Source organism: Cnephaeus nilssonii, assembly GCF_951640355.1.
Source record: "Cnephaeus nilssonii genome assembly, chromosome: 9".
NCBI classification, from domain to species: Eukaryota; Metazoa; Chordata; class Mammalia; order Chiroptera; family Vespertilionidae; genus Cnephaeus; species Cnephaeus nilssonii.
The window spans coordinates 86,498,668-86,559,615 of NC_137080.1; the positions used below are offsets into that span (position 1 = coordinate 86,498,668).

At 50.9% G+C, this 60,948-nt stretch overlaps 3 protein-coding genes and 2 pseudogenes across 5 annotated transcripts; 3 read left to right on the forward strand and 2 right to left on the reverse strand.

Moving 5' to 3' along the window:
• The first annotated feature begins 28,056 nt into the window (after positions 1-28,056).
• Positions 28,057-34,651, forward strand: LOC307105111 (triggering receptor expressed on myeloid cells 1-like). Its single transcript, XM_079780611.1, has 4 exons — positions 28,057-28,136; positions 29,668-30,024; positions 31,245-31,446; positions 34,317-34,651. Exons 1-4 carry the CDS (start codon positions 28,088-28,090, stop codon positions 34,420-34,422), a joined length of 714 nt encoding a protein of 237 aa, XP_079636737.1. The 5' UTR covers positions 28,057-28,087; the 3' UTR covers positions 34,423-34,651.
• A 623-nt stretch (positions 34,652-35,274) lies between these two features.
• LOC307105122 (histone H3.3A-like) lies at positions 35,275-35,682 on the reverse strand (annotated as a pseudogene). Its single transcript has one exon. The product of its transcript is annotated as a histone H3.3A-like (transcript).
• A 2,175-nt stretch (positions 35,683-37,857) lies between these two features.
• LOC307105753 (triggering receptor expressed on myeloid cells 1-like) lies at positions 37,858-47,825 on the forward strand (the record flags this gene model as incomplete). Its single annotated transcript, XM_079781644.1, has 5 exons — positions 37,858-37,949; positions 39,767-39,879; positions 41,009-41,353; positions 44,458-44,626; positions 47,524-47,825. The coding sequence occupies 5 exons, from the start codon at positions 37,858-37,860 to the stop codon at positions 47,627-47,629; spliced, it is 825 nt and encodes a 274-aa protein (XP_079637770.1). The 3' UTR covers positions 47,630-47,825.
• Positions 47,826-48,482: 657 nt separating this feature from the next.
• Positions 48,483-48,890, reverse strand: LOC307105121 (histone H3.3A-like; annotated as a pseudogene). Its single transcript has one exon. The product of its transcript is annotated as a histone H3.3A-like (transcript).
• A 348-nt stretch (positions 48,891-49,238) lies between these two features.
• LOC307105754 (triggering receptor expressed on myeloid cells 3-like) lies at positions 49,239-60,407 on the forward strand (the record flags this gene model as incomplete). The annotated part of the gene is made up of 5 exons (XM_079781645.1): positions 49,239-49,348; positions 52,993-53,087; positions 54,217-54,561; positions 59,893-60,021; positions 60,361-60,407. The coding sequence occupies 5 exons, from the start codon at positions 49,239-49,241 to the stop codon at positions 60,405-60,407; spliced, it is 726 nt and encodes a 241-aa protein (XP_079637771.1).
• Between the last annotated feature and the right edge of the window lie 541 nt (positions 60,408-60,948).

Consider the following 60,948-nt stretch of genomic DNA (forward strand, 5'->3'; position numbering starts at 1 on the left):
TAGCTACTCAACTCTGCTGTTGTAGCATGAAAATAGTCGTAGATAATGTGTAAACAAATGGGTGTGGCTATGTTCCTAAAAAAACTATACTTATGGACTGAAATTTTAATTTCCTGTAATTTCCATCTGTCACAAATTATTTTTTCTTTTAATCCCCCCCCCCAACCATTTAAAAACCATCTTTAACTTTCAGATTATAGTTTGCTGACCAGTGATCTGGACCTGGAGGACAGTACAGACCAACATGATCATCACATGGTGGAGGGTGGTTTGTGGCCAGTGGACACACATTTACAAGCACCTTCTATGTGCCAGATACTATGTGCCTTCTCCAAAGATGGTGGGCAGTCTTGGGCTTCTCTCTGGGCATGTCATACAAGCTCAGACTGAGCAACAGCCCAGCTGATCTTTTTGAGCATCTTTGAGGAGGCTTGTAAATCACTGAGATAGTGTGTGTGCGTGTGTGTGTGTGTGTGTGTGTGCGCGCGCGTGCACACACACACACATGGGAGGCCCCTGGGCACATGTTCCCAGCAGCCTTCCCAGGAGGCCAGGACGGGGGTGGGCGGTGGGGAGGGGGAGAGGCTTCCATGACTAAGAAACCAGGAGGCACCAAAGGGAGCGAGGGGACCTCAGGAAAGGGCTTCCCTGGAGACACCCCAGATAGAAGTTTACGGAATTGGAGGCAGCGTTGCTGGGAGGGTGGTAGATTCTACACCACTAGTGTCCCGTGTCTTCCTCCTCAGATGAGTCACGTGACAGTGAAGAAACTGGTGCCAGGTTGTCCCAGTTTGAGAATGAGAATCCTGTGGGGTCTGGAGCTGGTGACTAGCCTGAAGCTCTCGAACACTGACACAGCCTTTCTCCTTGTGGGGCCAGGCCTTGGGTGGGTGCTGGCACCCACAGAGAGCGTCTGCAGTTGCTGAGTGTGATGGTGCCCATGAGCCGGAGAGCAAGGCGGCAGAGCAGGGCCACGCCGGGACTTGCCCCTTGGCCCCAGAGCCACTTGCCTGTGCCCCGCTGTCCCAATAGTCCCCCCCGCTGCCCCCTGCCCCCCATGCCCTTCCCTCTCTCCTCACCTGGAGCAGCAGCCCTGGGAGGGAGGCTCCCTGGCCATAGGCCCTTTCTGTGTGCTGGGGGCGGGGCATGGGGGCAGGCTGGGGAGAGGGAACCTGGCATTGCCTGGACTCCGCTTAGCTCTGCCAGTACCTCTGAGATAGATAAGAGGGAAAAGGCCAAGGCCAGGGTTGGGGAGGGGAGACTGAGGAGGGCCAATTCTGCGGGCAGAGGGAAGGGGGCCCTCCCGCTGCAGCTGTGGGTCTGCCTGCTGGTGGCACCCGGCTCTGGGCGGGGATGGGGGGGGCGGTTACAGGATTCTCTGCCCAGCTGCCTGGCCCCACCAAGACCTTTCCTGGGGGGAGGAGCAGAGAGGCCAGAAGGAAACTGTGGCCAACACCGTCTCTGCTTTGCAGGGCCCTCCCAGGCTCTGCCCCCTCCCAGGGCAAGTCATGGAGGCAGTTAGAGGTCTGAGGAGAGCCCTGAGCCCCGCAGCCCCAGGAGTAGTCAGAAACGTCACGCCCAGGCCTGCGGGCGGGTCAAGGACTGTCTCCACCTGCCAAGGTTTTGTGGGTGCTGGAGAAGGAGAGGAGGCAGACATTCAGTCCCAGGAAGGAAGTGGCAAAGGAGGGGCAGAGGGGAGCTCAGAGCAAAGAGAGCGGGGTCCTCGGAGGGGCTGGGGGAGGTTGGGCGGGAAGGAGCGCAGGCATCACCCTGCACCCTCAGCTCCCACCACCTGCGGACACTGGAGCAATATCTGTCATTACCACACAAACAGATGTGGTACGTAATTACATCTTTCTTTAGTGAATGCTGTACTTTTAAGATTTATTTTTTTAAAAGATGCAATTTGCAAAGACAAAGATATTTTAGATATATAAATATGTCCAATAATATATTTTATATATTTAATAAAATACATTACTCAATAAACCTAGTATTTTACTAAATATATTTTTATGTGTAATAAATACACTGAGTGGCCAGATTATTATTATCTCTGAACACATAATAATCTGGCCACTCAGTGTATATCCTATATAATAAAAGGCTAACATGCAAATTGTCCCCTTGACCAGGAGTTCGACCAGCAGGCAGGCCGGCCAACTGCCCATGTCCCCTCCCCCTGGTCAGGCTGGCCGGATCCCACCCATGCACGAGTTCATGCACCGGGCCTCAGAGTGTATATATTGAGTGGCCAGGTTATTATGTGTTCAGAGATCATAATAATCTGGCCACTCAGTGTATATATTTACATGTATTTAGAGAGAAAATTGGGGGCTATGTGTAATTCCAGTGGCGGCCACCAGGGGCCAGCCAGTCTAACGCTGCAGCGGGAGCTCTGTGTGGGTTAGGCTGAGATGGAAATTTGGAGCCATCAAAGGGACTTGGGTCCAAGTCCACTGCTCTGCACCTAACTCCCCGCAACTCCTCCTCCTCACTCTACTTCTGAGCGGTGCCCCTCTCCTTACAGTAGGAGTGAGCAGAGACTGAGGAGCAGGGCAACGGGACCGACAAAAGGACGGACCCAGTAGAGACATCAGCTGTCAGTGCCCCAGGGTCTGTTACCACTCTCAAAGGTTCACACCTGAGGTGCTCTATTAAAAAACAAGACGTGGTGGTCGCAAGGTAGTTTCATCTACTTGCAGCAGGTGAAGGAGATGGGGACTCTCACCCAAGCTCTGCTCCCTGAAAGAGGCTCACCCATTGCTTATATACACTACTGGAGGCCCAGTGCATGAAATTTGTGCATGGGTAAGGTCCCTAGGCCTGGTCAGTAATCAGGGCCAATTGGAGCCTTTTGGCTGCCGGCCGGGGCCTTCCTTCATTCCACACCGCCCCCTCGTGGTCAGTGCATGTCATAGCAAGTGATCGAACTCCTGGGGGGACTATTTGCATATTAGGCTTTTATATATATAGATTTGGTCAATTACATGTGGATTCTTCTTTGCAGCTGGCTGCACTTACCAGGCTGGGTTTCTGTCAAGCTTACCCTGTTTGCAGCAGGTCTGCAAGGTCCCGGGGGCACCTTCGAACATTTAGCGGGAACAGCATTTAGTAAGAATGGCCCAGACCTTGGGACCCTGTCCTATCTCACAGGACCACAGGTGGGAAGGCAGGATGGAGTGTGAGAGCTAGCAGAAAACCTCGGAAATAATGCCACCCACCACGTGCTCAGCGTTAGTTTACAAAGCATGTTCCCGGGGCCCTCTCTCCTGATGCCGGAAACAGGTTTGTGAGGGGACTGAGGCCCAGATCCGCCAGGGACCTGCTCAAAGTCGCACGGTGAGGTGGGGGTGTTATGAGACTAGGCCTCCTGACTTTTGAAGTCTGTCTGTCCGACACACTAGACAGGAAACCGAGTAGCATGCACCAGCTGGGGCGAGCTCTGGGGGGTGCCTGTGTTCAGGTAGGCCTGGGGCCTCTCCAGCAGGGAGGAGTCTGGGAAGGGCCTGGGGAGGGCGGGGCAGGGGACCGTTGGGCCTCTGACTCAGGAAGGAAGAGACCAACCAGGTCAGAGTCTGGGAGGGTCCCCACGCCTATTGGGGTGAGAGGACCTCCGTCAGCGCTGCTTCACAGGGAGAGCGATGAGGCCTGACCAAGTCCCGGGCTCCGTCAGGACGAGGACCGGGGCCTCGGTCTCCCAGTCAGCGCTCCTCCTGTCTCAGAGATTCTCCGGGCTCCTCTGGGGGGCCCCCACCCAGGTGTGCCAGGCATATATCTGGTGTCTTCTCCCTGGAACCCTGCTGGAAACCGATCATTGTCACTAATAGAGAGATGTAACGGAATCCGGAAGACTGGTCAAACTTAATTGCTCTGAAAGGTCGGAGCTAATCACTCACTGTTTAGTTGAGACATTGGTAGCTGAAGCAGCCTCCACCTGTTAGTTTTGTGTAAATTCTTCCTGATTGGCTATTATTGGAATTGCCTGCCTAAAGGATGTGAGTGTATCTCATAACCTTAATAAAAGGGATGGAAAAGCCAGAGCGAGTAGTAGTCCTCCCACTAGAGTTGGACTACCGCCTGGCCCCCATTTCCCAAATTAGTGCTTTTCAAAGTCTCTTATTCATTTGTGTGCGGCCTTCTCCAGAACCCGAACCCTGAACCGGAACCCTGAACCACGCGGGACGTGAAAGGGGCTCCTACAGAACCCCACTTGTCTGCTTGTACCTCTAGCCCAGGGGCTCTCGGCCCTGCCCCAGCCCAATCCACCTGCCATCAGCCCCTTGGCCAGGTCATCCCTGTCCCTGAGACCAAGGGACTCTGGTCCCTTCCTGGTGTCCTGGAAGCCTCTGTCACTCAGAAGCCAGGTCCCTGCGGACCTGGGCTCACAGTGCTCACTCCCACGGGACACGTGGGAGGGACGTGGTGCTGCCCCACCTGCCCGCAGGCTGAGCCGCTGCCCTTCACAGTGAGCTCATGAGCCCGGCCCAGAGTCAGGCTGTGCCCAGGGGCCCTTGGTCTGGTCTCAGGAATGTGGGAAGCAGTGATCACCTCAGCCGGTGTCCTCCCTGCTGCTTCTTCCTCCCTCCGAGGCGCCAGACTGCCCCCTCCTCCAACGCCGCGGCTCCCAGGGCCTGGTGCTGTGAGCTCCGGTCACGCTCCTGCATCAGGGGTGCCCGGTGAGTGGGGCTGGGTTTGGCCTGGGGTGGAGGGCAAACAGCTGGGACAGCTGTGTCAGCCAGAGGGAGGCAGCAAGCACAGAGCTGGGCTTTGAAAATCAGAGTTGATACGGATTTGAATATCCCTTAACTCTGCCCATCCTGCCTATTCATTTGGTTCTTCTAAGCCACCAAGATCCCTAACCTTCCGACCCTAGGCCCCTCGCCCGGTACCCGCAGTCACACACACACACACACACACACACACACACACACACACACACACGCACACCTCGTCCACTCCTTCCGGACAACCGACCTGCTCACCCTGAAGGAAGTCAGCCACAGGGAGAGACTGAGACCTGGACAGGTGGGCAGCCCGGGGAGGAGAGGACAGACGGCGCCTCCACTGCGAGCTGTGACATTCCCCTCCCCCCCCCCGCCCCCGCCAGGGCCGTAGGAATGCTCTGGAGGAGCACGGAGGTTCCTGATGGCCTCAGCTCAGCCCAGGCCCCAGCAGCGACGCCTGCCACCCTCCCACCGCCGCCACGCCTGCCACCCTCCCACCGCCGCCACCCCTCCGTGACCACTGCGATCCTACGCGAGGAAGAGGCCGATCTGTGCCTCTGAACGATGCCTCCAGACCCTGAGGCCATGACTGTGGTGGCACCCAGGCAGACCCAGCCCCTCAGGAGCCCTCACTGCACATCTGGTCCAGGGCCCCAATCAGGGGGAACCAAAACTAGTCAGCCTCTCCCCCCTCAACCTTAGAACCCTCCTCCTCCAGATCTCCTCCTGCTTCCGGTTCATAAATCACCCAGGTGTCCCCTCCATCAGCTCTGGTTTCCTCTGCCTGCCTTCCCCAGCTTCCATCCATCTCGTCCTCTCCATTCAGGCTGCTCCACCTCACACCCACATCTGTGTGTCTGTCCCCAACTGGTCCCCTCCCCACGCTCAGCCTCTTCCTCTCGGGGGCTCGGCAGAGGGCTCCCGGTTTATTCCTGCAGGGCAATTCTGACATTGCCACACCCCCACCAGAAGCCTGCCGGGACTGCCACTCCACAGGGAATTCATTCTAGCCTCCTCAAGGCCAGGCCTGGTGTGCTGTCCCGTCTCTGCCACCTCCAGCCCCTATTCGCCTCTGCAAACCCAGCGAGAACCCCACTGTCTAGAAAAGGCAGGTGGAGTGTGTTTCCGCCTGAGCTTGGATGTTAGTGGCTGCGCATCCTAGCGTGCGGGGTGGGAAAGGGTCAGGGCCCGCTGGCGTTTCTCCCTCCCTGCCCCCGATCTTTGCAAAAGGCAGAGAACAAGTTTAAAAAGAAGCTAAATCCAAGGTAAATGAGAGAAGTGACCATCAACAGAGGTAGGGTTTGATTTCTTAAAAATTAATATCAGGGTGGGGGATAGGAAGGTGTTTCAGGGTAGAAATGTGCAACAAGTAGTGGATAAGCCACAGAGACCCAATGCCCAGCAAGTGAAGGTGGACAGTATTGTGCCACACTTGCTAAGAGACTAGAACTTCACTATTCGAACCGCTAAACAGAAATGCTAATTGTGGAACGTGCCAGAGATGCTAATTACCGCTACAAGGGCAATCGTATTACAATATTGAAATGTATCCAAGTCACATGTTGCACACCTTAAACTTACACAATGTTACATGTCAGACATATTTCAATAAAAAATGAAGGTCAGAAAAATTAGTATGTCAGGAGCAGAAAGCTCAACAGCCCAAACTACAAGCAGAATATGCCCGCGATTCCGTCGTTCATTAATACTCTTTGTCAATCAAATAGCCCACGCGTTTGAGGAAAATTAATAGCATGATGGTAAGGATTTAACAGGAGCACATAGAACACCCGAATTTAGAATTGATGGCAATAATTCATGGAATGGGAGAGAAACTTTACATAATTGCAATAAATACCCTCAGAGATATTTACAAAGACATTGCACCTTCCTACTAACCAGGCATCGACAAACTAAAGCACATTGCGATAACATTTAAAGTCATTAATTTGACAGATATTTCAAAAGACTGCTCACGCCCAGTTGATGAGGATGTGGGGAAGCAGGTTCTATCACAGGTTCACGGTGGGAATATAACTGTTCAGCAAAAAGAAGGCGAATTGGAAGAAACCTGTAAGGTTTCGTGAGTGCATCGTTTGACTTGCTGATTCCACTTCCAGGTACAGTGCTGGTACCTGGGAAACACACGCACAGGGAACCCACGGGCCCGTACAGAGACGCCGATCGCCATTGCTAGTCATGGCAGCCCCTGTTGAGAGCTTAGCTGAGCCGCTCCATGGTGTTGCTGCCTTGTCACTCATGACGTTTGGCTAGGTGGCTCTCAGGGATCTTCATCAGAACTCGCCCCCCCCATGCAAGCCCACAGCACAGATAACCTGCAGGATCACAGGCAAACTAAGTTCCCCATCTGACTTCCCCAACAGCCCTTGTGATCAACAACTCCCCTGCCTCCCAGGCCCTCCTCCTACCACAGTGTTGGTGTCTCTCGTTAGGGCACCATAACTGTTGGGGTTCTTTTCCCAGCCTTACAAAGGGTTCAGCATTCTGGAGAAAGGGGCTGCACGTAGATGATTAAAAAGGAGTCCTAAGACGAAAGATATTTTTGAAAGGCATTGGGGTGTCAGAGGAGCTTCAGTTAAAGGGAACTGAAGACTCTCCTCCTTCACTCAGGACCCTGCTTTTATTCACATGATTTATCCTAAGGCAAGGTGGAAATATACACTTCAAAGGGTAAGGTATCAAAGGTAGAATACAGAAGCATAATCAGTTTGAGGAATAGCCTACAGCTGTTCAGGTGTTTGGCCAACAGGAGGCAATAAAATGCCCTGAGCTGTCTGGCAGCAGACAATCCTATTCAGGTTTGGGGGAAGTGCCTCAGGCATTTCCAAAAGGTAAACTACCTTTGACTCAACCCTGTTGAGCTCCCCAAGCTTCACCCACCTTTTGGCGAAACTCTTGTAATTATTACATGCTGGAATTGGTTCTCGGCACCACAGCCCGGCTCTTTTGGCTTCTTTTGGGTTTGAATTGATCACTCTGGCCTTAGCCTAGGAACCCCAAAGCACTGCACCCACATGTGGCCCAGAGTCTGTCCCAGTCTGTGCCTCGCCTTGACCTCCCGGGTGACCACATTTTAAACATCATATTACGTTAGAAAGTATTTTCAATGGTAAGGGAGGTAGAATGCGGGACATGAGCAACACGCAGACGACCCCGCAGCCTGTGTCCCCCAAGGCCTCACTGGAGGGGGCGTGGTGACAGCCCCCGGAACAGATGGCAGGGTGGTTTCCCTGTGCCCTGCAGAGCTGAGGGGCTTGTCTGAAAGTCTGTGAAGAAGGTACAAGTTGAACAAAAGCACCGGGGAATCCGTGAGGACTCGCTGCTCAGGAGGTAAGCCAGCGAGGAGGGGCTTCAGACAAACTTGTGGCCAGGAAACGTGGTCAGGACTAGAGCCCCCACGGCTGGTGCAAGGGCTGGTTCAGGGCATGGCCAGTGTCTGCCAGGGTTGCACCTGCAGAGAGGATCCCACAGTGGGCCGAGGACATTGCCAGCCCTGCCCCAGGCCCCGAGAAATCTCCCAAGACCCTCACACGCCCTCTGACCTGAGCCGGCCTCGTCCAGGTCCCTGCAGGACCACCCGGTGCTGTCCAGGGTCTGAGTGGGAGGAGGAGGATGGCCTGCCACAAACGCCCCGTCATTGCTGTTTCAAGGTCCGAGGTAGGGCTGCCTCCAGGTGCTCATCCTGGGGGCTCCGGGGCAGGCCAGGGCCAGGGCGGCTAAAGTACATCCATTTACGTCAGCTCACCAAGGCCCATGCACTGAGCCATTGAGTACAGCTATGGAGTCAGACAGACTTGCAGCTCAACGCCATCACCTGCAAAACGGTGAAGACAGGTCCTAGCTGGTTTGGCTCAGTGGATAGAGAGTCAGCCTGCAGACTGAGGGTCCCAGGTTTGATTCTGGTCAAGGGCACATGCCTGGGTTGCGGACGTGCAGGAGGCAGACGATCAATGATTCTCTCTCATTATTGATGTTTCTATCTTCCTCTTCCTTCCTCTCTGAAATCAATTAAAATATATTTTAAAAAATATGGGGAAGACAGTATATATCTCACCAAATCATTGTGAGGATTGAATGCAATAATGTACAGAGCAGCTTGGTGCTTAATAAATATTAGCCATTATTAAAAGTCAAGGCATTCTAGCTTCTTTTCATTTTTGAAAAACACTTCTTGTTGCACCGCATAGATCTGTTACAGGAGGTACAGCACCTCGAATGTTTATTTGTCCTAAAAGGGTCCCATCATTTTAAAAATAAAAGTTAAGCAGCAAGACAGGCGTGGCAGATGCTTATCTCCTTGGGTCCCACAGTGGGAGGGAGGGGTATTCTCTGGAGGTACAGCAGACTCATATCTACTAGCCCGATTTCAGATTTCAAGGCGTCTAAGTCGTCAAGTCTTGCTGTGAAGGACCTGGGCCCTTGAGACACACACCCTAATTTTGGGTTCCGACCCTGCCTCTTTGGGATTCTGAAATGTCTGAACAAATTACTACACTTCTAAAAGCCTCAGTTTCCTCCTTTCTCGAATATATAGTAGTGGATCCCTGCTAGGGTTATCCTGGGAATAAATGAGCAAGGCCTTCTAAACATTTATAGAAGTGCCTGCTTCATGGTATCTCCCCATTAATGTCTGTCATCATTCATAACCAACATCCACAACCTCAAATCTGCTTGGCTTTGAATTATATATGTGTGTGGACGTGACATAGCTGTACAGAAAAGTTCCAAAAGAAAATAAGAATAAAATACATGTAATTTTTTGGTGAAGGAGAGCTTTCAAATCATGATCCCACAGCCAGAAACTGTACAGGGAAAAATGGTAGGTTATACTATATGCAAATTAAACCAGGACATTGTAAAAAGACATGATAACATTTAAAAGCAAATCACAATTATGAATGAACGTTTCTTCCCTACTTAGCAGATAAAGGGTTATTAGACTTCATATAAAAATAAATATTAATAAGGCAAAATGAATATTTCATCAGAAAAAGGGGTGAAGGCTATGCGCAGGTAATTTTCTAAAGGAGAAATACAAATGAACAGTGTTAATAAAATATATTCAAAGGGATACAATTAAAATAAATGCAACACCACTCTTCTCACCAGATTGACAAGAGTTAAAACAAATGATGGTAACCAGGGTTGGGGAAATTTTAGGGAAAAGGCAATTACATATTCTGCGAGGCAAAAATAATTGATACTGCCTTTCTGAAAGTCAGTGGGTTGAGATTAATCAAAACCCATTTTAAAAAGAATCATCTTTGACTCAACAATGCTCAATCTAGGAGTTGAAAGAAGGTACAATGGCTGTTGCAGTATTATTTTGTTTTAAATTTTCATCGGAACAATGCATATGTGTATCTTCAAGAAGTATAGGTTACAAAACTCATATTAATAAAAATGTAGCAGGTCTGTGCTCCAACACGCTACGCCCCAACCCCCTTTCTCCCCGGGGAACCCATGTGAAGCATTTTCAGGTTTATTCTTATAGCGATATTTCCTGTTTTACAGTTTTGGTGTTAGCCATTACATGTGTGCTGTGGAGGCGAGAGAGCTTTTCTTGCCCATCACTCTCATGCCTGCCCCTTTCCCTTACCTTTATTCTCCCTGTAGACAAATCTAGTTACCAGTTAAATTCTTTTTTAAAAAATATATTTTTATTTATTTCAGAAAAGAAGGAAGAGGAAGAGAGAGAAACATCGATGAGAGAGAATTGTTGATCAGCTGCCTCCTGCACCCTCCCTCCCCCCGCCGCCCCGACCCCTCCCGTGACTCGACCAGGAATCAAATCCTGATCTCCTGGTTCAGAGGTTGACATTCAACCACTGAGCAATGCTGGTCGGGCACCAGTAAAATTCTTAAATTTTATATTTCAAGACCGTGTATATATTTTTCACGGCCCAATCATATAGTTTAATATGATTACATTTCCCTTTGCTACAACTTTTTATTTTCCTTGAAGTTACTAGTTACCTTATGTTTTACTTGCGTCATATTCCATGCACCATCACTAATTCATCTGTAAACTCTATCCTCAAATCCAAATGTCCTCTTAATATGTTTAAGCATATCAGTTTATCAACTGTTTTTGTCCCCCAGCACATCCTCATGTGGTCTAAGGTCCTCCTGCCCCAACTCGGACTCGTTCCCACTGCCATTGGGCACAGTTGCCTTCCTGACATGTCCCCTTGGGAACTCCCTGGGCCCACCCAGTGCTGACAATGCTTCCTCATGACCCCACATCTAACTCTTTCTTTATTTAAAAAAAATTTTTTTTATTGATTTTAGAGAGGAAGGGAGAGGGAAAGAGAGAGAGAGAGAGAAATATTAATGATGAGATGGAATCATTGATTGGCTGCCTCCTGCATGCCCCCTACTGGGGATTGAGCCCACAATCCAGACATGTGCCTGACCCGGATTGAACCATGATCCCCTGGTTCATAGGTCGATGCTCAACCACTGAGCAACACCAGCCGGGCTCTAACTCTTTCTTTGTTTGCTGCCTCCTTTCAGGACAAGGATTGGGAACTACAGCCCTTGAGCCGAACCCGACCCACTGCCTGAATCGGTGAATAAAGCTGCTCGATCTGCTTCTGCGTTTGCGTGTTGTGTGTGGAAGTGGTTCTGGCCTGCGGGATGGCAGAGATGAGCAACTGCAGCAGAGACCACATGGCCCGCCCACAAGCACCGGACGTTGCTGACCTCGGAGATGGAAGATGACCAAGAATGGAGAGGCAGCGACGTGTTTCTGAAGGAGAGGCCAGAAGAGTGAGAACACACGCCACAGATAGTGGTTTCACGGACGAAAGGCTCCCTGAGGGGGTGGAAGACACCTGAGATGCTCTGTTGGTAGCTGTAGACCGGTTTCAGCACAGGCCCACCGCTCCTGGGCTCCCACAAATGTTTCCCTTGTTCCTGGAAGGCCCGCCACGGTGGCCGGACGGCTGTCCAGGTGATCAGACATCAGCGGGGGGCGGGGGAGGGGTGGCGGGGGATGAGGAACTCCAGCGGGTATCCAGGATGTCCATGCAGGGTCTGCACGGCAAGGTGGGCTGTACTTCCTGTGTGTGGCCCCTGGAGGACCCAGAATTAGGCTGAGCTCTAGAAGGCGTGTGGAGGATCCCTCCCGATGAATCCGATCGTGTGTGAGAGTGTGTGTGTGTGTGTGTGAGAGAGAGAGAGAGAGAGAGTGTGTGTGTGTGTGTGTGTGTGTGTGTGTGCGCGCGTGTGTGTGTGTGCTGGGGACCGGGAGTGGTAGGAGGTGTCGGGAGAGAAGCAGCTCAGACCCACTCAGCTCTAAGACACTTGTTCCTGAACGTGTTCCTGGGCTGGTAGAAACCTCTGGAGGGGACCCAACAGGGCCCCACGCACGAAGACCAAGGGAGGAAACATGTAAGGGAAGGCCTTTGGGCGTTCACCCCCAGCTATTGATGGGAGAGAAGGTTTAATGTGCCCACTCTACAGACCCCCTCCGCGCTGGCTCCCAGGAAGAGCGACGAGGCCTGCCCAAGTCACTGGGCTCCTTCAGGGCCCCGGTAGGATGGGACCCAGGCCTCCATCTCCTGGGTCAGGGATTCTCCGGGCTCCTCTGGGGGGGTTCTCACCCCACCCAGCTTTGTTTATTGCAGATCTGGGGGCTCTCTCCCCCTGCGGCCTAAAGGCCTTCTGCCCCTATCCATTGGAGCTCGTGCTGGGGCCCCTCTGACAGCGTCACCCAGAGCAATGACAACTCTGGTCCCTTCTTTTTTCCTGTGAACCTCTCCCCCCACCTGGGTGCCCGGGCCGTGTGGTCCTGTCCCAGGAGGCGCCTGGGGCTGACCCGAGGGGGCCCAGGGTGCGTCTGGCTCATAAACAGACACCCTGGGCCCCGCTCCCTCTCCCTCAGCGGGACCCCCTTCTTTCTCCCTCTCAGCCTGCCGGCTCACGGCTTTCTGGTGCTTCTGTGGCCCGGACTTCTCATGACCAAGGCCCCGATGCTGACAGCTCTCTGCGTGCTCCCGACCTGTAGATCCCTGGCCAGTGGGGCCTGGGCCGGGCCGGGCCAGGCTGGGGGCCAGCGGAGCAGGGGGAGCTTCTCTCCTGGGGGAGGGGCTGCAGGGCAGGAGAGGCCAGGGACCACGCAGGTGGCATTGCATCAGCTGTAGCGTACACCCACTTAGTCTTTTCTCCTGTCTGTCTCTGCACACTCATTTGGTCGTTACAAACCACCGTGTGCATGGACCTTCAAATCCAGGCCCTTGGGCCATGTCCACCATCGCAGCTGCGTTGCCCAGACTTGCGGCTGGTCCCAGGCGGCTTCCATAACTAACCTCAGGTGTGCACACGGACATACGGACACACACACACACACACTTACAGATAGATCTTCATCGCCTCCATCAGAGACCCAACCTGCACACCCAGGAACCCCTGCTGAGGGGGCCCCGGCCCCCGGGAGGGGCAGAGCCTCACCCTCCAGAGCTCCATCCCAGGGCTCGGTTTCCCTGTAGTCCCAGGGGAAGGGGGTGGTGCAAAGAGGAGGATGGCGGCACCTGGTGAGGAGGAGAGAGGGTAAGCAGCAGGACGGACTGGGGTGGGGAAGAGAAGGCGCGGCACAGTCAGTGACAGCACATCACCTCTGCCCGGCCGTGCGGCTCAGTGGTTGAGCGTCGACCCATGAACCAGGAGGTCACGGTTCAACTCCTGGTCAGGGCAAGACCCCAGGGCCCAGGGGCCCTCCCCCTTCTGGCTCCACTGAGATCAAGGGCCTCCAAGGGAAAGGCCATCCTCTGCCGCTGGAAGACACCTCCCAGCATCTGGACCCACTGCTGTGGCATCCCCTCCACCCCAAAGCTGAGGACTCCCCTCCCCTCCCCTGCCCTCCCCTCTCCTTCCCTCCCCTCCCCTCCCCTGCCCTGCCCTCCCCTCCCCTCCCCTGCCCTGCCCTCCCCTCTCCTGCCCTCCCCTCCCCTCCCCTGCCCTCCCCTCCCCTCCCCTCCCCTGCCCTGCCCTCCCCTCTCCTGCCCTCCCCTCCCCTCCCCTCTCCTCCAGGGTTTCCTGTTTCCTGTCAGCCCACAAATCCGCAGGTGGTCAGCTTTGGTTCCTCTTTCTCCCATTAAAGGAACTACCATTAGTTCATACCATATAAACATGTAATATTCGATATTTCTAAAAATGGCATAAATTTAGGGTATGGCAATGCGGGAAGAATATTTCCACCCTAAATGGCAGATGAACGCTCTAGTACATAAACATCTCCTTTTTTTTTTTGAATAAATAAGAATCAGGCAAACATTTCAAAAAGGGCAGAGGATATGAACAAGTAATTCATTACAGAATAAAGAACAAATAATATGTATGAACACGTGTTCAAAATGGCTGATAATCAAAGAGATGTGAAATGAAGTGAGACCCCGCGCTCGGCCCATCAGTTCAAAGAAGATGAAAATAAATGATAATCATATTCCGAGCTGTGGAGGTGTGGGGTAAAGGGGTGCTGGGGACTCGTGGGAAGGACGTAATTGATGGCCTCTTCCCGGGGGCAATGTGGTGATGAATTAAAAGGCAGAAGCAATTTATTCATCCATTCCACCATGATGGACATTGGGGCTGTTTCTAACTTGTTGGCTGTTGTGAATAAGGCTGCTATGAACATTTTTTTTTTTTAAGAGGAAAAATTAGAGAAGAAAGACTGCAGCATGAAAGTAATAGAAATCTCTGTGTGTGTGTGGTTTGCTGAATGTTGGATTTTGCTCTAAGGTTTCTCAGCTTTGGCACTAGTGACGTTTTGAGCCAGACGGTTCTCTGCGGCGGGGTGTCCCGTGCATTGTAGAACCTGTAGCAGCACCCTGGCTTCTACCTGCTATGCCATCAGCCCCTCCCCCTCAGCTATGACACCCCAAAATTTCTCTAGACATTGACAAAGTTCTTCTAGAGGGAAAATCACCCGCAGCTGAGAACCAGTGATCTAGAGCCATCAGGCGAGAGCCTCTGTGCTTTTTGAAGGACCCCCAGCTCTCAGTATCTGTAGTACTTTTCTCCTGAACTGGTCCACCCCTCCCCCCACCCCGCCCCGGAAGTGAGTCCTCTAACATTCTATCTGGGGGGATTATGGGGGGGGGGGGGGGCGGGACAGGGCCTGAGCCTAGCTGCTTATATGCTTGAATCCCAGTTGCTGCTGTGGTAAGCAATCCTTGGCATGAACAACAACTTTAGAAAATCTCCCAGAATGCAGAGAGAAGAGTAATTTAGGTTAAAATTGGTCTTCTACAAAACAGTGAGGAGTAGGGAGGTGGCAAACACATCCGTGTCATTCCTGAAGGGCAGGCCAGAGGCATGAGAATAGAATGAATGACTGCCGATGGCAGAGGAGGAGACTCCCCTGGGAGGAAGAAAACTGCGTGCGCCGATGGAAAGAACTGACTGCATCCCAGCAGAGCCAGGGAAGGAGGTCTGTATCCTGTGGGGAGTGGCTCGGTGACTTCAGCGACAAGAGGACGAGAGTTTACTTCTCCCTGACGCTGTCGGCCCGGCCCAGCGGACTTGCAGGGCGCTGTCCTCCGAGGGCGGCCCTCAATCTCACGGCCTCTCCACCTCACCAAGGGCTTCCACAGCAGTGGAAGGGGTTCCCTCCAGAGGCCTTAATAAAACACGAATCTTAATTTCAGTGGTTTCAGCGTTTTCTGCTGCTGCACTAAATGCTAGAAGACAACAAATTAGCCTCTCTTGAGAAGGGGGGTTGGGAGGAGGGCAGCGGGAAGGGGGTGGAGAGATAAAGATATTTTGATTCAGTAATTTTACGCCTAATTAAATTGTCCTAATTTTGTAAAGACAAGCCAAAGAACCTATGGTAGCTTTCTTTAAAAATATAGATTGAAAATTTACTTCAATTCACTGAGGTAAAGTAAAAAAAAAAAAGACAAAACACGGAGTTAGCCCTAGCCGGTTTGCTCAGTGGATAGAGCGTCAGCCTGCAGACTGGAGGGTCCCGGGTTCCTTTCCAGTCAAGGGCTTGATCCCAGTCAAGGGCACGTACCTTGGTTGCAGGCTCCATCCTCAGCCCTGGTCGGGGGGGGGGGGGGGGGGGCGTGTGGGAGGCAACCAATAGATGCATCTCGAGCACATCAATGTTTTTCTCTGTCTCTCCCTCTCCCTTTCACTCGCTCTAAAAATCAATGGAAAAATATCTTCGATTGAGGACTAATAAAAACACAGAAGTAATGTAAAACTTTCAACAATAAAGAATTAAAAAATAAATTTTATTCCCTCAAGAGAAAAAAAAACAACAAAAACACACCACAAAAAAGCACAGAGGTAATCAGAAACCAGCCCAACTGCAGATAAGCTCAAATCCTGGCTGTAAGTCTGTGTTAAAGGTAGATAAAACTTGTTTGTAATTGTTGCTAGCGCCTAGAAACGTAATTGAGTTTTGACCTTATATTTGGTGACTTGGCAACTTCTCCTATTTCCAATGACTCATTGTATATGTTTTTGGAATTTCTACAGAGATAATCTTACCACCTGCAAACCAGGTTAGTTTGATCGCCTCCTTCAGGTCCTTGCGCGCTCCCTTTTTGCCTGTCTTAAGGCATCGCCTTGGCTTTTCACGACAGTGATGACGAGCAGAGAGAATGCGTCTGCTTGTCTTGCTCCTGAATTTGAAGGCAACACGCCCATCTCCATCAGGGATTTCGTGTACAATGCGTTGCTCCCAGGCAAGAAGAAAGCCGCCGGCTGCCCATTCCTCTGCGACTTTAACCGCGCGTTATTTGGAAATGTGATTGTTTTTTATGTATTTTTAAAATTTTTAATATATATTTCTTTATTGATTTCAGAGAGGAAGGTAGAGGGAGAGAGAAATAGAAACATCCATGATGAGAGAGAATCATTGATCGGCTGCCTCCTGCACGCCCTCCACTGGAGATCGAGCCCGCAACCCGGGCATGTGCCCTTGGCTAGAATCGAACCTGGGACCCTTCAGTCCGCAGGCCGAAGCTCTATCCACTGAGCAAACCTGCTAGGGCTGGAAATGTGATTGTTGTTACTTACTCCTAATTGCATTTCATTATGGTTGCAAAGTGTGGACTATATTCAGAGGGAGGGGTAAGGTGCAGTCCGTGGTGCCCGGGTTCCTGTGGGCAGAGGCAGCCCTTCAGCTCAGCTCAGCGGGTGCAATAGAATTCAGTGTTCGGTGTGTCCCAGGCCACGTCAGGAAGAAGCTCTAGCTGGCTCTTTGTGCACTTTCCTCCCATGTGGTGAGCCATTATCAGATCCTTTCCTGTGTCATCATTGGTTTTAACTGGAATTTAAGTAATTGTCTTTTTAAATTGTAATCTTTTAATGTTTTGATATAATTCAACTCCAAATTCCTGGTCACATATCTGCGTCTCCTCTCAGGACATTCTGACATGTCAGGCGTCCTCTTGATTCTCTCCCTGAAAAGCCACTCCTGCCGCCTCCTGTTGTCCCGCGTGGGCTCGCTGTCCCCGTACCTGCTGCACAGCAGTCTTCTGGGGCCTCTTCCCTGTGATCCAGGGGACCCCCGGTGTCTCCCGGGGCCGTTTTCCTGGTCCTTGGACCTTTGTTTACTTCTTTGTGCTGGTGGAACACATCCTCCAGCGACGACCGGAGAAAGGGGGAATGGAAAACACATTCCAACGCCGTGTGCGTCTCACACTGTCTCTTTTCACCGACACCGGCGGTTGGATTGACGCAGCATTTTGAGTTGGAAATCCTTTGTCCTCAGACTTTGGAAGGCGCTGTTCTGGTTCCTTTAAGCTTCTGTTGGAAAGTCAGAAGCCATCCTGGCCTGTGTTGTTGGTCCACGAACCCAAGGGTCATGGGTTCAGTTCTCGATCCAGGGCGCGTACCTGGGCTGCGGGTTCGGTTGCTGGGGTGCATGTGGGAGGCAACCTAACAATGTGATGTGTATCTCACATTGCTGCTCGTCTCTCTTTACCCCCTCCCCCCTCTCCCTCCCTCCCTCCCTCCCTCCCTCCCTCCCTCCCTCCCTCTGTCAAAATCAATGGGAAAAATATCCTCCGGGGAGGATTAACAAAACAACAACAACAACAACAACAACAACAACAAAAAACCCACAACAAAAGTCTGAAGCCACTGTGACAGCCCTGTGACATGCGACCTGTTGCTTTCACTTTATTAGTATCCTCTCCATCCCCGAGTCCTGGAAGGCCACAGTGAGGTCTGCTTCCACCCATTTGCTCAGTACAGTGAGCAGGCTTTCCCACCTAGAACACCTAGAAATTCACGGGAAAATTTCTGCAGTTAGTTCTCGGATGGCTTCCCCCTCTCTGTTTTCTCTGTTCCATCTTTCTAGAACTTCTCTTATTCAGATATGAACCTCTTAGACTAGCTGTCTTTTATTTATTTATTTACTTATTTAGTCTTTCATTTCTCTGCTGTTCCCATTCTTTCTCCCTCTCCCCCTCCTTCTTTCTCTCATTCTTATTTCTGGGAGATGTCCTCGACTGCATACTCCAGTCCTTTCAAGGAAATTTTAATTTCTGCTTTCATAGGCACGTATGTTTAAATTTGCAAGGGCTGCTTGGCTTCTCTGAATGTCTCCTGTAAAAGGTTTTCCTGTTTTCATTCATGGCTTCCGAGGTGGCTCCTGATTCTTCCAAGTTGCTTTCTCACTCTCTGTTCGGTTTCTTTCTTGTCTCTTTCACTTGCGAGCTTTCCCTCGGATACCGAGACCCAGGAGGTTAGATCCCAAAGGTCACTGGCTGCTGGGAGCCGCTGGCGTCTGTGCACTGGGAGCCCCGGAGGCCCGCGCCCTCTGCTGTTCACTGAGGAAACACCCTTGTGATGTCGTTCGGTCTCCCTCTCTGGCTGCTCGGATTCCCCGGAAGGCTCTCCAGTCTCTTGTCTGGAGGAAGGTCTGGCTGCCAACTTTCTGGGATGCGAGAGAAGCGGGCGGGTGCTTCTCAGCCTCAGTGCTCACTCCTCAGGCCACCCCATCCTCAGCCTCTCCTCTTGCCCACCCCCTCCCACCTTGCCCAGAAACCCCCTTTGTAACTCTCTAGGGATCACGCCCAGTCTCTTACCCAAGGTGAGGAGAGGCCAGCCATCCACCTGCAGCCGTGGGCAAGGGGACCCCTGCTTCTTCAGGGCTTCCTACCGTCTCTGCCTATCGGACGCCCCCATGGCCCCTCCGCTGCCTCCGCCACGCTGGACATCCTGCAGAGTAACTTCCTCTCATTCCTGCTTTCCTCAGTTCCCACGAAGGAGTTGGCTTCCTCAGTTCTGCTAAGTCATTTCCCACTTGTTCGTATCCTTTTCAGCCCGTCGATTTTCTCTCTCTTTTAACTTCTAGTTCCCCTCATCCCCGTGTTGTTCCCATCTTGTGGGCTGCAGTGGAGAGCAAAAATAAGGGTGGGTCCCATCTGCTGTCCTTACCCGAGCGTCTGCATGTTGGTCGTAGGCCACTGGGTCTGTGGTCATAAATAAACAGGCTCCTGGCCTCGTGGCACTGGTTCTTCGTGGGGCTGGAGTCCGTGCTCTCTGGGTCACAGACATGTCAAGGGCAGGCTGTCTCTATTTTTCACTTCCTGGTCCAAGTTGTAGAAATCCGGGACTATCTGCACTTCGAAAATTCTTTTGGGCCTGGGGTTGCCTCTCCCTCCCCAGATTCCATGATCACGATATGTTTGGATTTTGATTTTTAAGTTGTGGTCTAGTCCAGTGGTCGGCAAACTCATTAGTCCACAGAGCCAAATATCAACAGTACAACGATTGAAATTTCTTTTGAGAGCCAAATTTTTTAAACTTAAACTTCTTCTAATGCCACTTCTTCAAAATAGACTCGGCCAGGCCGTGGTATTTTGGGGAAGAGCCACACTCAAGGGGCCAAAGAGCCGCATGTGGCTCGCGAGCCGCAGTTTGCCGACCACGGGGCTAGTCAAGTGTCAAAGCGCAGGTCCTCGGACGCCCGGTATGGGGCGGGGAAGATGTGAGAAGTCGCAGGCATACACAGTGAGGGAGACTTTATTGTAGACCAAGTAGTCTTTGAGGACAAGGAGCCATCGGGTGGAACAGTTCTCCAAAGCCGCCCCACGAAGCAGCCACGAGGTAATGCTAACCACCGGCCTTTTCAGTGTTTGCCCATCCCCCCGGCTCAGGTTATATTTCGTTGTTGTTTTGTTTTGCGTCGCTTCTGTTTTGAGGAAGAACGGTCCTCGTTTTTGAACATCGACAGACTATTTGCATTGCTTTCCCCCGTGACCTGCTTCTTCACGTCCTTTGTGCTTTTTTTTTTTTTTAAATCAGGTTATTGGCCTTTTTCTTACTGATCTCTTTGAACTTCAAGTAGTTTCAAATGACTGAAGTAATGCAAGAGACACACCTCAGGAAGATGGGGTGAGAACTGTGGGATCAGCTTCCCGAGGGTCCAATGCAGGTCTGCGGAGAGCGGACAAGGGGGCACATGGGAGACGGACCAGGACGGGGCAGGCGGGCGCAGGGGCATTAGGCCGAGACAGGATTGCTGGTCTTGGTGGAAACGGGGTGTGGGAGAGGAGGGAGAGAAGCAGGAACCACAGCTGACTCCAGCAGTAGCTGGGGTGGCTGCAGACCTTTGGGGCCCGTGATGGAGGAGGGAGCCCCGGGCTGAGGAGGGGGTCTGGGAATGGCTGGCTGGGTGAGGAATGCACACGGGTGCAAGCGCTGCTCCCGATGCGCACAGGGTCAGGGACATTCCCCTCCTTGGGGCTGCGTGGCTCCTTGCAGCGCCTCCCAGTCGAATGCATCGGAAGGGAGTGCGTATGCATTGTGGTGTCCGGGCTTGGCTGGGGATGCTCATGGACCCTGTGGTCCAGACCGAACTGGAGGCTGCCGCATAGATGGTCTCCTTTCACTGATTTCTGCATGACCTGAGTAGAAAGGGGGAGGAGAAAGTTCAGGAAATGGAATAAAGCCATTTCCCAACTGTGTCCCCTGAGCCCCTCAAGTGGACTCCTTCCCACCAAGGGACCTTTCCTTTGTCCCTGTTTCCAATACCTCATATTTCTCCCTCCTGTTGTGCCTCCGACCCCTTCTTTCAGCCCAGCGTCCAGGAGCAGATACAATAAGAGGATATCTCTTCCCGTGACCAGTCTCTATCCCTCTCCCAATTTTCTGGTCACTGTCTCCTACATCTCTGGGGTGCCGCCCACAGTCCAGAGGTCCCCTGAGGATGTCACATCAACGTCTGACTCCTGACTCCCATCTCAGAATGGGCCTGGGGTGGGAGGCTCTGGGAAGTCCTGGGCCGTGAGCCCTCCGTGCTGGGAGCAGTGAGGTCCCTCTGGCCCCAGATGGTGACTTGCCTGGGCACCTGTGAAAGATGGAGCAGACCAATTAGGGCCACGTGGGGCAGACTGCTGGGTGTGAGTCTTTTAAGAATGGAAGGACTGGTGACTGTTGAAGTGCCTCCAAGCCTGGGAAGACTAGCAGATGACGAGCTTTGATACCCTTTCAGATGCTCTAGAGTCTGAAAGGAAAGAGAGAGAGGCCTGGTCCTCCTCCCGCCACCACCAGGATGTAAGTTCAAGGCTAAGTCATTCCTTTAGATCAGTGGTTCTCAACCTTTCTAATGCCGCGACCCTTTAATACAGTTCCTCATGTTGTGGTGACCCCCAACCATAAAATTATTTTTGTTGCTACTTCATAACTGTAACTCGAATCACAGGTTGAGAACCGCTAGCAGGGTCGCCTAAGATCATCGGAAAACACAGATATTTACATAATGATTCATAACAGTAGCAAAATTACAGTTATGAAGTAGCAACGAAAATAATTTTATGGTTGGGGGTCACCACAACGTGAGGAACTGTATTAAAGGGTAGCGGCATTAGATAGGTTGAGAACCGCTGCTTTAGATGGAACCACAGCTCCCAGGAGTGTGGATTCCTCAGACCAAGAGCATTTCATGAAACATGTTATATAAAATAAGGCCGAGTTTTCATTTTACAAAAATATTACTTCCATTTTCTATGACCATCATTTTCATGAAAGAAAAGGGACCATTTTTGCACCTGTTATTATTATTTTTTAAAAAAAGTTATATCTTTATTGATTTCAGAGAGGAAGGGAGAGGGAAAGAGAGATAGAAACATCAATGAGAGAGAATCATTGATTAGCTGCCTCCTGCATGTCCCCTACTGGGGGGGGGGGGTCAAACCCGCAACCCAGGCATGTGCCCTTGACTGGAATCGAACCTGGGACCCTTCAGTCGATAGGCTGATGCTCTATCCACTGAGCCAAACCAGCTAAGGCTGCACCTGTTATTTTTTAAATGCCATTTGTTGGGGTGACATTGGTTAATAAGATTACATAGGTTTCAAGTGTACATCTCTATGACACACGGTCTGTATATTGTGTTGTGTGTCCACCACTCAAGTCAAATCTTCTGTCAGCATATGTTGGACCCCCTTTATCCTTTACTACCTCCCTCTGCCATTCCCTCTGGAAACCACCATACTGTTGTCTGTGTCTATGAGCTTTTGTTTGTTCTACTTGTTTGTTCACTTGTTGCTTTCAGTTTTATATCCCACATATGAGTGAAATCGTGATTCTTAGCTTTTTCTGACTTATTTCACTTAACATGATATTCATGTTGTTGCAAATGCAGTATTTCATCCTTTGTTATGGCTGAGTAGTGTTCCATTGTATCTATACCACATCTTCCTTTATCTGATCATCTATTGAAGACTCTTTGGTTGTTTCCATGTCTTGGCCACTGTGAATAATGCTGCAATGAACATGGGGTGCATATGTCTCTGTGAATAAGTGTTTTCAAGTTTTTCCGTTAGATGCCCAGAAGAGGGGTTGCTGGGTCATATGGTAACTCTATTCTTACGTTTTTGAGGAGCCTGCGTACTGTTTTCCCTAGTGACTGTGCCAGTTTACATTCCCACCAGTAGCGAATGAGGGTTCTTTTTTCTCCACAGTCTCTCCAGCACCTGTTTATTGCCTGTCTTGTTGATAATAGCCATTCTAATACTTACCACAGGTGTGAGGTGGTATCTCATTGTAAGTTTTGATTTGCTTTTCTCTAATAGCTAGTGAAGTTGAGTATCTAAGAAAAAGGATTTTGAAGTTGTGAGTGTTGCCTTGGATTATGAGCCTAAGAACAACTGGGTGATGGCAGCATGCTGAGCTGGAGGAAGCCCAAGACTGAGAACTTTGTGGAGCACAGACCCGCCCACCCCTCAGACAGTCTAGCTCTGGGTTTCACGCAAGATGGAAATAAACTTCTAGCTATGATAAGCGCTGGTATTCATAGTTTTTCTATTCTTTAGAGCTGAGCCTAATCCTAAGGAACACAGATCTCACTATTAAGAGTTTTGTTGGGTTTACCATTTTAGTCTAACAGTTAATTTTCCGAAGCATTTTGGTGATACTATTCTACTTACCTTCCAGGTTGCACTGTTGCAGTTGAAAAGTCTGCTGTTTAAAGTTCTTCACAAGTGATGGCTGCTTCCTCTCTGTTCTGCAATTTCTTTTCAAGATGGCGAGGATTTCTTTCTGTTTCTATTGGTGGGTTTCTGACTTTTCATTTGTGGCTTTAATGACTTTTCATTGCTCTGAAAAATTCTCAGCCATTCTTTACACATGGCCTCTCACATTCAGTTCATGCCTAGGATTTTGAAAGCTCAAGTGAGTTCTGCTCTCATCTGACCGAGAGGAAAAAGCCAGGCAAACTTTTCCTGAACCTACAAGAGAACTGAACTTGTAAGGCAACCAAGTAAGCTAAAATCCAAGTGCATGTGAGATGTGAGCACTGGCTCACCTCTTCACAGAAAGGGAGGAAGCGACGCAGAATGCCAAGCAAGTGGGCATGAACCATTCAACTAAGATTTTTACAAATTGTCAAAGGTCAATGCAGGCTGGCACCACAGCACAAAACTCCTGAGATGCCAAGACACAAGAGAGTGTTCACACCCACTTGCAATCTTCTCTTCAGGGGCTCATGAGAAAGATTGGAGGCAGAGAGTCTCCCTCAGTGAGAGCCTGGAGAAGGAAGTGGGAGAGAGGCCTTTATCCTCTGTAGAACAAAAGCATCACGCCACGCACGGGGAGAGGGGCAACAAGCCCGGATACCCCAGAGCGGAGGTGAGGACCACTGAAGCTAAGGTAGTGTATATGAAAAAGCTCTCTAGCTGTCTGGAAAACCAGTGTGATGGCCGGCCCTCCAGCAGTCATCCTGGCCACACGATGACAGAAGTTGGAAGCTATGGCCGAAACCGGTTTGGCTCAGTGGATAGAGCGTCGGCCTGCGGACTGAAGGGTCCCAGGTTTGATTCCGGTCAAGGGCATGTACCTTGGTTGCGGGCACATCCCCAGTAGGTGTGCAGGAGGCAGCTGATCGATGTTTCTCTCTCACTGATGTTTCTAGCTCTCTATCCCTCTCCCTTCCTCTCTGTAAAAAATCAATAAAATATATTAAAAAAAAAAAAAGAAGTTGGAAGCTATGAACTGGGATGGTGGGATGGGAAGTAGGAAGCAAGTCCCGACGATGAACCATACCAGCCCTGAAATGCCTATCTCTGAACTCTTTTAGTGAGAGGTAATAAACTACTACTTTGCTTAAGCCACTCTGATTTTTGTTATATTTAGCCAGCTAATTCGAATTGAATCAGAACTAGGCATACACTCATTTATAGAGGATTCTCTTGTCCATGGGACCTTCCTAGAACATAAACCCTGTGTGTAAACCAAAATTCAGCTAGACCAAAAGGCAACCGTGTGCTTCCATGGGTAGATCCTCTTTAAAAATAACAGCAGCTATAAAATTCAAAATTTATTCTAGGCTAAAATTACTTTAGTGTGAAAGATATTAGTAGAATGAAAGCTATAACCTTTCGAGTATTGAGGGGTGAGGATAAGGAGTCTAAAAACTAACGGCCGCTTGGAATGCCACACCCCACACCCCCACTTGATTAGGACATATGAAGTGACAGAAGCTCATCCAAAGATAAACCAGGTAAATTGCTCCCTCTAGTGGTGAATTTAGAGACCTGAGGGTTCCACTTTTTCTTCGGGACAAAAAACAAATACAAATAAAAAAAAACGAACAAAAAAGAACAACAACAACAACAAAAACAGCAAAAGACTGAGTTTGGAAATTTATAACTGGTTTTTAAAACTATTTTTCTTTAAAAAGTGACTTTGTGTTCCTTCTATTTGATAATAGTGCAGTTACTGTGGAATGAATAGCAGTTCTTTAATATAAGGTTAATGGTTTCTGCTATAATTATTTTATAAAAAAGTTAAAAGTTGCCCTTGTATAAATGGTGTCTACATAAACTGGCTTTTGTAATTCATATAAAAGTGAAAGTTGTGTGTTTATTGTATAAATAATTGGTGTCTATATTAATTGTTTTTTGTAATCCATCTAAAATTGAAAATCAGTGCTATCACTCCACTTGGATCTTTTGGTAAATTTTTTGAAGTATAATATTTCTATAATAATTATTCATATAATTGAGTTGATTATTGATCATGACCTAGTCATATTTTATAAGATTATTAATAAACTTTAGATTAATACAATACTGGGGCAATAAATATCTCTAAATATTTTTTCAAATATATATATATTTATTGATTTCAGAGAGGAAGAGAGAGGAGAGAGAGATGGAAACATCAATGATGAGAGAGAAGCATTGATTGGCTGCCTTCAGCATGCCCCCTACTGGGGATTAAGTCTGGAACCGGGGCATGTGCCCTGACTGGGAATCGAACCGTGACCCCTGGTTCATAGGTTGATGCTCAACCACTGAGCCACGCAAGCCGGGCAGATCTTAGCAACTTTCAAACATTGTTACCTATAGTTGCCAGGGTGTACTGGAAGTTTTTAAAATATGTACATTTTATCCTCATTTATGCCCTATTATCCCATGTTATACTTCAAGAACATCTCTTATTTCACCCAGCTGGTGTGGCTCAGTAGTTGAGCGTTGACCTATGTATGAACCAGGAGGTCATGGTTAGATTCCCCGTCAGGGTACATGCTCAGGTTGTGGGCTTGATCCCCAGGCGGAGGCATGCAGGAAGCAGTAGATCAATGATTCTCTGTAATAATTGATGTTTCTTTCTCTCTCCCTCTCCCTTCCTCTCTGAAATCAATTTTTAAAATTTAAGAAAGAGAAAAGAGCATCTCTTATTTCTAGGTTATTTGTAGTGTGGACGAAAGGAGCCACATGCTAACCTGACAAGCTCAGGGGAGGCCTGCGTGGTAGTCTTGCAAACTCAGAGACCTGGAATAACCACAAAGGATGGTTTGAAAATTAAATATTTAACTACAAACAGGTTATGGTGGGCAGTCATTCCTAGGCTGCTATCTTCCCTGACAAAGATCAACTTGGATCTTCTTTACTGAGCCCATTTGCCTTTTTGCCTCTAAGATAACATATCTGTGAGATGTCTGGGTAACTTGTAACTTCCTTCTTTTGCTGGAGCCCCTGGGGCACAACCAAATGTGGTGGGCGCCAGGACAGATGCCTCAAATTCCTTCATTATCATGTTAACTGTTCCTGTACCCACCTAAGTATGTGTCCATCATTTTACTTTTTGTCCAATCCCAGGGGTTTCCCACCATTTGACTTTATCCAATGAATTTCATGTAGCCTACCTATGTCCCTCCTTTGATGGCAATGCATAAATACAGATGTAACCCACCATTCTTCGGAGCATAATCTCAATTCATTGAGGTTCTGCTTCCCGGCATATGTCGACAGTTTGGCTCAAATAAACTCACTAAAATTCTTTACAGGTTTCAATGGTTTTTTCGTTAACAGTAGGTTGGATTTCTATGACTTGTCCTCCACTATACTTCTGAGCTCTTAAAAATGTCTTTATTCATTTTACATTTGGAAGTATTTCTGATGTGAATCTTCTCTCTATTTGAAGCCACGACCAGCGTGGCTTCGGGTTCAAAGGCTTGGAGAAAGGGCTGACACACAAATTAATACACAAGACAAGAAATATAAATTTGGAAATTATGGGGGAAGCCAGGGAAAGCTTAGCTGTAGTAGCCAAGTTCCACTGAGTCTCTGTTCAGGTCTGCTTTTATTTACTAGAATACACAATTGCCTTTTAGGAATGCAAACAGACATATCAATGGTAATGTTTAGTAAAGAGTCAGATTATCAGGTTGGGGGAGTTTGCTTTAGGCCATTGAATCAGCAGTAGGTAATAAAATGCAAATATTCACCCTGTGAATATCAAAGGGCCTAGTTCAGCCTTCTGACCGGACTTTTCCGAATTTATATTAATTACTGTTGATCTTGGTTCTCAGCACTACTCATTAGATTTTTCACACCATCAAAGCTGTCGTCTATTGCTTCTAGAATGGAACCTACTGAGTTTTCCCCCTTTTTTCATTACTGTTCTGGAATAACAGAGCACCCTGTTTCCTTTCTTTCTTACTTTTTGAAATCTAAGTCTATTCTTCTTTTAATATATTTTATTGCTTTTTTACAGAGAGGAAGGGAGAGGGAGAGGGATAGAGAGTTAGAAACATTGATGAGAGAGAAACATGGATTCAGCTGCCTCCTGCACACTCCCCACTGGGGATGTGCCCGCAACCAAGGTACATGCCCTTGACCGGAATCGAACCTGGGACCTTTCAGTCCGCAGGTCGATGCTCTATCCACTGGGCCAAACCGGTTAGGGCAGTCTATTCTTGTTTGATGGTGGCTCTATCCTCTCACCGTGTTTCTGGGCTTTCCTATACCCTGGCCATGTCTGGTACAGAATGCTGAGAGCAAGTGCCGGGCGTGGGCCATCCTAGTGATGAGGAGGGGGTGGGCCTCATCTCAGAAAAAGCCGAGGGAAACAGGGTGGGGTGAGTAGGGACAGGACGTAGACACTGTGTGTGAGGTACCTCACTGAGCACTTTCCCTATGGACCTCATTTAGTCCTCACAAAGCCCCTAGCAATGCGGTATTGATACTCAACCCGTAGGCAGTGTGCCTGGCCCTCTCACTTCTGCTGACTGGATGGGATGGAGAGTGGGCCTCAGAGAGCAAGGTGGCAATATATTATTTTTACACAAAAATATTATTCTCACGACAATTTCATGAGATAGTTGAAAAGGTCATTGTCATTATCCGCAGAGAACAGGAAGCCGGGGTTTGGATAAGCTCAGTTAAGACGGGAGCCCTGGTTTTGGACTTTTGCGTTGTCTTTGACGTCTGGAGCTGAGGCAACCAGTGACAGAAACAACAGACACAGAGCTTCCCAGCAGCAGCATCATATCCTGTTGTGCAACTTTCGGGAGCCATTAGGTCAGAGTGTCACCTTGTAGCTGTCCCATGAGCCACGGCGGCAGTTGGAGTTGGTGCCCATGAAGGATGAGGAAGGCCAGGCTCTGGGGGCTGCTGTGGACATCCTTCATCTTAGGTAAGGCGAGGAAGAGGAGGGAGCGGGCGAGGCCTCTGCCCGGAGCCCGGGAGATGCCACCATGAGAAAGGTTTCCCTTTTCTTTTAAAGCTATGACTGCCCAGGTTAGAGCTGACCAACAGCTATGTCGGGCTGGCTTTGTCTATGCAAATTTAGCAGCATCAGGGGTGATGATCCCGGTGGGCAGATGGAGTTTGGCTTTCATGAACCGGTGCCTTTCATGTTTTTCAAAAGGAGAACTGGGAGAAGAGGGAGGGTTGAGGGTGGCGTACTTGCCGTGTCCTATGCGGAAGGCTTGGGGTTAACTAAAAGCTCCTTCTAGCTTCTGGGAATTAGAGTCACGGGGCACCCATTCACACTTGGGTTGGGACTGCTGATTGAAACTGGTGTCGGTATAACCCAAGGGATCTCAACCTTGGTATTACTGACATTTTGGGTAGGATGGTTCTTTGTTCACGGGACCGTTTTGTGCATTGTAGGATGTTTAGCAGTATCTCTGGCCCCTACCAAAATGTCTCCAGGCATTGCCTAATGTCCCCAGGGAGGCAAAAGTGCCCCCGGTAGAAATACAGTAATTGAAGTTCCATATCCCACTGACCTATCAACTTTAGCAAGAAAGAGCATTCTTCTCAACAGTTACAGTGGTCTCAGGGAGAATTCTAGTTGGCTCAGCCCCAGTCCTGTGCCCATTCCTAAACCGATCAGAGTGACCAGGGCGATGAGATTCTTGGACTGGCTAAGCCTGTGTCGTGTTCCATCCTTGAGAATGTGGGCAGCCCCAGGAGGAAAGCCACATGGGATCGGTCCCCTGAGACAGAGGTGCTTTGGAATACCAGTGAGTCAGATATCTATGTCCGCCATGTCCTCAAGGTGGTTTCCTCGCTGTTTATTAAATAGTTTCTCGAACTGATCTCTTTTCCTGACTTAGATGAAGTTCCTCCAGCTGTTGGGAGGAGTTGATCTCTGCTAGTATAATGTCCACACATCCACTCTCCACTCTGTATGCCTTTCTCTATAATCTTTCCCTCCCATCATGCCCTCGTCATGCATGGTCTTAGCACATGTCGCATGTTCTGTCTCCAATCAGGTACTTTCGTCTCTCAAAAACAAACTATAATAATAAAAGTGTAATATGCTAATTAGACTGGATGTCCTTCTGGATGTTCTTCCTTCCGGACAAAGCCACAGCCGGCAGGGGGAGGAGGGGGTTTTTGAGGCAGAGGTGGCGGAGGCCCCCTGGCCGCTGCGGCGGTGGGCGGGGGCAGGGGCCAAGCCCTTGCACGAATTTCTTGCATCAGGCCTCCAGTCATTTATAAAAAACAATTTGCAAGAACCATATGCAGTCTAGCTGGTGTAGTTAAAAAACAAACAAACAAAAACTACTCACAGTGAAAATTGCCTCTTTGCTGGAGGCCATAAAGATCTTGTCTGAAAAAAAATGGGTGGTTGGACAAGAAAAAGAGGTGGTTCCTCCCTTTCTTTCCAAAGAGAGGAAAATGTACAGAGCCTACCTTTGCTTCCCTGCTTACAGAACTCCAAGGTGCGCCCGCATCAGAGGAGATCAAGTATACGAAGACCGAGGGGCAGAGATTGGACGAGAGCTGTCCCGTCAATGTGAACAAGTACCTCTACAGCCGGAAGGCGTGGCAGAGGCTGGGAGACAGAGGGGAGACCCAGACACTGGTCAAAACAGACGAGGTCTCAGGTGTGAACTCCGAAGTCCATATGGGCAGGAACTTCCTAGAAGACATGCCCAGTGAGGGCATACTGCATGTTCACATGGTCGACCTGCGCGTGGAGGACTCGGGACTGTATCAGTGTGTGATCTACCAGCCTCCCAGAGCCCCCATCCCGCTGCACCATCCCATACGCCTGGTGGTGACAAAGGGTGAGTGGCTTGGGGCCGGGAGGTGAAGCGGGAGAGCCAGGCTGGGTGGGGGCAAGGCTGTGGTGATGGCACCTGCTGGGCTGTGGCCAGGGTTTCCAGCAGCCTGTCTTTTTCCCAGAAGCTCCAGGTCTGTCATTTGAGGCCCCTGCGAGGCATTTGGTCCAACAGTGAGAAAGGGTTTCTATGTATAGGATTCCTCTTGGGTTGCAGAGTCTAATTTGGGGCGCTCTTATAGGAAGAGGGGTACAGTGAGAGGTGAGTGGTAGACTTGGGATAACTTTGTCTCATTCTTCAGGGTTCCAGGTAGAATTCATGTAGTCAGGAAGCCTCTGGGACCCGCTCTCCCCTTCCCAAAGGTGCATTTGATGGCCCTCCTATGTGCTTACAAAGCAGTGCTTCTTAGACATCCCCGTGGGCACAGATCACCCAGGGATCTTATTTCAAATACAGGTGGATTTGACAGGTCTAGGGTGGGACCTAGATTCTGTATCTCTGATCTGCTTAGAGATGCTGCTGAGGCTGTGGTCCATGGCTCCCATTTGGGGTAGCAAGGCTCCCGAGCTCACTTTGCACCCCCGTTCATGGACAACACTCTCTCACTGAGTAGTAGTGGCCAGTTCACTTATCTGTCTCCCCTATTTATCTCTGAGCACTTTGAGGGAGGAGCCTGTGCCTGGCTCAGGTCTGTATCCCCAGCAATTAATGTAGTATGATTAATACAGTGTGGGGCACACAGTAGGTCTGCAATAGATGTTGATCTGATGAATTAAGGAAGGCAGAGAAAAGAGAGACAGGTTCGAGTTCCTAGCACCTGGGGAAGCCTAAACCTTAGGAAGACAAGGTAACCTATGCAATATATTAATAAAAAATGACTTGTGAAGCAATATGCCACAGGTATAGGTGAGTGCAAGGCAGAGGGAATGGTGAGAGCTGGAAGAATCGAGGATTATTCTTGAAGAAGGTGGGGGCATATGGATTGGTGAAGAATAGCAGGCAAGTGCATTTCCAACGACAGGAACAGAAAATTCCTCCCTCCTTCTCTTTCTTCCTCCCTTCCTTCTTTTCTTTTTTTCCTGTCTCTGACCCAGGCTGACCCTACACATTTTTAAAAATCTTAGCAAAAGAAAACCTTATGTCACGAATGCCAAAGTTCATTTCCCTCCTCAGATCCATTTACCCTATGACCCATCCATCCATCCATCCAATGTGTCTTCTTGCAGATCCTGCCTCACACATTGATCCTATCCAGAACTTGGCTCAGAGTTCCACTCTACCTCCTGTGACCACCACGGCCCGGGGCAGGATCCATACCAGCCCCAGTCCTGTGACTCAGCTCCTGCCCACGTCAACTGCCAGCCTCTCCTCCCCTGGCCTCGGAGTCAACCCCACACACGGGACGGATGTCCCCAGTACGGTGCCCAGGTCTCTCCGTGGGGGATGGGTGGTGGGTTTGGACCTTTGATTCCCAGTCCTTGTCCTGAGAGGATGTGGGGGGTGAGGGATGGGGGGGTGGTGGAGAAGCCCAGGAGCAGACTGAGTCACTTCCATCTGGTAGGACTTCCCAGGGCGGAGGGAGGTGGAGCTAGAGGGAGGAGGAGGCTCTGGGAGGCTGCCATCTCCCCAGCTCACCCTCGCTCTCCTGGGGTCCCAGGGGGTGGGGGGAAGTGGCATCTTCGCTGAATTCCATGCTTATTTCTGTTAGTACACAGTTTAACACAGTGGTAGTTCTAAATATTTTCATTAATTTTCCATGCGAAAAATCTTCTTTGATGTTGCTACCTATTCTTCCTAATTATAATTTCAACGAATGTCTACTTTTGTGTCAATGTGGAAACCATAACTTATGTAATCATTGGGCCTGTTTTTAGATGTTGAGATTGTTTCCTCTTTTTTATACTATTAACTCTGAGATGGACATATTTTTGCAGATGTCTTTTCCTTTAAATCATTTATTCAAACAAAAGTCCAGTGAGGAGACATGGAACATGTGTACCGCTCTGTATACCAAACGCTCCACTAAAGACCCGGAGCGGTGTGAGCCATAAGGCATAAGTGGGCGCGGTGGCTGCAGGCGGGCCTCGGGGGACTCAGTTTCTGAACCGGTCCTGCCCACAGAGGTGCGAACTGGAATTTCCCTGTCACTGCGGATGGTGCGCTCGGTGCTGGTGGTGCGTTGCCCTCCTGTATTGTTTCACTGGCACCAGCCTAAGTGCCTGGCACGTAGTAGGTGCTCATTACATCTTTATGAGCTAAATACACTAAGTGATCTAGTGGGAGTCAACATTTTTCTTTTTAAAAATTTTCACTGAACTGAGAGAGAGAGAGAAAGGGAGAGAGAGGAAGGAAGAGGGAGAGAGAAAGAGAAATATGATTGTGAGAGTGGAACATCGATAGGCTGCCTCCTGCAGGCCCTCAACAAGGGATTGAGCCCGCAACCTGGGCATGTGCCTGACCTGGAATTGAACCCACAACCTGTTGGCACATGGGATGATGCCCAACCAACTGAGCCACCCTGGCCAGGGACAACGTTTTTATTCACAACTTTTCATTTCTAGTATGTTAATGAGCGTGCACAGCCTTTGCCCACATTCCTACTAGAGCCAGCACCTGCCCCGCTGTTCTCTATTCACTTTATCTATTAATGAGCTATAAACCAGTGTCTCAGAGTCCAGGCAGGGGAGCCGAAGCCACCGAGCTGTTTGAAAACAAGGCAGTTTAATACAGGGAGCGGTTTGCCCAGTGATGGTGCTGAGTCTGGGGACGGAGGGAGAGGCCCCTCGGAGGAAGCCACTTGTCTCCCTGCTGGGATGGGCTCCCCAGAAGCAGGCTGTGGGGAGAGTCTTGTGCAGATGGTTTGGGAAGCTGCCGCAGATAAACCCATTAGGGAAGTGGGAGCAGGGGAGAGGGCAGCTGAGCAAAGGCTGTGGTAACCAAGCTGAGTCCCACGGGGGAGGGAGGACTCTGGCTCAGTCCTGCAGAGGGTCCTGGGGACCCACAGGTCACACCTAGAGTTGTCTGTACCAGGGCCAGACCTGGGGTATTTATGTTCCGGAATTTCCAGTCCCGGTGAGGGCGGCCCACGGACTCCCAGGCGCCGCAGAGGTCTGCCCTGCGTGCAGTCTCCGAAGGGCTGTGTGCTGGCCCCCAAGAGTGACCCCACCTAGGAGATCCGTTGTAAGGAACATGTTATAAGGTCGGGAAGGGATAAGGCGGGGCACTGGAGGGGAGGCTGGGAGGAGGTGGAGTATAGAGCCCCAGCTGGGGCCTTTCTGCAGCAGGGCTCACACCCAGGCACAGGCCACAGGGAGGAGGGCCAGAGAGGCGCTGGGCTGGCTGGCCCCGCCCCATGCCCTGCCAGCCAGCAGCAACACTGGTGTCTGACCTTGACCAGGCCACCTGCCACATTTCCTTTCTGGTGACTCAGGACAGTTTCACAGGCAGGGGCTGGATATCGAGGCCGCAAGTGTGCTTCCCACTTTCTAGAGCCATTATATCGTTGGTCACTTTGCTAGTTTGTACATTCGGTTTGTAGTTTTGTGTAGGCAAACGCCAATTCTAAAATCACTGCTTTGTTTTATTCCTTCCTTGTGCTTGATTCTATTTCCTGGTGACTTTTCAGTTACTTAAAAATGTCAAATTTAAATTTAAACTTTAGACTCTTACATAACATTAGATCTGCCTCTGGGTTTCAATGTGTTTCACTGCTACCTTTTCTCCTTTGGTTCCGTGTCTTATCACGCAGGTCACTTGTGCTGTAATCGATGTCCATGTCTCCTGAGTCTAGGCAGGCCAGGTGTCCTCACTCATTTCTATGCCTTTCTTAGGCGATCTTATGACAGTTACCCAGGACATTTAGAATCATGTTTGCTAAAAATCCATAAAAATTCATGATGGGATTTGGATAAGGATTGGATTCTTCTCGGCTGATAGAGGAGGAAACTGAGGCCAAAGAGGTGAGGGACCTTTCCCGGAAGTAGGTCCTGATGCTGAGAATGGAAACCAGGCTTCCTGGCTCTGGGCCCGCTCTCTCTAGTCATCACGGTGGAGGAAGAGGAGCTTGCTCAACCTGCCTCCTCCCCTCGCTGCCTCTCCTGGCCCCACGCTCTCTACTACACCTACTTCAGCAGTTTTAGGCAATGGGAGAACCTAAATGCACAGAGGCAGTCAGTGTGGGCAGAGGCTCTGGAAGAACCCACGCCGATAAAATAGTGGTGAGAGCAGCGTTGTGGAGTAAAGCTCAAGTATGAGGAGTGTCAGTGCCAGCAGCAGCGTTCCATCTTCTCTCTCCCCAGGATCTCTCCGACCAGCATCGTCACGATCGTGGTGTGTGGAATCCTCAGTAAGAGCCTGGTCTTCACGTTCCTGTTGATCGCCACACAGAGGTCATTTGGCCGCTAGGTCCGTGAACCCAGAATGCCCTGCGACCTCCATCCACGTCCATCTGGCAGTTATTTTAGTAGAAGCGTGTGAAAGGGGAGGCAAGTGGGGCAGGGCGGGTGGGGAGGGCAATGACTGATTGAATCTGTAATAGGTTATTTCTAAGGCTCAGGATCCACCTTCCTGGCCCTGCTGACTCCCCTCATTTCACTAACAACCTTGGGTGTGACCTTTGCCCCTCAGAAGAGAAGAGACAGCCCCTAACACGCCCTGGGCCTCCATTCCCCAGCGGCCTAGGGTTTGCATTAAATAAAGACGAAGTCCAATGCTTTTCTTTCTTTCTTTTTTTTTTTTAGTTTAATGTATTTTAATAGCAAACTTACAGGAACAGCACAGAAGACAGACAACATTAAAAACATGTATTTGCATGTAGGACAACTAAGTTAGAAAAGTATAGTGAATGGATGGAATGTACCATTCGATAAAAATGCTACAAACACCATTTAGTTGCCATGAATAAGAAATTTACTTGTTTTTTTAAAAAATCCAAATGCTGGCATTGTCTAGAAAAATTTAACGGGTTTATTTATATTGTTATAAAGTTGAACTTCTGAAACTTGTTCACTGAAACATTTGACTTGCATTAATGCTTTATGTCCCTGCATTTATATTAAAAAAATCCACATAAAAAAGAAAATAGAAAAACTGTCAATACCTGATTTCTGTTCCCTATTTTCAACTTGCAATCATATACTTAGATACCTTTTGACCCCATGGAAAAAAAAACCCCTAACGTTCAGAACTACCAATAACAGGAAGAAGAGAAAAAAATATTTTTTAAAAGAATGAAATGTTTTCCATCATAGTGGATTCTTAAGCACGTTCTCCACGTATGCGGCGTGCTAGCTGATGTCTTTGGGCATGATTGTTACACGTTTGGCATGGATGGCACACAGGTTGGTGTCTTCCAAAAGGCCACCCAGATCGGCCTCACTGGCCTCCTTCAAAGCACCAATCGCTGCACTTTGGAAGCGCAGGTGTGTTTTGAAGTCCTGAGCAATTTCTCACACCAGATGCTGGAAGGGAAGTCTGCGAATAGGAAGTTCAGTGGACTTCTGCTAACTTCTAATTCACAAAGTACCAAGGTGCCAGGCCTGTAAAGATGAGGTTTCTCCACTCCGCCAGTAGACGGCGCACTCTTTTGAGCGCCTTTGGTAGCCAGTTGCTTCCTTGGTGCTTTACCCCCAAGGATTTGTGAGCAGTCTGCTTTGTAGGAGCCATGGTATAGAGAACTCCTTACTTACCCCCATTCTCTTTGGGCTGGAGGCGGCGCAGGCATTAGAGATTGATGGGCGGCTGCGAACGCCCCAATGCTTTTCACTGTCACTCGCTGTCCTGTGGGGTCATGAGGTACAGAGGGCACAGCTGCTAAACCTGCCTTGGTCCTTGCCCTGGACCACTGCACTGGGGCCGACCCTGGCAGAGCTGCACCACAGAAGCATCCTGCTCTCCCGGCCACCGGGGCCTTCCTTTCTTCTGGAATCAGACTCTTGGGTTCCTCCCTTCCGCTGCGGCCCTTTCCCACACTCCCAGGAAAGGGTGTTGAAAGCCATGGAGTGAGGAGAAGACATGACGCCTCGGGGAGAAGTGCCCTTTGGGGCAGAGAAACCAAGTGAACCGGAAGGCAGCATCCCGGGACAATACTGGGAAGATGAGACAGGCTTCGAAGGATGAGACTGGTAGAGAGTATCGCTGAGAGGGGGTATCATTTGTCTATGGTGTGCATCATCCCTGCACCCTCAGAACAAGCCTGGGAAGGAGAGCAGAGTGTGACTGGAATGAGGCCACACGAGTAGAAAGTCATCCCTTGTGGCAGGAACAAAATTGAAGAGTCCCTTTCCTGAAGGCTAAGGCCACAGAGGAGAGAACAGCCAGGAGCTCTTCCTGTGATGCCTCTACGTGCCTCTCCCTGGAATCACACCAGGGCCAGGGATGGTGGCACCACAAGATCTCAGCCTTTAGGCTCCGGGAGGCTCTCCCGTGTGCGCACTCCGGTTCCCCATTCTGCCTTCCTCTTCCTCTCTAGGTCTGCCCCTGAGAGTCCCCTTCAGCTCCCATGTTCACCCATGCAGTAGGAGTCCAGGCCCACCTGTGTCTGGCAAAATCCTACAGATTTAAATCAGGACTTTCTAATTTCCTACCTCTTTTGGCCCTAAAGGGGGAAGGGTCCCCCATTGGTGTGGACAAAATGATGGGTCCTCCTACTCCAATTCAGCAATGGCCAAGGCTAATTTCATATCTCATTCCCCAAGAACAAACACACCTTCCAACACACAATCCAGCTTGTGTTAGGATAACACGTTCCTACCATCAGCTTGAGTTTCCCGCACTGCTGTGGGAAAAGATGCCTGAGTGCTGAGGTGCAGCCCCCCGCCCCGACCCCCCGTCCTGATCACACGGGCATCATACAAGGACTTCCTCATCAACCCGGGAGCACCTGCTCTGGCTGCAGCCTCAGCAGGATGGCACTGACGCCAGAGACTCCCTCTCATCCCCAGTCTGAGTCCATCAGAAGAAGGGCAAAGGGAAGTCTTGTCTTTTCAGAAGCCCTTCTTCTTGCAACTGTTTATCTCGGGGCATCTGCTTTCCTCCCTCAGGGGCTGAGCAGCTCAGCGGCAGTAACCACAGGACATGCGGAGTTTGCTTTCTGAGATTTCCTGTCTGGGACCTGCAGGTCAGCAGGTCCAGTGCTGTCCCTGTTCACGAAGGGACAAGGGAGGTGCCATTGCTAAGTGTTGACTAGGAGAAGCTGAACATGTTAGTGCAGCATTTCTCAAACTCCAGTCCTCCTGCATCCGCGTCTCCTGGAACATTTGTTTAAAAAGCAGATTCCAGGGCCCCGCCCAGCATGTGTGGCTAAATCCCAACACGTGCGGCTCTCTTGGTGGTTCTCAAGCTTGTTTGCGAGATAGAGTTCCAAGAAGTCATCAAGCTTCTTACCAAACACCAGGACACGTTCATAGTAGAAGTACCAGCTGCAGGAGTTCGTGTGCTTGTGTGCTTAACATAATTATAGGTTACGTAGTGTTTAGGTGCAATATACACTGAGTGACCAGATTATTATGACCTCTGAATGAATAATAATTTGGCCACCCAGTGTATATCCTTTATAATAAAATGCTAATATACAAATTGTCCCCTCGACCAGGAGATTTACCAGCAGACAGGCCAGCCAACTGCCCATATCCCCTCCCTCTGGCCAGTCTGGCCGGATCCTACCCATGCACGAATTCATGCACTGGGCCTCTAATGTGTGTGTGTGTGTGTGTGTGTGTGTGTGTGTGTGTGTGTGTGTGTAGAGTGGCCAGATTATTATGCATTCAGAGATCATAATAATCTGGCCACTCAGTGTATTAAACTTGCCCGAGGAAACATGCACACTAAATTGGAAGGCAAATGGCTGTGCTGGATGCTCTCCTGTTTGCGCTTTTAGGCCCACTCTCCATCCTTCTCTTTCTGGAGCAAGAAGCTTGCCAACTGGCTTCCAGGTGGGTTTCACCCGTGGGCAGCGTGAAAGCAGAGCAGAGGGTGGGAAGAGAATGAGGGCGGGGATTTTATCCTCTGGGCTCCTTCTCTGTGGAATGGCTGCATTCCTCTACGGGAGGCCCCTTCATGCTCCTCACCAGACAGCTGCTATCTCCAAATTTGGGACACTGCTCCATCCCCTGCCCCTTTAGGCCTAGAGGTGGTAATGACTCGGCACTGTCCGCAGCCTCAGGGTACTGCAGCATCCCTTACTGATTTCCCCAAATCCCACCACAATTTCTTAAACACGGCTCAATAACTCGATTTCAGTGAGCCACCTGTCTCCTGCTGGACTTCGGCTGATATAACAGTGCCATGTGGTTAATTACACGGGCCTTGGAATTAAGCAATACTCAGGTTGAACCCCAGCTCCACAGCATCCTTGAAGTATGTCTGATCTTGAAAGACTCAGTGCATCCCTCTGGGCCTCATCCTTGAGACATTCCTCATTGCCTCATGGACAAAATAACCAAGGCCAGTCCTGGTTCTTGCTGCCATCAACTGAATGCAAGCCTGGCTGTCTTGAACAGCAAAGGAACTGAGAAAGATGTCAGTAGCTCATAGACTCAATGAGAAGGCTGGAGGGCCAGGCTTAGAAAACAGCAGAAGCCAAGAGAGAATGGGCAAGAGTCCACAGCTGAGGTCACAGCATGAGGTCATCTAGTGGTGAACTTGCCATTGATGCTACAGCCCCTCCCCTGCACACTTGGAGCCACTCGAACCTGCCACCATACTGTTCACGGGCTTTCTATGTGCTCTATCCCCACCTGGCCCCACATCTTTCACCACAGGTTCATGTGTTTGGCAGGCTTAGGTCCCAAGCCTGTGCCATAAGTGCCAGGGAGAAGGGCAGGAGGAATCTGCCTCCATCTCAATAGACGGGAGAGGGAAGCTTTGTGTCCTAGTGAGACCCACCCATTGGGGCATATCCCCCAAATGGAAAAGGCATTGGGGGCTGGAGACTCAAAAGATGACAAATATTCACTACACAGTCTCTGAAGCTGGTAGGGTTAAGTGAGATCACCTGCGTAAAGCACCCGGCGCACGAGGGCCTTCAATCCATGGCACTTAGTCACTCCAGTAGCATTACAATTGTGGTCTCCGTGTCTCTGTCTAGACTGGGGCTCCTGGAAGTGGTCACCTGAGACGCAGACTGAGGACCCCGGAAAGTTTCGGGGCCCCTCTGACCTCATGCAGAGCTTTGCCAGGCATCATCCATTTGGACCACTCGCCTCACAATCACCTGTGCTGCTTGTTAAACTGCAGATGCTGGGCCCTCTCTAGACTTCCTAAACTGGAGTCTCCCGGGGTGGAGCCCACATGCATGTGTATGTTTGCCAGGCTTCCCAAATGATGGAGCCACATGCTTATACTTGAGAAGCATGGTGTGGAGTGAGATTAAACAAGGCAGGTCATCAGGAAGGTGTGAACCAGACCTTGAAGGGTAACCGAATGTGGATGTACCGGAGGGGCTCGGGAGGCAGTGGTCGGGGCCCAGTGATGAGCCTGTCTCGGTGCCCTGAGGAAGTGAGTGAGCAGAGATGGGAGGTCCCATGGCGGGTCAGGGCTTGCCGTGGTGGGGAACGGGGTGTTGCACCATAGGCTGTGGCACAATGAGAGCGGGAAGGAAGGTGTCAGAAGGGAAGTGATCTCTTCCCTCCTTCTGCATTTTCCCGAGCTGGTCCCTCTCACTGCAGTTCCCTCAGGGTTTCTCAACGGCACAGTAAGCTCCCCCTCTCAGAGAAGGTGGACAATACCCACATGGGGCACCATCCCCCAGCAACTGCTACAGGTCCTGGGATGGCCGAAGCCTGAAGGATAGAATGCACAGGACAGGGCTGTGGGGGCGGCCACTGCTGCTGCTGCTGCTGCTGCTGCCGCTCTGGGTCTCAGGTGAGGAGAGGAAGGGAGAGGGACGGAGATGGCCCAGGGGAGGTGCCTATAAGAGGGGTTTTCTCTCACTCCTTCAGGAGGATTGGGATGGGATCCCGGTACGTGTGAGAAACAGGAATGGGGGAAGGAAGGAAATGAATGCAGACTGTGCTGCCTGACCCTGACCCAGCGGGGCTGGGTGACGAATGGATGCTGGAGGGTCCTCCAGTGCATCTCCAAGCTGAGAAAATTATGTGAAGTCACCAAACAACCTCTCCTTGCTGTGCGGGCAGCCTGGGGGATGTAAAGCAGTGCAAGGCACGGTTCCTCCTCAAAGGAACATTCGGGGGCTGAGGCAGAGAGCAAAGAGGTTCCGGAACCAGACAGAGCTGGTTCAAATCCTGTTCCTGCCACTTTCTATAGCTGTGGCCGTAAGAAGTCCTCCACCTTCACTGAGCCTCAGTTTCCTCATTTGTAAACAGCACCTCCTTCAGAGGGTTGTCCTGGGAGCTAATCAGCATTCTGATGTAGAACACTTGGCTCAGTATTTAGGGCTCAGTAAGTGCTTCACAGAGTGCAGGTGGCTGCCCAGGACCAGGACGCTGATAATGTCACAGGTGTAGGGTGGTCAGTGGGTTGAGGGTTGGGGGAGACAGAGGTCAGTGCCAGCTGGGACCTAATGGGATGGATATGGACAGAGAGGAGTAGAAGCACATCTGGCTTGGGAACCCCAAGGGGTAATACAAAGTCCCCTGAAAGCAAGGGACATGCCTGGGAACCACAAGTGGAGAAGAACATGGCTGGCAAAACTGGTTAAGTTCTCTTTTTACTTAAAAAAAACCCACCCTCCCTTTTTATTATAAAAAAATTTCAATCTATGAAGTATAGAAAAAATAGTCCCCATAACCTCACCCACTAGATTCAGACATTGAAGCAGGATCGATATTTTGCCGTATTTGCTCCACGTGTGTGTATGTTGCTAAAGACGCTGAGCCATTTCACATAGTGCACAGAGACCCCACGTGCCTCCTCAGTGCTTGAGGGAGCTGCCAGGACTCTGGCCTGCGCTCGGGCTCTGCCCTGCGGCCTGTGGCTGTGGGACGGTGGGAGGAAGGCTGGCTCAGTGAGGCTCTTCGCCCTCTCATTCTAGGACTCCGAGGCGAAGACGAGGAGCAAATGTGCCTCCTGGAAGGAAGCAACCTGACCGTATCCTGTTTGTACACCAGGCAGTACGCCTCCAGCCTGAAGGCCTGGCAGCGGGTGAGGAGCCGCGGCCCTCCAGAGACACTGGTGCGCACAGATACCAGGAACACGGACCTAAACCGGGCCCAGGCCGGGAGATACCTGCTGGAGGATGACCCCACCGAGGGCACGTTCAGCGTCACCGTGAGAGAGCTCCAGAGGCAGGACTTGGGGCTCTATCAGTGTGTGATTGACCTCTCACCTCAGACCCCCGTGCTCCTGCCTCCTCGGATTCGGCTGGTACAGTGCAAAGGTGAGCAGAGGCAAGAGCCCAGACAGGGAAGGTTGTGGAGGCTTCGCTCCTGAGCCGCAGGCGGACCCCCTCTGCCTCCAGGGGAGGGAGGGGGGCGCTTTGGAGAGAGAGCACAGAGTCACGGGAAAGGCTCTCTTTCTGAAAGCAGAGCACATGGGTCTTCCTGTCTCTCGCTTTGTGACTTTGAGAGCCATAGATCCTCTCTGGACCCCGGTTTTCTCACCTGTAAGGCAAGAAAGTTAGACTAGGGATCTCAAAGTTTCTCTCACTCTATGCAGCGTGCCCGCTAGGGGCACCGGGTACTGAACACCGACTGCAGAGCCAAGGTTAAGCCCGTCTCCATTGTACACGGCAAGAAGGCTCAGGGAGGGCACGCTACTCACGGTGTCATTCAGCCGATACCTGGAGCAGCTGGCATCCGACAGAGACCCATCGGAATCGATTGTCCTTGGTGGATCCTGGAAGGGGCTCAGTGTGGCCAGTGAAACTGTTCCCTTTCTCAAGAGATTTACAAAGTAGCAAACAAGGAATAGGTGTTGGACAGCAAGATGAAGGGCCTCTCTCATCCTTGAATTGCTTCTCATGGGTGGAGGCCTGCTAGGCCTCCCCGTCTTTTCTCAGAAAGCCTTTCTACCCACCTAGCCCAATACTTCTGCCCCAAGCTCCCCAATAAACCTTCTCCCTTTGAACCAGAGAGTTGGAGAGGCCTCCACCACACAGGACCCTGGTCTCCACTTCCTACATATCCCAATATGTAAATACTAGAGGCCCAGTGCATGGATTCTTGCACATTGAAAGGAAATAAATTAGAAGGTGGCTGGCGGGGAAGGACCGGGCGAGATGGGCATGACATGTCCTGGACCCAATCTCCCACAGTCCCTCCCTCGGCTGACCGCAATGGGGCAAAGGGCTCAAAGGGGCTCGAAGGGTGTCTGCGGAGTGAGCTGGTCCCTCAGCCTGGCCTGCGGGATCAGGCTGAAACCAACAGTCTGACATCCCCCAAAGGGTCCCGGAGTGTGAGAGGGCACTCCACAAAGTTGCTATTGCTTGACAGCTCCTGCATCAAGCATCTGCCCCCTGGTGGTATGTGCGTGTCATACCTACTGGCTGGTTGGCTGGTGGCTTAGCCTTTTATCTATATACTAGAAGCCTGGTGCATGAAAATTTATACACTGGAGGGGGGTCCCTCAGCCCAGCCTGTCCCCTCTCACAGTCTGGGAGCCCTCAGGGATGGGAGGCGACCCGGCGATCAGGGGAAGGCAATGCCCCATCACACCTCTGCTGCTGCCACTGCCGGCAGCGCAAGCCTCGGCCAACCCTGGTTATCTCAGCCATGGGCAGCCCTGGATGGCTGGGCAGCCACCATCCAAGGCTTGCCTGTGCTTTGGGCCAACCCTGGAGCTGCTGGGCAGCCATCTGAGGCTTGCCTGTGCCTTCGGCTGGCACTGGGCAGCTGGGGGGCTGAGGGGACTGGGGGACTCCAGAGGCAGGTGTGCAGAGCGTCCAGGCCCACCTGCCACCCCAGCAGGGCTGAGAGGACTGGGCACAGCCATGTTGTGGCTGTGGGTGCTGCCATCTTTGAGGGTGTGGCATCCAATTAGCACATTCCCTCCTTATTGGCTGTGGGCACCGCCATCTTTGAGGGAGGGGCAATCAATTAGCATATTCCCTCCTTATTGGCTGTGAGCACCACCATCTTTGAGGGTGGGGCAGTCAATTAGCATATTCCCTTCTTATTAGCTGTGGGAGCCTCCAACTTTGCCATGGTGTGAGGGTCAATTAGCATATTCCCTCTTCATTAGATAGGATATAAAGAGGTAACATGCATATTAGCCAGGACTCCGTAATGTCACAACCACTCAGGAGGAGGCTGCATGTGCAGGTGGGCAGGAGGGGAATGCTTGCGCAGTGAGGCAAGCCAGGGATGGCACAGGCCCTCAGAGAACAGGGCTTGCCAGCCACGGTGCACTGGCAGTGCTGCCTCTGGGTGTGAGCTGCAGAGGAAACACTTTTTCTGACCGCTCATTGGGTAAGCTCCCTGTACGCCATGCTCAGTGTTCTTGGTCACTTGGGCAATAAGAATCCAAGAAGGTGATCTAGGGTTTTTCCACCTCACTCCTGGAGGAAAAAACGAAGGTCCGCTGCTAGACAGGCTAAGAAATGTCATATCCTGCCCTAGCCGGTTTGGCTCAGTGGATAGAGCCTCAGCCTGTGGACCGCAGGGTCTGGGTTTGATTCTGGTCAAGGGCATGTACCTAGGTTGCAGGCTCCTCCCTGGCTGGGGCCCAGGTCAGGGCTCATGCAGGAGGTAACCAATCGAAGTGTCCCTCTCACATTGATGTTTCTCTGTCTTTCCCTCTCTCTCCCACACTCTCTAAAAATCAATGGAAAAATATCCTCAAGTGAGGATAAAAAAAAAGGAAGAAAGAAATAAATGTCATATCCTATGAAAGAGACATCTTGAAAATGCCTAAAGAAAGTTGTCATTTCTTCATGGTGAGGGGACTGGAGTCTGTGTTGATGAAAACACCTTGGCGGCTGTGGCGGCCGGCAGTGACTGCAGCAGCGGGGTGATCAGCCCGGTCGCCTCCTGCAGAGGGAGGCCAGACTGCGGCTTAGGCCCATGCCCCGTACATCAGTAGGACATCCCCGGAGGGCTCCCAGATTGGAGAGGGTGCAGGCCGGGCTGAGGGACCCCTCCCCCCACCAGGCCACTAGTATAGTAATAAAAAATGACTTGTGAAGCAATATGCCACAGGTATAGGTGAGTGCAAGGCAGAGGGAATGGTGAGAGCTGGAGGAATCGAGGATGATTCTTGAAGAAGGTGGGGGCATATGGATTGGTGAAGCATAGCAGGCAAGTGCATTTCCAACGACATGAACAGAAAATTCTTTCCTCCTTCTCTTCCTTCCTCCCTTCCGTCTTTTCTCTTTTCCTGTCTCTGACCCAGGCTGACCCTACACATTAAAAAAAAAAAAATCTTAGAAAAAGAAAACCTTGTGTCATGAATGTCAAAGTTCATTTCCCTCCTCAGATCCATTTACCCTATGACCCATCCATCCATCCAATGTGTCTTCTTGCAGATCCTGCCTCACACACTGATCCTACCCAGAACTTGGCTCAGAGTTCCACTCTTCCTCCTGTGACCACCACGGCCCGGGGCAGGATCCATACCAGCCCCAGTCCTGTGACTCAGCTCCTGCCCACGTCAACTGCCAGCCTCTCCTCCCCTGGCCTCGGAGTCAACCCCACACACGGGACGGATGTCCCCAGTACGGTGCCCAGGTCTCTCTGTGGGGGATGGGTGGTGGGTTTGGACCTTTGATTCCCAGTCCTTGTCCTGAGAGGATGTGGGGGGTGAGGGATGGGGCGGGGGTGGTGGAGAAGCCCAGGAGCAGACTGAGTCACTTCCATCTGGTAGGACTTCCCAGGGCGGAGGGAGGTGGAGCCAGAGGGAGGAGGAGGCTCTGGCGAGGCTGCCATCTCCCCAGCTCACCCTCGCTCTCCTGGGGTGCCAGGGGGTGGAGGGAAGTGGCTTCTTCGCTGAATTCCATGCTTATTTCTGTTTGTACACAGTTTAACACAGTGGTAGTTCTAAACATTTTCATTAATTTCCCATGAGAAAACTCTTCTTTGATGTTGCTACCTATTCTTCCTAATTATAATTTCAACGAATGTCTACTTTTGGGTCAATGGGGAAACCATAACTTATGTAATCGTTGGGCCTGTTTTTAATGTTGAGATTGTTTCCTCTTTTTTATACTATTAACTCTGAGATGGACATATTTTTGCAGATGTCTTTTCCTTTAAATCATTTATTCAAACAAAAGTCCAGTGAGGAGACATGGAACACGTGTACCGCTCTGTATACCAAATGCTCCACCAAAGACCCGGAGCGGTGTGAGCCATAAGGCATAAGTGGGCGCGGTGGCTGCAGGCGGGCCTCGGGCCTCCGGGGACTCAGAGTTTCTGAATCAGTCCTGCCCACAGAGGTGCGAACTGGAATTTCCCTGTCACTGCGGATGGTGCGCTCGGTGCTGGTGGTGCGTTTCCCTCCTGTATTGTTTCACTGGCACCAGCCTAAGTGCCTGGCATGTAGTAGGTGCTCATTAAATCTTTATGAGCTAAATACACTAAGTGATCTAGTGGGAGTCAACATTTTTCTTTTTGAAAATTTTCACTGAACTGAGAGAGAGAGAGAGAAAGGGAGAGAGAGGAAGGAAGAGGGAGAGAGAAAGAGAAATATGATTGTGAGAGTGGAACATCGATAGGCTGCCTCCTGCAGGCCCTCAACAAGGGATTGAGCCCGCAACCTGGGCATGTGCCTGACCTGGAATTGAACCCACAACCTGTTGGCACATGGGATGATGCCCAACGAACTGAGCCACCCTGGCCAGGGCCAACGTTTTTATTCACAACTTTTCATTTCTAGTATGTTAATGAGCGTGCACAACCTTTGCCCACATTCCTACTAGAGCCAGCACCTGCCCCGCTGTTATCTATTCACTTTATCTATTAATGAGTTATAAACCAGTGTCTCAGAGTCCAGGCAGGGGAGCCGAAGCCACCGAGCTGTTTGAAAACAAGGCAGTTTAATACAGGGAGCGGTTTGCCCAGGTGATGGTGCTGAGTCTGGGGACGGAGGGAGAGGCCCCTCGGAGGAAGCCACTTGTCTCCCTGCTGGGGTGGGCTCCCCAGAAGCAGGCTGTGGGGAGAGTCTTGTGCAGATGGTTTGGGAAGCTGCCGCAGATAAACCCATTAGGGAAGTGGGAGCAGGGGAGAGGGCGGCCGAGCAAAGGCTGTGGTAACCAAGCTGAGTCCCACGGGGGAGGGAGGACTCTGGCTCAGCCCTGCAGAGGGTCCTGGGGACCCACAGGTCACACCTAGAGTTGTCTGTACCAGGGCCAGACCTGGGGTATTTATGTTCCGGAATTTCCAGTCCCGGTGAGGGCGGCCCACGGACTCCCAGGCACCGCAGAGGTCTGCCCTGCATGCAGTCTCCGAAGGGCTGCGTGCTGGCCCCCAAGAGTGGCCCCACTAGGAGATCCGTTGTAAGGAACATGTTATAAGGTCGGGAGGGGATAAGGCGGGGCACTGGAGGGGAGGCTGGGAGCAGGTGGAGTATAGAGCCCCAGCTGGGGCCTTTCTGCAGCAGGGCTCACACCCAGGCACAGGCCACAGGGAGGAGGGCCAGAGAGGCGCTGGGCTGGCTGGCCCCGCCCCATGCCCTGCCAGCCAGCAGCAACACTGGTGTCTGACCTTGACCAGGCCACCTGCCACATTTCCTTTCCGGTGACTCAGGACACTTTCACAGGCAGGGGCTGGATATCGAGGCCGCAAGTGTGCTTCCCACTTTCTAGAGCCATTATATCGTTGGTCACTTTGCTAGTTTGTACATTCGGTTTGTAGTTTTGTGTAGGCAAACGCCAATTCTAAAATCACTGCTTTGTTTTATTCCTTCCTTGTGCTTGATTCTATTTCCTGGTGACTTTTCAGTTACTTAAAAATGTCAAATTTAAATTTAAACTTTAGACTCTTACATAACATTAGATCTGCCTCTGGGTTTCAATGTGTTTCACTGCTACCTTTTCTCCTTTGGTTCCGTGTCTTATCACGCAGGTCACTTGTGCTGTAATCGATGTCCATGTCTCCTGAGTCTAGGCAGGCCAGGTGTCCTCACTCATTTCTATGCCTTTCTTAGGCGATCTTATGACAGTTACCCAGGACATTTAGAATCATGTTTGCTAAAAATCCATAAAAATTCATGATGGGATTTGGATAAGGATTGGATTCTTCTCGGCTGATAGAGGAGGAAACTGAGGCCAAAGAGGTGAGGGACCTTTCCCGGAAGTAGGTCCTGATGCTGAGAATGGAAACCAGGCTTCCTGGCTCTGGGTCAGCTCTCTCTAGTCATCACGGCGGAGGAAGAGGATCTTGCTCAACCTGCCTCCTCCCCTCGCTGCCTCTCCTGGCCCCACGCTCTCTACTACACCTACTTCAGCAGTGTTAGGCAATGGGAGAACCTAAATGCACAGAGGCAGTCAGTGTGGGCAGAGGCTCTGGAAGAACCCACGCCGATAAAATAGTGGTGAGAGCAGCGTTGTGGAGTAAAGCTCAAGTATGAGGAGTGTCAGTGCCAGCAGCAGCGTTCCATCTTCTCTCTCGCCAGGATCTCTCCGACCAGCATCGTCACGATCGTGGTGTGTGGAATCCTCAGTAAGAGCCTGGTCTTCACGTTCCTGTTGATCGCCACACAGAGGTCATTTGGCCGCTAGGTCCGTGAACCCAGAATGCCCTGCAACCTCCATCCACGTCCATCTGGCAGTTATTCTAGTAGAAGCGTGTGAAAGGGGAGGCAAGTGGGGCAGGGCGGGTGGGGAGGGCAATGACTGATTGAATCTGTAATAGGTTATTTCTAAGGCTCAGGATCCACCTTCCTGGCCCTGCTGACTCCCCTCATTTCACTAACAACCTTGGGTGTGACCTTTGCCCCTCAGAAGAGAAGAGACAGCCCCTAACACGCCCTGGGCCTCCATTCCCCAGCGGCCTAGGGTTTGCATTAAATAAAGACGAAGTCCAATGCTTTTCTTTCTTTCTTTTTTTTTTTTTAGTTTAATGTATTTTAATAGCAAACTTACAGGAACAGCACAGAAGACAGACAACATTAAAAACATGTATTTGCATGTAGGACAACTAAGTTAGAAAAGTATAGTGAATGGATGGAATGTACCATTCGATAAAAATGCTACAAACACCATTTAGTTGCCATCAATAAGAAATTTACTTGTTTTTTTAAAAAATCCAAATGCTGGCATTGTCTAGAAAAATTTAACGGGTTTATTTATATTGTTATAAAGTTGAACTTCTGAAACTTGTTCACTGAAACATTTGACTTGCATTAATGCTTTATGTCCCTGCATTTATATTAAAAAAATCCACATAAAAAAGAAAATAGAAAAACTGTCAATACCTGATTTCTGTTCCCTATTTTCAACTTGCAATCATATACTTAGATACCTTTTGACCCCATGGAAAAAAAAAACCCTAACGTTCAGAACTACCAATAACAGGAAGAAGAGAAAAAAATATTTTTTAAAAGAATGAAATGTTTTCCATCATAGTGGATTCTTAAGCACGTTCTCCACGTATGCGGCGTGCTAGCTGATGTCTTTGGGCATGATTGTTACACGTTTGGCATGGATGGCACACAGGTTGGTGTCTTCCAAAAGGCCACCCAGATCGGCCTCACTGGCCTCCTTCAAAGCACCAATCGCTGCACTTTGGAAGCGCAGGTGTGTTTTGAAGTCCTGAGCAATTTCTCACACCAGATGCTGGAAGGGAAGTCTGCGAATAGGAAGTTCAGTGGACTTCTGCTAACTTCTAATTCACAAAGTACCAAGGTGCCAGGCCTGTAACGATGAGGTTTCTCCACTCCGCCAGTAGACGGCGCACTCTTTTGAGCGCCTTTGGTAGCCAGTTGCTTCCTTGGTGCTTTACCCCCAAGGATTTGTGAGCAGTCTGCTTTGTAGGAGCCATGGTATAGAGAACTCCTTACTTACCCCCATTCTCTTTGGGCTGGAGGCGGCGCAGGCATTAGAGATTGATGGGCGGCTGCGAACGCCCCAATGCTTTTCACTGTCACTCGCTGTCCTGTGGGGTCATGAGGTACAGAGGGCACAGCTGCTAAACCTGCCTTGGTCCTTGCCCTGGACCACTGCACTGGGGCCGACCCTGGCAGAGCTGCACCACAGAAGCATCCTGCTCTCCCGGCCACCGGGGCCTTCCTTTCTTCTGGAATCAGACTCTTGGGTTCCTCCCTTCCGCTGCGGCCCTTTCCCACACTCCCAGGAAAGGGTGTTGAAAGTCATGGAGTGAGGAGAAGACATGACGCCTCGGGGAGAAATCCCCTTTGGGGCAGAGAAACCAAGTGAACCGGAAGGCAGCATCCCGGGACAATACTGGGAGGATGAGACAGGCTTCGAAGGACGAGACTGGTAGAGAGTATCGCTGAGAGAGGGTATCATTTGTCTATGGTGTGCATCATCCCTGCACCCTCAGAACAAGCCTGGGAAGGAGAGCAGAGTGTGACTGGAATGAGGCCACACGAGTAGAAAGTCATCCCTTGTGGCAGGAACAAAATTGAAGAGTCTCTTTCCTGAAGGCTAAGGCCACAGAGGAGAGAACAGCCAGGAGCTCTTCCTGTGATGCCTCTACGTGCCTCTCCCTGGAATCACACCAGGGCCAGGGATGGTGGCACCACAAGATCTCAGCCTTTAGGCTCCGGGAGGCTCTCCCGTGTGCGCACTCCGGTTCCCCATTCTGCCTTCCTCTTCCTCTCTAGGTCTGCCCCTGAGAGTCCCCTTCAGCTCCCATGTTCACCCATGCAGTAGGAGTCCAGGCCCACCTGTGTCTGGCAAAATCCGACCGATTTAAATCAGGACTTTCCAATTTCCTACCTCTTTTGGCCCTAAAGGGGGAAGGGTCCCCCATTGGTGGGGACAAAATGATGGGTCCTCCTACTCCAATTCAGCAATGGCCAAGGCTAACTTCATATCTCATTCCCCAAGAACAAACACACCTTCCAACACACAATCCAGCTTGTGTTAGGAAAACACGTTCCTACCATCAGCTTGAGTTTCCCGCACTGCTGTGGGAAAAAGATGCCTGAGTGCTGAGGTGCAGCCCCCCGCCCCGACCCCCCGTCCTGATCACACGGCCATCATACAAGGACTTGCTCATCAATCCGAGAGCACCTGCTCTGGCTGCAGCCTCAGCAGGATGGCACTGACGCCAGAGACTCCCTCTCATCCCCAGTCTGAGTCCATCAGAAGAAGGGCAAAGGGACGTCTTGTCTTTTCAGAAGCCTTTCTTCCTGCAACTGTTTATCTCGGGGCATCTGCTTTCCTCCCTCAGGGGCTGAGCAGCTCAGCGGCAGTAACCAGAGGACATGCGGAGTTTGCTTTCTGAGGTGGCCTGTCTGGGACCTGCAGGCCATCATTCCAGTGCTGTCCCTGTTCACGAAGGGACAAGGGAGGTGCCATTGCTAAGTGTTGACTAGGAGAAGCTGAACACGTTAGTGCAGAATTTCTCAAACTCCAGTCCTCCTGCCTCCGCGTCTCCTGGAACATTTGTTTAAAAAGCAGATTTCAGGGCCCATTCCAGGGCCCCTCCCAGTGTGTGCGGCTCTCTTGGTGGTTCTCAAGCTTGTTTGCGAGATAGAGTTCCAAGAAGTCATCAAGCTTCTTACCAAACACCAGGACACGTTCATAGTAGAGGTAAGCACCTGCAGGAGTTCGTGTGCTTGTGTGCTTAACGTAATTATAGGTTACGTAGTGTTTAGGTGCATGCAATATACACTGATTGACCAGATTATTATGATCTCTGAATGCATAAGAATTTGGCCACTCAGTGTATATCCTTTATAATAAAAGGCTAATATACAAATTTTCCCCTCGACCAGGAGATTTACCAGCAGACAGGCCAGCCAACCGCCCATATCCCCTCCCTCTGGCCAGGCTGGCCAGACCCCTACCCATGCACGAATTCATGCACTGGGCCTCTAATGTGTGTGTATATATATACTGAGTGGCCAGATTATTATGCATCAGAGATCATAATAATCTGGCCACTCAGTGTATTATACTTGTCTGAGAAATCATGCACACTGAATTGGAAGAAAAATGGCTGTCCTGGATGCTCTCCCGTTTGTGCCTGTGGGCCCGCTCTCCATCCTTCTCTTCCTTGAGCAAGATGGGTTAAATCAACTGGCTCCCTTGCCAACAGGCTTCCAGGTGGGTTTCACCCGTGGGCAGCGTGAAAGCAGAGCAGAGGGTGGGAAGAGAATGAGGGCGGGGATTTTATCCTCTGGGCTCCTTCTCTGTGGAATGGCTGCATTCCTCTACGGGAGGCCCCTTCATGCTCCTCACCAGACAGCTGCTATCTCCAAATTTGGGACACTGCTCCATCCCCTGCCCCTTTAGGCCTAGAGGTGGTAATGACTCGGCACTGTCCGCAGCCTCAGGGTACTGCAGCATCCCTTACTGATTTCCCCAAATCCCACCACAATTTCTTAAACACGGCTCAATAACTCGATTTCAGTGAGCCACCTGTCTCCTGCTGGACTTCGGCTGATATAACAGTGCCATGTGGTTAATTACACGGGCCTTGGAATTAAGCAATACTCAGGTTGAACCCCAGCTCCACAGCATCCTTGAAGCATGTCTGATCTTGAAAGACTCAGTGCATCCCTCTGGGCCTCATCCTTGAGACATTCCTCATTGCCTCATGGACAAAATAACCAAGGCCAGTCCTGGTTCTTGCTGCCATCAACTGAATGCAAGCCTGGCTGTCTTGAACAGCAAAGGAACTGAGAAAGATGTCAGTAGCTCATAGACTCAATGAGAAGGCTGGAGGGCCAGGGTTAGAAAACAGCAGAAGCCAAGAGAGAATGGGCAAGAGGCCACAGCTGAGGTCACAGCATGAGGTCATCTAGTGGTGAACTTGCCATTGATGCTATAGCCCCTCCCCTGCACACTTGGAGCCACTCGAACCTGCCACCATACTGTTCACGGGCTTTCTATGTGCTCTATCCCCACCTGGCCCCACATCTTTCACCACAGGTTCATGTGTTTGGCAGGCTTAGGTCCCAAGCCTGTGCCATAAGTGCCAGGGAGAAGGGCAGGAGGAATCTGCCTCCATCTCAATAGACGGGAGAGGGAAGCTTTGTGTCCTAGTGAGACCCACACATTGGGGCATATCCCCCAAATGGAAAAGGCATTGGGGGCTGGAGACTCAAAAGATGACAAATATTCACTACACAGTCTCTGAAGCTGGTAGGGTTAAGTGAGATCACCTGCGTAAAGCACCCGGCGCACGAGGGCCTTCAATCCATGGCACTTAGTCACTCCAGTAGCATTACAATTGTGGTCTCCGTGTCTCTGTCTAGACTGGGGCTCCTGGAAGTGGTCACCTGAGACGCAGACTGAGGACCCCGGAAAGTTTCGGGGCCCCTCTGACCTCATGCAGAGCTTTGCCAGGCATCATCCATTTGGACCACTCGCCTCACAATCACCTGTGCTGCTTGTTAAACTGCAGATGCTGGGCCCTCTCTAGACTTCCTAAACTGGAGTCTCCCGGGGTGGAGCCCACATGCATGTGTATGTTTGCCAGGCTTCCCAAATGATGGAGCCACATGCTTATACTTGAGAAGCATGGTGTGGAGTGAGATTAACCAAGGCAGGTCATCAGGAAGGTGTGAACCAGACCTTGAAGGGTAACCGAATGTGGATGTACCGGAGGGGCTCGGGAGGCAGTGGTCGGGGCCCAGTGATGAGCCTGTCTCGGTGCCCTGAGGAAGTGAGTGAGCAGAGATGGGAGGTCCCATGGCGGGTCAGGGCTTGCTGTGGTGGGGAACGGGGTGTTGCACCATAGGCTGTGGCACAATGAGAGCGGGAAGGAAGGTGTCAGAAGGGAAGTGATCTCTTCCCTCCTTCTGCATTTTCCCGAGCTGGTCCCTCTCACTGCAGTTCCCTCAGGGTTTCTCAACGGCACAGTAAGCTCCCCCTCTCAGAGAAGGTGGACAATACCCACATGGGGCACCATCCCCCAGCAACTGCTACAGCTCCTGGGATGGCTGAAGCCTGAAGGATAGAATGGACAGGACGGGGCTGTGGGGGCGGCCACTGCTGCTGCTGCTGCTGCTGCTGCTGCTGCTGCTGCTGCTCTGGGTGTCAGGTGAGGAGAGGAAGGAAGAGGGACGGAGATAGCCCAGGGGAGGTGCCTATAAGAGGGGTTTTCTCTCACTCCTTCAGGAGGATTGGGATGGGATCCCGGTACGTGTGAGAAACAGGAATGGGGGAAGGAAGGAAATGAATGCAGACTGTGCTGCCTGACCCTGACCCAGCGGGGCTGGGTGACGAATGGATGCTGGAGGGTCCTCCAGTGCATCTCCAAGCTGAGAAAATTATGTGAAGTCACCAAACAACCTCTCCTTGCTGTGCGGGCAGCCTGGGGGATGTAAAGCAGTGCAAGGCACGGTTCCTCCTCAAAGGAACATTCGGGGGCTGAGGCAGAGAGCAAAGAGGTTCCGGAACCAGACAGAGCTGGTTCAAATCCTGTTCCTGCCACTTTCTATAGCTGTGGCCGTAAGAAGTCCTCCACCTTCACTGAGCCTCAGTTTCCTCATTTGTAAACAGCACCTCCTTCAGAGGGTTGTCCTGGGAGCTAATCAGCATTCTGATGTAGAACACTTGGCTCAGTATTTAGGGCTCAGTAAGTGCTTCACAGAGTGCAGGTGGCTGCCCAGGACCATGACGCTGATGATGTCACAGGCGTAGGGTGGTCAGTGGGTTGAGGGTTGGGGGAGACAGAGGTCAGTGCCAGCTGGGACCTAATGGGATGGATATGGACAGAGAGGAGTAGAAGCACATCTGGCTTGGGAACCCCAAGGGGTAATACAAAGTCCCCTGAAAGCAAGGGACATGCCTGGGAACCACAAGTGGAGAAGAACATGGCTGGCAAAACTGGTTAAGTTCTCTTTTTACTTAAAAAAAACCCACCCTCCCTTTTTATTATAAAAAAATTTTAATCTATGAAGTATAGAAAAAATAGTCACCATAACCTCATCCACTAGATTCAGACATTGAAGCAGGATCGATATTTTGCCGTATTTGCTCCACATGTGTGTATGTTGCTAAAGACGCTGAGCCATTTCACATAGTGCACAGAGACCCCACGTGCCTCCTCAGTGCTTGAGGGAGCTGCCAGGACTCTGGCCTGCGCTCGGGCTCTGCCCTGCGGCCTGTGGCTGTGGGACGGTGGGAGGAAGGCTGGCTCAGTGAGGCTCTTCGCCCTCTCATTCTAGGACTCCGAGGCGAAGATGAGGAGCAAATGTGCCTCCTGGAAGGAAGCAACCTGACCGTATCCTGTTTGTACACCAGGCAGTACGCCTCCAGCCTGAAGGCCTGGCAGCGGGTGAGGATCCGCGGCCCCCCAGAGACACTGGTGCGCACAGACACCAGGAACACGGACCTAAACCGGGCCCAGGCCGGGAGATACCTGCTGGAGGATGACCCCACCGAGGGCACGTTCAGCGTCACCGTGAGAGAGCTCCAGAGGCAGGACTTGGGGCTCTATCAGTGTGTGATTGACCTCTCACCTCAGACCCCAGTGCTCCTGCATCCTCGGATTCGGCTGGTACAGTGCGAAGGTGAGCAGAGGCAAGAGCCCAGGCAGAGAAGGTTGTGGAGGCTTCGCTCCTGAGCCGCAGGTGGGACCCCCTCTGCCTCCAGGGGAAGGGGGGGCGCTTTGGAGAGAGAGCACAGAGTCACGGGAAAGGCTCTCTTTCTGAAAGCAGAGCACATGGGTCTTCCTGTCTCTCGCTTTGTGACTTTGAGAGCCATAGCTCCTCTCTGGACCCCCGTTTTCTCACCTGTAAGGCAAGAAAGTTAGACTAGGGATCTCAAAGTTTCTCTCATTCTATGCAGCGTGCCCGCTAGGGGCACCGGGTACTGAACACCGACTGCAGAGCCAAGGTTAAGCCCGTCTCCATTGTACACGGCAAGAAGGCTCAGGGAGGGCACGCTACTCACGGTGTCATTCAGCCGATACCTGGAGCAGCTGGCATCCGACAGAGACCCATCGGAATCGATTGTCCTTGGTGGATCCTGGAAGGGGCTCAGTGTGGCCAGTGAAACTGTTCCCTTTCTCAAGAGATTTACAAAGTAGCAAACAAGAATAGGTGTCGGACAGCAAGATGAAGGGCCTCTCTCATCCTTGAATTGCTTCTCATGGGTGGAGGCCTGCTTGGCCTCCCCCTCTTTTCTCAGAAAGCCTTTCTACACACCTAGCTCAATACTTCTGCCCCAAGCTCCCCAATAAACCTTCTCCCTTTGAACCAGAGAGTTGGAGAGGCCTCCACCACACAGGACCCTGCTCTCCACTTCCTACATATCCCAATATGTAAATACTAGAGGCCCCGTGCACGTATTCGTGCACATTGAAAGGAAATTAATTAGAAGGTGGCTGGCGGGGAAGGACTGAGCGAGATGGGCTTGAAATGTCCTGGAGCCATCCTCCCTCAGTCCCTCCCCTGGCTGTCCGCGATGGGGCAAAGGGCTCAAAGGGGCTCGAAGGGTGTCTGTGGAGTGAGCGGGGTCCCTCAGCCTGGCCTGCAGGGATCAGGCCGAAACCAACAGGCTGACATCCCCCAAAGGGTCCCGGAGTGTGAGAGGGCACTCTGCAAAGTTGCTGTTGCTTGGTAGCTCCTGCATCAAGCGTCTGCCCCCTGGTGGTCAGTGCGTGTCAGACCTACTGGCCGGTCGGCTGGTGGCTTAGCCTTTTATCTATATACTAGAAGCCTGGTGCATGAAAATTCATGTACTGGATGGGGAGTACCTCAGCCCGGCCTGCCCCCTCTCAGAGACTGGGAACCCTCAGGAATGGGAGGCGACCGGGCGATCAGGGGAAGGTGATGCTGCTGCCACTATGGCCAGCACAAGCCTCGGTCGGCCCTGGTTATCTGAGCCTCGGACAGCCCTGGGGAGCTGAGGGGACTGGGGGGACTCCGGAGGCGGGCATGCAGAGCCGCCAGGCCCACTTGCCACCCCAGCGGGGCTGAGAGGACTGGGAATTGCCATCTTTTGGCTGTGAGTGCTGCCATCTTTGAGGGCGTGGCAGCCAATTAGCATATTCCCTCCTTATTGGCTGTGGGCACTGCCATCTTTGAGGGAGGGGCAGTCAATTAGCATATTCCCTCCTTATTGGCTGTGGGAGCCGCCATCTTTGCTACGGCATGAGGGTCAATTAGCATATTTCCTCTTTATTAGATAGTATATAAAGAGGTAACATGGAAATTAGCCAGGGTACTGTAACATCACAACCACTCAGGAGGAGGCTGCGTGCGCAGGTAGGCGGGAGGGGAATGGGTGCGCAGTGAGGCAAGCCAGGGATGGCACAGGCCCTCAGAGAACAGGGCTTGCCAGCCACGGTGCACTGGCAGTGCTGCCTCTGGGTGTGAGCTGCAGAGGAAACACTTTCTGACCGCTCATTGGGTAAGCTCCCCGTACGCCATGCTCAGTGTTCTTGGTCACTTGGGTAATAAGAATCCAAGAAGGTGATGTAGGGTTTTTCCCACCTCACTCCTGGAGAGGAAAAAATGAAGGTCCTCTGCTGGAGGGGCTAAGAAATGTCATATCCTGCCCTAGCCGGTTTGGCTCAGTGGATAGAGCCTCAGCCTGTGGACTGCAGGGTCCGGGTTTGATTCTGGTCAAGGGCATGTACCTAGGTTGCAGGCTTCTCCATGGCTGGGACCCAGGTCAGGGCTCATGCAGGAGGCAACCAATCGAAGTGTCCCTCTCACATTGATGTTTCTCTGTCTTTCCCTCTCTCTCCCACACTCTCTAAAAATCAATGGAAAAATATCCTCAAGTGAGGATAAAAAAAAGGAAGAAAGAAAGAAAGAAATGTCATATCCTATGAAAGAGACATTTTGAAAATGCCTAAAGAAAGTTGTTATTTCTTCATGGTGAAGGGACTGGAGTCTGTGTTGATGAAAACACCTTGGCGGCTGTGGCGGCCGGCTGTGACTGCAGCAGCGGGGTGATCAGCCCGGTCGCCTCCTGCAGAGGGAGGCCAGACTGCAGCTTAGGCCCATTCCCCGTACATCAGTAGGACATCCCCGGAGGGCTCCCAGATTGGAGAGGGTGCAGGTCGGGCTGAGGGACCCCCCCCCCCGGTCCCACCCCCTGTGCACGAATTTCATGCACCAAGCCTCTAGTATATATAGATTAGGCCAGGGTGGGGCTAGAGTCGAACTTCATTGTAATATTTGGAAATCAAGAGTTGACCAAGCAAAAGGAAGGTGCTATAGGCAGGATTGGAGGGAAGCTACTGAATCCACATAATAGGAAAACATCCCCCAGGCTTTAAGAGCACCCAGTGATGCCCAGGAATTGAGAGACTGGTTACAAATGACTTATGCAGTTGGTGAAGCAGTTCCACGTCCTCTCTACACAGCAGCAAATTGGTCTCAGTACCTGTACACATGGAAGTGCTGAAACGGTTGCTGGCTGCAAAGGTAAGTGAGGCCATCACAGGATAATAAAAGCTGCACGGGCCTGGTTTCCATTCCTCCTCAACCCGGAACCTACTCAGTGACCTTGAGAATGTCCCTCGTACTCCTCTAGGCTTGCTCCATTGTGATGTTCAATGGCTCCAATTCTCTGGGGTTATCTGTGTTTCAGTTCAGAGAAATAGGTTTAATATTATACCTTTGGCCCACTCCAGGAGACAGCTTGGGCCCACCAGGTTTGACTCCATCAATTAATAGCTGCCTTGTTCTTTAACGCAAATTTTAATAAAGACAATAAGGGAAACTATTGGGAATGACTGAACCCATATAATTGAATGAGAATGATATCAAGTTTAATACAGGATAAATGTAAACGTAGTTATTTTCATCAAACCACAAATAGCAGACAGTGGAGTTTTCATAGCAGCTTCCTATTTCTTTTCTGCAGTAATTGGAGAAAACTTTAGGCTGATGTAGCTGAGGAAACTGAGTCTAGTACAGCTTGTTCCTGCCTGAAGGGCTCACTGGTCTCCCAGGGAAACAAGAACCCAATCCTCTGAAAAGGACAGAAGGTAAACAGAAGGTGGCCTGGGGAGCGGGTGGCAGGCAGGCACCGTCTTTAGTTAGGTTAAAACAAATGAATGGGGACTTCTTTCTGGAACGGTGTTAGGCCTGCCCACATAAATGGACTTACCCTCAATGAATTGTGGGGAATCCTTCTGCATTTGTCTCCACGTTTCCAGGTGGGGGAGGCATGGCAGCAGATGCCCACAGAAAGACACTTACATAATGTCATGCTATTCGGAGGTGATGGATGTGTCCGCCCAACACTCCAATAGGAAGAGAGGCCTGAAATGGGAACTTAGGGAGAGAAGGTGGGTATGGGAGGTAGGAGAAGGGTCAGAAGTGAGAGCAGGACTTGTGGCCTGGTGAGAGGGCCACTTGACTGTGAAGGACTGAGTGGACCTGGGAGCCACAAGCTAAAAAATTAGGCCAGGCTCACTGGACAAGACTCTGAAGACTGAGAGCAGCAAATGTCACAGAAATACACGGCAAGGAGACAGGAGACATGGGTCCCAGTGCTGGCTCTGCTGCTGTCTACTGAGTGGCCTTAGACACTCCCTTTTCCCTCTGTTCCTTCGGGCTTAGATTGGATGGGATTGAATGCTTGCTTTCACCTTTGACCTTCTAGGACTCTGTGAATATCCCCCAAATACAGTACAGTCCCATAGCAATGAACTTGGGACATAGTTGCTCAGCCTTTGGAAGAAAATTGTTCCAAATATCTTGGAGGTCCCTCTCCGGTTCAGGTTAAGTCAGTCAGGTTGTGCCAGCAGCCTGGCAGGCTCAGGGTATGCAGTCCCATCTTCATCAAGCATTTTCTGGGCCCAGTAGGGGCCTGGTGTCAGTCAAAGAGAACGAACCCTAAAGGGTAATCTGGATTCAGCGTCAGTTGTGTCTGAATGAGGGTCGCTGCCCAGAGGCCACAGCAAAGTAGAATGAGACTTTGGGGTCATTAGCTGGGTCCTCGGCTCAGGCCTCACAGGTGGGCTCTGGAGAGCCTGGCTAGACTACATGGAGGCCTGTCTCCTGCTCCAGGCAGGTGAGAGAGTCCTGAGTGTCCGCAGTCAGAAGGACCTTTGCTTCTATTTCTCTTCCAAAGCTCTCACCCTCATACAAGCCTTGAATGTTACTGCCTCAAGGGAGCACAAGTTCCATCAACCAGCCACAGAGGAAGGGAGCTGGGGTTGGGGAGCTACGATTACAAAGGTGTTTTATAGCCCTGATGACAGAGCATCACCTAGAAAACGTGGCCCAGGGGCGAATGGAATTTGAGCAATCTTCCTTGGAGTTAAAGGAATGGGATGGACAGAAATCCTCTGCACAGAGTTGCTGGGGCTTGGGGCCCGGAGGGGTGTAGAACCCACTACCGAGAGGAAGAGAAACTCTGACGGTAGCAGAGGAGTAACTCATGCAGAAGAGGGGTGGCCGCCATGCCAGGAGCAGGTGTTGACATGCACTCACAGTGTCAGCTGCACACGGAGACAGTTTGGCTGAGTGGAGAGGAGAAGGGTAAGGCTAAAGCAGGACTGGTCGTGGATTCAGACTGTGAGAGTCTTGGGCGCCGGCAGCCTTGTGCACTTTGCTCTGTAGGCAACGGGAGCACGAAGGGCTTTCCGTGGCACATTGAGTGGGAGAGTGAGGGTCATGCTGGAGCTATGGGCAGGAGCTATGCAGAAGGGAGATATTAGGGGCAGGAGACCAGTAGATCCCTTGAGGGTGAGAGCCATCGCAGAGCATTATGGGAAAGGTAAGGCCCAGCTTCACAGTCCCTGCTTGACTGTTGTGATGGCCAGGAGGCAGGGAGCAGGCTGAGCTTCAGAGCAGAACACCCGGCAGACACCCACCCTTTCGGACTCAGGGGGGGGGGCTAACCTAGGACACCAATGCTTATGTTTGACCTTCCAGGCATGCCGCCTGCCCCTGCCCTTCCCGAGCTGCGGCTGCTGGCTATTGTTCTGACCTGCGGATTTGTCCTGAACAAGGGCCTGGTGTTCTCAGTCCTGTTTGTTCTTCTCCTGAAAGCCAGGGCCCCAGGTGAGTGGGGGCCGAGGTAGAGCTTGGGGTGGAAATGAATGAGGAGAACCAGATGGTAGCTGCAGACAAGAGCTCAGAGGGGCCATGTCCCTGGGGTTCCCCAGAGCTTGCCCCCTGACTTTCCCCACTTCTTTGCCTAGGAAGCAGGCCCAGCCCCGGGAACCCATGAATGGCGCTGGGCTGGGCTCACCAGGACAGGAAGACCTGGGGGTGGGAGGGGCAAGGAGGTTTTTGCTGCTTGGCAATCCAGTCTTTTCTTCAGAGGAGGGAGGGAGACTGCAGCCAGGACTGGCATGGATGGATCATTGGCAAATGCTGTCTGCTTCTCTCACTCCTCAGGCGAGCCAGACCCAGGGGAGCAGCAAAGTCACCCTTCCAGGAGCTGAAGGGCATGCCTTCCTCCCCTAGCAAACATCACATTCCACTCTCTGCTCACCAGATGAACAAACAAGTAAACTTCTCTCTCAGGGAGGTGAAAGGCTCCCTAAACTTCTTGTGGGAGGTCTCCGCCCGGCCCCTTTCTTATGTAGAGGAAGGTACTGAGTGGAAAGCATGGGGAGCTGGGAGGAAGGAGACACACTGAACTAATCAGAGGCCAAGAAAATGGCAAACTATCTTTTTATAAAATTAAATACAACAACTGGGACTCAAAGAAGCATCCAAATGAACCTGTGTGTGTTCCCTTGCTGCTGTTCAGACCCGCTCTGCTGGGGTGTCTCTGGCCCTCCGGTGAAACCTATGGCAAGACCCATCACTCTCCTGGTCATTTCTAAAACATGTTTTTATTTTTAAATTAAATTTATTGGGGTGATATTGGTTAATAAAAATTATATAGGTTTCATTTTCTGGGTCATTTAAAAAAATAGACTATTTTTTAGAGCAGTTTTTTAGCAAAATTAAGGATACAGTACAGTTCCCATATAGCCC

Coding starts and splice junctions, on each gene's coding strand:
- LOC307105111 (XM_079780611.1), top strand. CDS start 28,088: ATGAGGAAGGCCAGGCTCTGGGGGCTGCTGTGGACATCCTTCATCTTA. Junction 28,137..29,667: donor GTGGACATCCTTCATCTTAG/GTAAGGCGAGGA, acceptor CCCTGCTTACAG/AACTCCAAGGTGCGCCCGCA. Junction 30,025..31,244: donor ACGCCTGGTGGTGACAAAGG/GTGAGTGGCTTG, acceptor GTCTTCTTGCAG/ATCCTGCCTCACACATTGAT.